The sequence below is a fragment of the Strigops habroptila genome, chromosome 8, assembly GCF_004027225.2.
Source record: "Strigops habroptila isolate Jane chromosome 8, bStrHab1.2.pri, whole genome shotgun sequence".
Lineage (NCBI taxonomy): Eukaryota > Metazoa > Chordata > Aves > Psittaciformes > Psittacidae > Strigops > Strigops habroptila.
In genome coordinates this window covers 28,753,427-28,825,515 of record NC_044284.2, presented here as the reverse complement: position 1 = coordinate 28,825,515, position 72,089 = coordinate 28,753,427, and the positions used below count along the sequence as shown (strand labels likewise).

General features: G+C 36.7%; 1 long non-coding RNA gene across 1 annotated transcript; it reads left to right on the top strand.

Annotated features, from left to right (window-relative positions):
• Positions 1 to 22,025: 22,025 nt before the first annotated feature.
• On the top strand, positions 22,026 to 32,482 carry LOC115612064. The gene is made up of 4 exons (XR_003992868.1): positions 22,026 to 22,339; positions 23,794 to 23,999; positions 25,511 to 25,655; positions 31,761 to 32,482. It is a non-coding gene; the product is annotated as an uncharacterized LOC115612064 (long non-coding RNA).
• The last annotated feature ends 39,607 nt before the right edge of the window (positions 32,483 to 72,089 follow it).

The window sequence follows — 72,089 nt, the reverse complement described above, 5'->3', positions numbered from 1 at the left end:
CCCGTGGGAGTTGCATTCTTCCCATTCTCCTCCCCATCCCTCCAGGAGCGGGGGGAGGAAGAAGGGGGGGGGGGGGAGTGAGCGAGCGGCTGTGTGGTTCTGAGTTACCGGCTGGGCTCAAACCACGACAATGAATTAGAGTAGTTCATGAGATTTTGTGGAGGTTGCTGTAGTTACTTTTCCTTAATTTTGTTTGAGTTTGGGGGTTTTGTTTGTTTGTTTGGTTGGTTTTGGCTTTATTTTTTCCCCAAAGGGAATGCAATTCTTTTGATAGAAAATATTGCACTAATATCTACATATATTTCATTGGAAAATAAATACCAAAATAAAATTAGGAATTAACTAGCTCTTCTTAGTATTGAAACTAGTTCACATAATATTCTAAATAGTTGTTTTCTACCACTAAAATAGAGACCTTAGTTAGCTAAATCATGCCAATTAAACATATATGAAAGGAAGAAACCTCTACCAGACTTAAACTTTTAAATTAATTTTTCTATAGTTAATAAATAAGGATGTATATTTTTATAAATAGGATTGGTTCTGTTATCCTTGAATTAAGAAAAACTTATTCTGGTCTGCAAAATAACAAAAAAGATGCAAAGAAATTACTGCTTTCAGGATTCGAGGACAAAACTCTTCTCTCCATATGATTAGAATTTGTCTAGAGTAGAACTTCTCTAGAAAGGTTTTACCCCTCTACAGATAACTTAAGGATTTCTTAAAAAAATTAAATAAATAAAACAGTGTTCCTTACAGCTTACTATAACCCTAGGATGCCCTGGCCTTGGTTTTGCTTTTTTGACTAATGGTAAAGTGTGATCATAAGTTCTTCAGGCTTGATTTGAAGAGCATTGAAGTCAATAATAAAGTCTTGATCCAGGATCTTAAAAACAGTTACTAGAGCATCCATCAATAAATGGTTCAAATGCTACTGTTTGTGATAGTGATACTGTATTGTTACCAATTGCTTACGTGACCACATTTTTCTTTTCAAAGAGCAATAAGAAATACTGCTCAGTGAAGTTTCATATCATTGAAAACTCCTGTAGTGTAGTTCTGTTGTTATCTTTTCACCACCTACCTTCAGCCAAAAAATGGAAATATATTCATCCACTGTATCCATGTACATCTCCAGAGATTTAAATAAGAGTATCTTGTCTAACAAAAGTTTAGGAGAGAGAAAACTCGTTTTGTTTGCATTGTTTAAGGCCAGAAGAGAGTATGTAGCCTGACCTTCTGTAAATGTCAAACTTCAGGAGCTCCTGGATTGTTCTTTTCCTCTAATAGAAAACTTGCAGTCATTCCTCTTACTGTTAGAATTGTTGTGACTTCTGATGGGTTGTCCCAATAGTTAATTAACTTATATTCAATTCCAGGCTAATTTGCCATGCTCAGCCTCCATCTAGTTTTTCTATTGGATGACAAAATTATTTTGTTCTCAAAATTCACGTAGCATTCTGTGCAGATGCCATTGTAGAGAGTAGTGGAAGTTTGTGAATGAAATGGTAGACCTTCACATACTGCAACCTTTTCAGAACCTTGAAAATGAATACCCGTGGTTCATGTGCGTTAAACAATTACATTATTCTGATAAATAGGATTTGTGATCATATAGGCCAGAACATAAAGCTAGTAGGTAGATAAATATAATTAATCCTTCAAATAACTTTTGGTAAGTAGATTAAGAAATTTACAGTCTGACTGTATTATATCTTTGTATTTAGTCATTGCTGTAAACTTCATAGCACCTGTAGTGTAAGTGGTACCACTGGTAAGATAGCGTGCACAGGCATGTGCTGTAGCGCCTGTGTGATCCATTGTGTTTCCAGACTAGCCAAGGTGGTGGACTCCTGACTCAATTATATGCTGAGCAGTTTGTAACTCTGAAAATAGGGCATGCTTCTGAAAGATGGAGTAACAGAAAGAACAATATTGAAAATGTACATGGCTTAAATGTACTCTTTCTGAGGGCAGTCGTGAAATACTTAGTAATACTCAACCAGTCAGACTGCGCCACTGATTTAGCCATCCATAAGCTGTAATTAAGCAACACAAGCTGACAGGCAGTGCATTTCTATAAGCTTATGGCACATCTCAGATGCCTTTGAGATGACTAGGCTTTCAGACTGCTCTCTCCTTTTACTCTGGGCCCATAGATCCAGAATCGATTTGACTTTCAGCAGTTCCTTACCTCTGCCAGGTGCAATTATTTTTCCATTCTTTGCAAACAAAAGAAAATCCCGATGTATTTAGTGTTTGGTTTTGGTTTTTGGGTTTTTGGTTTTTTTTTTCGTGTCAGAATCAAACTGGTTTATGTGGCAACAAAAGAAACAGCCTTGAAAGACACTGCATGAATCTGTGACATCCAAAGGATATAACAGCAAAGGAAGTTAAAAGGAAGTTAAAATACAGCTGGTGTTATACATTTCCCAGACCTTCAGTATAAAGATGTGTTTCCAAGGAGGGATATTGCTAACATACAATCCAACTCATGCATTTCTTTTTTTTTTAAATATATATATTTCTCCCTTCATGTGAAAGCATTATAGTATGCTTTATAGCAAGTCTGAATTACAAGCTGTGGCTAGTAGCTTGAGTGCTGTATTATAAGAGACCTGAAGTTGAGAGCTGGAATTTAGGGAGAACATAAAAAAGGGGAAGAAGCCGGTAGAGTAACGGCTCAGGCATGAGTAAAAGCCTTTCCTGATAGGGTCAGGTTGGGATCTCTGTTGGCAATATTCTGCTTCTGATGGAAGATCTGGGAGAGAAAGAAGATTCTGGAGGCATGGAGATCCCCCCTCCCTCCCCCCACCTTTTTTTGCCAAATAAGTGTGGAGGGAATGGGTGGATCCGGGAGCACGAGTGGTGCAAAGTGCCATAACCCTGAGGATGGTTTCAGAGCACTTTGATACTGTTGCTCTCTGGGACCTAAGCATTGTATAGCAGAAATGATGGGAAATTCAATGGTGATGGGGAATTGTCTTTGCAAGCACTGGAAAATTAGAATGGGATTTGGGTAGATTTTGGAAAAAGCTAACCAACGAAAAAAACCAAAACCTAGGGCTTTTAAAAGACTTTGAAATCTCTTGCAAGTTACTTCTGAGTTATGGAAAAGGTTTCTTTAAGTTTGGCTCTTCTTCAGATAAAGAACACATTACTGTGCATACTGGTTTTCAGACTACTCTGAAAACAATTATAGAACATTTTGTCTTCCCCAAAATCTTGTAAGAGACCAAGACTTATTTTCACTTCTTAATTACTGTGGCTTGTATGCAAGACCAAATATGCAGCTGGTTTAAGTAGGGTTATGGTCTTTTTTTGTTGAGGTTAACCAATCCAGTCTCTAAGCGACCAAACCCAATCATACCGAAACTCTAAAAATGTGGATGCAGAATAACAAACTCTGGATGAACTTTTTACTTTTATAGGGTACTGAGACTGATGTTATTACTATCCCAGATGGGTGGCTTTTTCAATACCAAGAGGAGCAAATATTTTGGTCTGCCTTTTTTTTTTTTCTTATACAATTATTTTGCTTTGAAGACTAAGAATTAATGTTCCTAATAGAAAAAACAGTCACCCAGTAACGCTTTGCTTTTCTAGTTAAATGAATTTTCATAAAACACAAACTTTGAAGTTGAATAGTATAATTACTTAAAATTTGAACAGCTAACAAGCATAAGAGAGCATTTAGGCAATTATTTGGGGTTATACCCATCAGAAGGAAAGAAGTTTGCCATTTAATATTTTGACAGGGATAGTAAGCAGACCAAAGGTCTGAATGTAGAATCAACAAATACAGGTCTCGTTGATGTCTGCAACGTAAATACTAGAAGGGACAATCTGTTTTAGTTATGCTTTTGAGCACACTTTAAATCTAATTTTAGTGCACAATAAAAATGAATTTCCAAATGCATCTGCTGAGCTTCAGTTTCCATACCAGATGGCTTTGTGTTATGTTAAAACTCAACATACAGTGTGCTAGTGTTCACTGGATCTGCTGAAAGTGACCTTGCATTTTTTTCTGCATGAGCACAATATATGATACTTATTAATTTTGACATCCCAAAATGTTGGTCTTTCTTGCTTGTTTTCATATTCTGTTCTACCTGGTTTTAAGGGCTAGTTAGTTTTTATGGCCAGAAGTGTGTGGTGTTTCTAGTTTGAAGATTGATTCAGATACAAGCCATAACAAAATTGCATATAAATCTTGTAAAACATTTACAATATATATATGGATAAATACTGTGCAAAAATCACATCTAGGCCTCCAGTTATGTCTCTGAATTTTGAATTTTTGAATTTGCTTCTGGCTGATGTCCATGATTTATTTTTCATTCATTCCTGAGCTTCCTCTGCCCTTGCACTATGTCGTTGCATCCATGCAAGCTCTGACCAATGGGTGTTGCCACGCTGTATAAACCAGCACAGCAGTGTTTTGGGTGGCAGTCAGCTGGTGTCTCTGGAGCTCTGCTGGCTTGACCTCAGTTTGTCCTGCAAAGACTCTGGACAGAGTACTGCCTAAAATTAGGCTGTGAGTAAAGCCTAGACTCTGCCTTGCAGGTGAAACTTCGATGACAAATGAAATATCACCATGTCATTGACATTTGTATGATTTGTGCCACTTCCTGCACTGAAAACTCTGTGGTCTTGCAGAGCTGTAACTGTACAAAGTTTGTGCAAAAGGCTCCCTTTTTGATTATTTTTCTTGTATCATCTGCTTTAGAACAGCAAATGACTATTCAAGATGCATGGCAGCTAAGAATGTCTATTTATGTATTTGTTTTCATAGTCCTGTCCTCAGAAGCTTGGCCTTTTTTTAAAAGCAGGGTGAAGTTATAAGCATTATAACCCACTAAGGGCAAGGGTTGCTTCTGAGTATGTGTTGAATGTGGAGCTGATTGTCATTGCATTCTTTTGTGGTTGCCAGGTGCTGATAACAATTCATTTTACCTGACCTTTAGGCAGTAAGAATGCAGTGCAAGGATGAATGTGCTGTGATTGGTTTCACCTTGATTCTTCTATTACTTGGGCTATATTTCCCACCTACAGGTTGTGCAGACTACCTATTTCTTGGTGATTTTGTTAATTTGCACTTAGTTGGCCTGGCTGTTTCTGAATCTGAAATTTCAGGTGGTTTCCATCCTCTTTCTGTATTGGTTATGAACAATCATTGGTTATGTTAATTTTCACAGCATTTCTGCAAGGTAGAAGAAATGTATAATACTTTATGCTGAGGCTTGGGAGTGGAAAAAATCTCACTTGCCACCAAGTGCACAGGAATTTGTTGGGGATGGATCACCCAAATTCTAGGATAGTTTCCTAACTATTGAATCGTCTGTTTTCCTTCTAGCAGCAGACTGTTATTTTATATATGAATATAATGTATATAAACTATATACATTTTAGTAGTATTTACGTATTTGGTGTAAATAGGTATATTTTAGAAAGAGAAGTAACATCCGAAAAATTGTGAACAGCTATATGTAGTGACTCATAAAATGTTGTTCTGTTTCTCTGCACACCAGATTTCATTAGGAATTCAGACCCGAATACTAGATTTTCTCAATGTCCTTTTGAAAGTCCCTGTGGACAGCAGTTGCTTCTGACTTTCTTGGTGAACTTAGTCACTGACTTAGTGGGTGTTAAGCAGGCTACCTCTGTGAGTGTCTCATATCTTCCTGACATTAAACACAAGTGAAACAGAGACAATAGTGATTGAGACTGGCAGTTTGTTGACTGTTTTTTGGTCATGTTTCACTGAAGTTAATGTCATTTGATAGCTTCTAACGCCAGGAACTTTTGTGTTAGTTTTGGCAGCAACTTGTCTTTTTCATTCTACTCTGGTACCTTATCTAGGTCATGTCACTGTTACTTATTTAGTAACTTAAAATTCACACGAAGAAATGCACAATATTCTGACTGCTACACTGCCTGCCATGCCTTAGACCCTTAGATTCTAAGCGTTCATAGGCTTAGTCATGGTGATGCACAAAGAGGTGGACATCTCTTGTAGTTCTATTTTCTTTTCCTTGTTTTGATGTGTTAAGCTGCTTAAAAAATACTGAAAGATGCAATCATAGAATCATAGAATGAAACAGTTTGCATTGTAAGCAAGTCTCACCTTCCTGCAGGCCACTTGTTAAATCACAAGTGGAATAGTAAGAATCCCAATGGCAGTTGCTATAGAAATTCTTGTTCATTGAGTGAAAAACATTGAGCACTCCTATAATAAGTCAATATGTGGTAATTTTGTATTATTTGGAACCAATTATTTGGAACCAATCCAAAGGTTTGGATGCATTTTCTCTCTGTTGCATGCATAAATTTTGTCCCCAAAAATCTTGTCAGCACAGCATCTTCATACAACAGGGAAAGTGGAATGATGCTGAGACTTCAAAAACAAACAAAGAAACTGCAATTTGTGAAATGACAGCAGTTACTGTGTTCAATTTTAGGCTGGATTTGTTGGTCTTTTAGAAAATGGTTGAGTGCATGTACATTTTGGTAACAATTATGGCAAAAAGAAAGACAAGTTAACAGGAAAAATGGTTTAACTGAGTTGCAGTTGCTCATCTGTCTCGCTCCTATGAGTAGTCAAAACAGGACAGGGTGAAGCTGGGACTATGTGTCCCTGCTGATACAGCGCAGTCATGCTAAAGTGACATCAGAGATGGGTCAGAGCTCCTCATCAGTGCAATGAAAATTGAGGTTTGGTGTCATGTGGCTGAGGGGATGTGGCCAGGCTATTTCAGCCACAGGAAGAGGGAAGATGGGGGAGGATGGATCTGCAATGCAGCTTGTGAGGAAGAGCTTCCTGCTGGCTGCAGTAGCCTGGGTAGATGGGAGGTGTAGCAGTGATGATTGGTGGTGTAGAGATAACGATAGAGTTAATGACTGCCTGGAGCTATAATTGTTTTCAGTGACAGCACCAGTGGTCTTTTGGGGCACTCGAGTGGGCAAAATCACCAGCAGAGTCATTACAATTTTGCAGCTCAGTGGAAAATGCTGTTTAGGGCTGTGCTTGGCCCTGCATGGCCGAGTTGTCACTCTGGGATCTCTGAAAGACTCCTGGCTGGTAATGCAAACTTTCCCTGAGGTGGTAAGTAAGTGGAGAAGCAAGAGAAAAACAAACAACGTTTGTCATCATCTGCTACTTGCAGCCTTAAATGAGCTTCTTGTGGAGGCATTCAGCTCTGTGTCTAACACTCCTGTTTGATATCCTTTGGAGATATTGCGCCAGTTCAGGATCAGTTTAATTTATTCAAAATTTTTTTTTTTCTTGTAAGACAGAGAAAACAATTTTACTCTGTATTTTTAAGGTTAGGCTCAGTGGTTTTGACTTCTTTCTATGTTCTTGGCTTCTTTGTATGTTCTGATGTTACTGAATTATTATCTGGTTTACCCTACTTTGTCCAGTATTTATGGAAGATTAAATGCATAATAGTAATAATTTGTAATGCAGTTTCTGGAAATTTCCATGCATAGTTGTGAAACATACAAAGTCATCTTATTACTGATGTGTTACTATTAATACTGATGTCATAACATAGTGTTGCATGAATTGTAATAAATTGCTGAGATAAGGAAAGTAAACCAAAATGTTCCTAGTAAAGTAATTCAAACGTTACATGCAGAAGAACAGTTACATACAGTGGTGAAGTTAAGCAATAAGACTTTACAATGGGATTTTACTGAATAATGGAAAAACTTTTTGCATTTTGGCATTTTACTGAAATAACAAAAATTTTATTGACTCATGTTCCACATGATGGGGCACTAAACAGTCCCCCATACCCCAATTCCTTTTTAAATGGCAGCAGGTATAACTTGCAATTCCCATCACATTATGTTTCCCTGGTACTGTATCTTTTGGTCTTTATGTTGCTTTTTGACATTACCACTTTTTTTTTTCCCCTTCCTCAAACCCATCTCTAGAGTTAAGGTTTTCTTTAGAAAAGTTTAGAAGTTTTTTTAATGCATTTTGAGGGACAAAGCTTTTCACAAGATTTGCCTCTATTTCACTCTTCTTTGGAAATGCATGTTTTCTATATAACACTTCATACTGATAATAAAAGGATTCCTACGTATCTGTAGAAATTTTTACCACAGAGCAGATATTTGAAAGTCTTGATTCATTTCCCCTAACCACAATTGAGCTGAAAGATGACAATATGCTGGGTTGTTTGACCACACCAGCACTTTGAAAACTGCTGATGTGAGGGCTCAGAACTTGTCTTTTTAGGGAGTGTTTTTCAGGTTCTTTTATGGTTCTTATACAACCCATACTACAGTAGCATAATACATATCCAGACTGGTACTCAACTACCTGCAGGTCAGTGCAGACAGAGTCTTATGATTTTAAATGCAGGTTGCTCTCCAGTGTGCCCTGGAAGTCGCAGCAGAAGCGGGGATAAAATGCTGGTGTCCTGAGCAAGTGCTCTTCTTGTTAGGCCCAAAATAGGTGGTGGCATTCCTGCTACTGGCTTAATTCATAGGGAAGTATTTGATTATGCAACCAGTTGTATCTGCTGAAACATCCTGCTCTGTTAATCTGTATGAAAATACAGTATGGAAATGCAAAAAACTGGGATTCAGGCCTGTGAATCACTCCTTTGCCTACTTGAAGTACAGACATAATCTAAGGAGTTGTTTGGAGTTGGTGACTCACTGTTGCTTTTTCTTCCAGACATGCATTGAGAGGACTTTTCTCAGAAGGCAGAGCCAATGATAGCTGTTCTTACACTGATCCTAGAAGTGAGAAGGTACAATCCTGCCCCAAGCTATCCAAACTCATGGCCAGTTATAACTACACTGAGGACCTGCATTTTAGTGGATTTACTTCTCCATATATGTATGCTAAAGCAGTCATCTTAACATTTGTAGGATGAAACTTGGTAAGTTTGGTCTAGCAAGGTAAAAATCTTGATTATGATACTGGAAAGAAGTTTGCAAAAATAAGAACATGTCTTTGCTACTACCTGTCATCGATTCTTTTCTCATCTATTAGAATTCTCAAACACTGAACTGTAAGAATAAGTTGCACAGACATATTTTGCCTCCCAGATTGCCCAAGAAATGAGCTGCAAGGCAGTGATTGTGAACGTCCATATTCTGATGTCAACTTGAGGCTGTGTAGAATAACAGCCTCTGATCTACCTCTTCTTTTGTGGAACTTTTAGATTCTTCTTTGGGCTTCTGGGTTTGGATGCATACTTTCATCCTCCAGTTCCTTCCTCTGGTATGCTTGGTAATACAGTGCTTTATGTTTGGTTTTGCATCCCTGGCTGCTGTAGAAATGACATCTGTCACTATAACGCAGACACTGAGGAAGCCAGATCTGTTTATGGGGCTTAGATGCTCAACCAAAGGAGTAAGAAATCATTATCCTGTTCAGACTGTCAGCTTTCCCAATTTTTGAGTAGCCATTCTGTTCACTTAGACTGTGATATTTTCAAGGACATATTAAAGAAACAGCATAATGTCTTGAAGGCAAGATTCACTTCAAATGTTCTTGTATCACAACATGCAACTGCGAATTGCCAAACCTTTCTTACAGTTGGTCCCCTGCAAACACCTTGGCCTTGACACATCCTACCGAGTACTTGAGTGCTTGATAAAGAGATTTTCTATGTACAGTAAATACATAGAAATATTTCTAAACTGCATGTGCGCTGTGAAAATTAAATGCAGTTCCAGTGAAAAATGCAACTTCTAATAATTTACTGGATGAATTCCACATTTTGAAGTGTTTCAAGCAGGGAATACCACTTTATTTTCTTTCATCTTTCTTGTGCGGGTTGATCTCTGTGATGTCTTTTATCGTAACAGTATATGACAAGAGTAAATATAGCCCTAAAAAGATTTTCCTCTTTCTCTTCCTTGTTTTTAATTTGTATTGATTTCCTTTTAGGACATTCTGTTATCTGTTAATGATATTTTGCCTTCTAATCTTGCTAGGCTAATTTAAAAAAATTATTTGGAAAACAAGGGTAAGATAGTCTGATGAATAATTGTGGAAATATGTGATATGTGTTGAAAAGTCTTAGCTCCTTAGGCAAGACAGCCAGTATTTTCAGCTGACCTCTAAAAATCACTTCACAGGTGCATGTCTTTGAATTTGAAAATGCCACCATTTGCATATGCATATACCATAGCTGTATTTGCTCAGCGAATTTGCACGAGTAATTGAGTACTCTATGTGCAGCAATAGTCATTTTTGTGTAGAAATGATCTGCTGGTGGCTTTGTCACGCTCTATAATGTTAGTTTCTTGAAGCTGTGCCTGACCATGGTAACTTTCTGTGTCAAAGGTAAAAGAGACAGATTTTTGCAGCTGAGCGTTTACAGAGATAGGTGGGCATTAAAAACTTTGACTCTGAAATCTCCAAACAGTAATGTATTCTGTTTTTATTTAAATCCATAGATTATAATGTAGCTCTTCAACGTTTGACTGTTCATTAAACATAAAATTGCACAATCTGTATTTTTATCATTCTTATGCAATATAGCTATTGAAAAATGTAAACATAAGATTACAAATATTTAGAACAAATCTTCCAAGCTCAAAATCTAATAGAACCAATGTAAAAAGGAGTTTTTTAGAAGTTAATAAGCTATGCTTTGTCTGATGCTGCCTTGCCTACTCCTGTTGCCTCTTTTCCATCTCTGCCTATTGATAGAAATTACCCAGTTCTGTCGTCAAAATCTGTAAAGGATAATTTGGACTCAGAGGCTGACGCCTTTTGGTCGTCTTAGGTTAGCTTGGATTTTTTATGGTTGTATCCCTACGAGGACACTGATTCATAAATCCCAACTGTCTCCTTGGGCACTTAAACTGAAGATATTGACACCCTTGTCCTTGACCTGTGACAAATTGCCTAACTTGATCATGCATGAAATTCTTACATACATCAAATTTCACCCATAGAGTCCCCTAGCTGCTAAAAGTTTGGTTTCTGGGCCTGCCAAGCTCCTTGGTCTTCATACTGTAGAAAAAAATAGAAAGGTCATGCAGTTGCACCAGGTTTCACAGGCCGGATATTCACATATCCACAAACTTGCCTGGATCTGTTAGGATTTCCCAGACAAGACTACAATAGATTAAAAAAAAAAAAAAAAAGTAGCTAGGTAGGGTTGCAGTGGCGGCCAGAATAGTCAGGCAGCATGCAGGGGGCAGAAGGGCATTTCTTGCTTTCTTGCAGGCATTCAAATCCACCAGTCTTAAGGAGATTGGGAAATCTCACAGGTATGGGATATCTTTGCTTAGCAACTCTATCTGACAAGGATATAAGGATGCTGGGAAGGGACTCTTCATTAGGGACCATAGTGATAGGACAAGGGGTAATGGCTTCAAACTTAAACAGGGGAAGTTTAGATTAGATATAAGGAAGAAGTTCTTTACTGTGAGGGTGGTGAGGCGCTGGAATAGGTTGCCTAAGGAAGTTGTGAATGCTCCATCCCTGGAAGTGTTCAAGGCCGGGTTGGACAGAGCCTTGGGTGACATGGTTTAGCGTGAAGTGTCCCTGCCCATAGCAGGGGGGTTGGAACTAGATGATCTTAAGGTCCTTTCCAACCCTAACTGTTCTATGATTCTGTGATAAGATTAACTCTTTTCAGAAAGTGGTAGGCTACTCTTGGAGGGAGAGATGTTAGGTGAGACAAAGACCAAGTGAGTATGAGTCTTGTCTGTTTTTTTGTGCCAGGAAGAAATACAGCAAAAATAAGCTTGAATTAGTATCCTAATATTAATATCCTAGTATTGAATTAGTATCCTAATTAGGGCTGATTAGCTTCTGGAGCTTTCAGTAGTGACTGTGCCATTCATTAGGTGAAGTCATTAAATAGTCATGGGAGCTTTTGTCTCCTCCTCTCGGGTACAGACTTGATCCATCAGGAAAGAATATTTCCTCCCCCCCCCCCCCGCCTTTGGAAACAAGAACGATCAGGCAAATGATCCACCAAAGAAGCAGTTATTAGCTAGCTGAGCATCATGGTTCAGGTGTAGCAGAAAGAAACTGGGTATGCTTCTGTCTCATCCATGACTGCTAGAGGAAGCACTCAAAATGCAAATCTAAGGCTTGTTAGTTGTAGTTATGAGAGGTGATCAGGAGTTTGTGCGTGCGAATGCTTATGAAAAACTTGGACCAATGAGAGCCAGGGTATGCCCTGTGCTGAGCCCAGTTTATACTACCATTGTGAATAAAACCAGACAGATTTAGATGATGCAAATAGAAATGTCCCAAGATCAATTTTTTGAATATGTACTTGCTTGGCCTGGCAGGAAAAGCGAATTCTAGTTGGACCTACAGATACTTGGAAAACTGAGTCCATGTGATGTGATGAACTGAACTTTGTGATGTTGAAGGAATAAATTTAGTGCCAAAATGTAAAGAAGGGAATTGTCAAAGAAAGACCCTCTTGATTTGATTCTCTTCTTATATGCATCACTTCTGGATTACAGTAATATTTTTCTCTAGGAAGAGCAGTATGGCTTGTTACTTTCACTATGTCAACAGAAATGTATTCCAGATGCAGACAGGTATAATGAAAAGTACTAATTTATATTCTTATTTAAAAAAATGTATTTGGTATTCTGTTCCATCATATAGTTTTTAAAATTTAATTTTGATTAATTTTAGCCTTAATCATTTTTGCAAGCTGCAGAACTACTGTGACACTGTGGAAACAGTATGGTGATTTACAAAGAACATAGGAGGTAGTATGTCTTGCTTTTAGTGTGAATACAGGTTTTGTTGTACAGAGCTTTTTTTCTTGTCTTAGTGGTTTCCAATATATGTTCATTTCCATCAGATCCCTAAATAGCACATCTGGGGATTGGTTTCTGCACTGTGCAGTCACTAAATCTCAATGTGACCATCCCTTCAAGGTATTAAAGCAGAAGTGCTGGTTCCTTAATGATTTTCTGTGCAACAGAGAAGACCATGTATATTATTAGAAATGTCATATTTTTCCTTTTGCGAACAGCTGTCTCCATTGGGAGGTAAATATTACAAGGTGGTTTTTGATCCTGACAGAACTGGAATGTTGTGCAAAGCATTTTGATATCTCTCTTAACGAAATAGCCTGGAATCACTGGAGAGGGTTAAGCCAACTTAATCAAAAGCAGAATGAGTGACCCATATTATGTAGACTGTTGACCTAATAATGAAACACAGTTCTTGGATTAATGATTGTGGTCATGACTATATGTGTCTGAAAATAAGAATTCATTAAATATTTGTGTATTGAGCTCACAGGCAATGAACATTTGTTTATTGCTGGCTCATTAACTAAAACCTATATATCTACTAATGCTATCTTTTCTCCTGTGTGGTAGCTTTAACCTTTCTTTGCCCTTGCTTTTATTTGTACTTTTAGCCACTCAATAACATTGTCTGAAGAAACCTATACTGATATAGAGGAAGCATTCATTCTAATCAGAAGTGGAGAGCACATAGAAAGTGGAGACATGCTGAAAGCCTGTTTTGCCTGGCTTTTACTGCAAGTCAAAGCTGAAGGAAGCCTTCTAAAGTGGCTCCACTCACACCTGTTCTGATAGTTCTTCCCTTTTGCACTCCCCTCCGATATCTACATGATACTTGGCTCCATTTAGGTCTTTTCTGCTCTCATTTCCATCCTTTTACGAAAGAGAGAGATTTTATGAAATACCTGTTTGTGGAAGTGTTGAAGAGCAGGTAAGATGAATTTCTATCAGGAAGGATGTAAGTACAGTAGAAGGTGCAGGAATGATGGGTTTAGATAAACTCCCGATTTCATGATTTGGTCATTCAAGCTCATATGATGTGTATTGACTCTCGTATCACTTAGATACTCTTAAATCATTTCCTAAGCAAAGGCTCTGAAGAGAGCACTTGTTATCAGGGGTTAAGTTAGACTTTACCTCAGGGCGCTTGATGAGTATTAAGGCATTTCCACACTCCTTCCCTGCATACAACCCCCGCAGTGTAGAAAGAAAGGAGAAGCCATTAGTTTCTTATGTAGCTTCTCTCTTAGTGAATTCTTGTGTGTTGGTCTTTTTACTTCTATAGTTCTAATTCAGTTTGTAACCATTCATAATTATGGTATAACAAAGTGCAAAATTTTAAGTGTTAACGGAAAAAAAAAATTGCAAGTCCTTGCGAGTTTATACACTCCTAGTCTAAGTTGTTATTAATTTGAATTAAAAAAATCAGTGTTTCATTTGCAAGGTTACCCATATATACATGCAGCATATTTTTTTATCAGTACTTTTCTTTACACAAGAGGAAGATTTTGATCAGAGTTCTCATGGTGGTTTTTAGATGCATTTATTTATTCCTTGCACAAAGGCAATACTTGATCTGGAGCATTAGACTGGTCCCACAAAGGCTCGTTCTGTTCCTGTACTGAACTCACCGACTTCAGTGGAAACTCCATAGTAAGTGTTGGATTTTCCTAGGAACCACTTCCAAGAGTAGTACACATTTACCTTCTAGAGAAGGTAATCAATTAAACAAACAAGGCACATGTACTGGGAAAATCAAGTATCTTGTTCATTCAATGAACAGAGATTAGATGAACTTCATCCCAAACACCAATTCCCAGTTGGAGTCATATGGGAAAAGGTGAACAGCCCATGTCATTCCTTGTACCTCATACAGACTTGCACATCTCCATAACTTCTCATCCATCAGAAAATTTTTCCTTCATTCCGGAAAACAAAACATCATTTGTATCACAGAAATGCATAACTTCAATACTTATAGTATCCATATAGTAAAGTAAGTCACTATATTTAAAAATGAAATTACTCTCTTCAAAATACTCAGCCCTTGGGTGAAATGCTCATGCATGTGGATAGCTTGATAAATTAGGTTGAAATACATCTGTGAATCCTCTCGACGTTCCCTGGTCTTCCTTCACTCACTCCTGAGGTCATATCACCTTTCTGATCCTTTTCTTGTTGTATCTGTGGCTTTGCTATCTTGTGTTCCTTCCTTACAAACTGAAAACAAAAGATTTGCACAGCTTGTTTCTTATGCTGAGGGAGTGCAAGAGGTGCCTGCGTACCATCTATCTTCTTACAAAGGGTTAAGTGACTGGTTAAGTGATGCCTTTTTGTATGTGAATGGCTACAGGATCTCACACAGCATCACTGAAATAACTAGGAGTTGAACATAAGCAGGACAGAATTTGACCAGCGTTCCCTGTGGAAGCATCTCCCTCCAAAGAAATTCAGGTACAAAAGTTCCATCTCTGAATGACCATGTCAAACAACACAATGTTGTTTTAGCAGAGCTCTTTACATTGCCATTAAAATACTGTTAAAAAAAGGATTAGACTGGTGTCCATAGTACATTCTTACTTTCTATATGAATCTGAATTTCATTCGTACGGAGAGACTTGGACAACAGGAGAAAGGAAACATTTTCTTTGTAGTGAACTTGAAGAGAAGATTTTTTTTTTTTTTTAATAGCTTTGAGGTTAGAGTGGATGACAATGTAAGAGACAAGGATGAAAGAGTAAGAGCAAACACTTTACCTTGAGACAAAAAACCTAAACGTGATTGACATGACCATGAATTGCCATCCTTAGTATGTTGCTGATACAATACTGATCCCCAAATTCCTTTAAAAATCTTTCAGCTTTTGACTGATTGTGGTGCTAATAATAGGATGATGCTGCAGTTTTATTGTCAGGGTTGTTCTTGGACTTGACATTGTCTTTATCAATCTGTTAATGAAAATAATGCTTATGAAAGGTGTTGCTATGAATTCCTGGCTCAGAGCCAGAGATGATGGCAGCGATACTCTGTAGTGGCATGTTAAAGAGTAGTTTTGCTTAGTTTCTTTTGCAAGTGAGTGCTGGAGAAAGAAAGATTTGGGTAGTAGAGTTGTATTTAAAAAAAACCCAAGCAACTGTTCTGAAGGAAGCATTTAATGCATCAAAATTGTCTTTAAGATTTGAAAAACGTCAGCATTAAAAAGTGAAAAACCCTAGGAAGTTCAGTGTTTGATATAATTCCATTGACTTTTTCAAACTGGAGGTTCCTTTCTAATATCTTTAAAATATAAACATGTTTTGGTCTTTGCAGCTATTCCTGTGCTTGCAAAACCTTGGAAGGAAAGCAAAAAGATTGCTGTTGAATTCCTAACCTGTGTTAGTGTTGGGTGTGTTATGTTTCTCAAAATAAGTCAAAGCTCCCTGTTATATGCCTGCATGAGCATTATTTCCTGGACTAATTAAGTTTTTTTTAATCCTAAATTTAGATGCATTATAGCAATATTTTGTACCCTAGTTCTGTAGGAACTGGAAGTATTAGAAGAGGCACTTTGCTTATGGTGCTGTACTATTTGTCCCTGCCAGATGATTCCTGAGGTCATCTTCTGGAAGTGTTCAGCTCTGTTTCAACTGCTTTGCAGGCAGATTGTAAACTGGCAATCTAGGTCACTGTTAATACAAAATTAAACAGCTGCCAATAAAACTGAAATATAATTCAGTATTCCCAATACATGCAAGCAAAGAAAGAAATCCAAGATATTTGCACCGACAGTTGACATTGCCTTCTCAGTTTATGGTGTTGTATTCTTCCGCTCACTGAATAACCTCAGATGTTGCAAGGACAAAGAACTAATACGGGCACAGCACAAGAAAGTTTTGGATTCTCTAACACTTATGTTGTAAAGGACCTTGCTCTACAACCAAGCACCTGGCTCTGAGTTGATCTATTTGCATGATAAGATATTGCCAAAGGTGATTAAAGTCAGCAAAATTAGAAATCAGACTTATTTTGACAGAAACACAAGGTTTGCAGTGTCATTTGGCAGCAGAAAGTACTCATACCATTCTGAGCTCCATTAACATCTGCAGGATGTAAAAGATTAGATAGGTATTTAGCTTTTTAAAAAGGAATCTCATGACCACATGCTAGAAGCTGCATTCATTTCTAGTCATTTTAACACCAGACAAAACCATAAATACACAGGGAGTTCAGCAAAGATAATTAAAGGTTTAGAAATACTAACTTAGGTGGCTAAAAACCTTTTAAAGAGCATAGCTTTGTTAAATGATGGCTGAGCAGTGGAGCGTTCTAAACAGAAATATTTATATATGCTGTTGTGGCAGCTTGCAGGTTTCCAAGCTGATTTGTGTGGGATTTTTTATCTTGGGGTGTTTCTTTTTTTTTGTCCTTTTTTTACCTTCCTGCTGTGTTTCTAATATTTCATGTTGTTGGAAGGGTCTGTGCAGGTAGATCATTATTTATTTGAAGATGGGCAAGTTTAAAAGGAAGGATAGGTTCTCCCCAAAAGTAACCTATGTTTGAAAGCTGTCAGGAATACCTGAAGCTGCTTGTTGCCTCTCTGGCCCTATCTGTGCACAACGCATAAGAAAACACACACATGCACACAAATGTAGCCAAGGACAAAACAGAGTTTGCAGGATGAGAAAAGATTAATTAAATCTAAGCCAAGTCAGCATGACTTGAAGTAATTTCCAGGTGATTTATTGGAAATGCCACATTTTTTATTGTGAGAATAGTCTATTAGTTTAAGCAGCTTGAAAATCAGCTCAGATTTGCTATGTTCCTTTAGATGTTTTGCAGTTCTTCACTCTGAGTGCAAGTCTTTCTGATCTTAGCGTTTGACTGGAATTTGGCCCTAGTTTGTTGTTTCAGCAGACATTGCCTTTTGTTTGTCAGTCCCACAAATTATGTCACGTGAGTGGGACTCTAAACATTTTCCAGTGTCATTAAACACTGCTTAATTACTGTCTTTGCTCTGGCATTGCTGACTAAATCCAAATAATACCTGTGAGGAACAGTGGCATTTTTACCATACCATAATGTGTTTTGTCCAGCAGAAAAGCAATGTGAACACTCTGGTTTACTGTTGTTGATGTTAGTGGGCTGTCCCTCCTACAGCCCCACTGAATGGATTCTCAGACATTTCTAACAATAAGCATCTCCACATGCCAAATGTGAGACGTTGGTTTATTATGGTGATATTCAGCTGTCATAAGAGGTGACATGATTTCCCCACTGGTTCATAATCAGATTCATAATAGGAACAAAATTTTATTTGTGGGTACAGCTTATGGATTTTCTGGTTTTTTTGGTTTGGTTTTTTTTTTTTTTTTTTTTTGTTGTTGTTTGGTTTTTTTGGGTTTTTTTTTTTTTTTTTTTTTAAGATAGGATCTTAAGCATTCACTGCCTCTGATGTTTTCATTGGCCTGATTCTTCGCCTGATTCTCATGAAAAATACTGCATAGGAAGTGTAATTCTTTACAGTTTTAGGAATAAGAATTGGTCTCACTAAGAAAGCCAAATCTAGATCTTATTTTCACAGTAATACTGGAGAGAATTAAAGACCTGTTCTAACAGATTTCTGACAACAAAAAAAAATTTGGGGACATGTCATGGTCTTAGAATCATAGAATAGTAAGGGTTGGAAAGGACCTTAAGATCATCTAGTTCCAACCCCCCTGCCATGGGCAGGGACTCCTCGCACTAAATTCTTCATTGGAGTCAGTTCTAGTTGAATTGATCTGAGAGAAGACCCAGAAATTCTGTTTGCATGTTTAAAAAAAAAAATAAAATTTTGAGTAGAGTTCATTATCTCTTGGACAGTTTAAGTCTTTTTACTTGCCAAGTTTCTCTCAAAGCTGGATTAAGATAAAGTTTAACAGTTTTCTTTCCTACTCTCCCTCAGATCAGTCATGATCTTGTGGTAGATGTATACTGCTTTGCAGCACAGCCTGAATCTGTTCAAACCCAGGCATGGCTCATGTAAATGCTTCTTGGACTAAAACTGTATTCTGGCACAATGGCACATGCATTTGTAAAACAGTGAAAAGGTAAACGCCCACAGCTGTAAACATTTTACACCATAGAAATCCTAGAGCTTCGACAGGGGCATCATGTAATCAACTTTGGTCAAATATATTGGTATCATTTCAGTCTAAAATAGCCTGGTATTACTTGCAGAAAATTAGGGCTTATGAGAAAGCTCTGGAGGGAGAAAAGAACACAAACCACACGACCTTTTTTCTATAGAAAAAGATTCTTTTAATTGTGATTTAGTGAAGTAAACACCCACTCACCTTTCGACTTACTTTCTCCAGTGGAATCAATTGTTCCAGAGGCATACTGAAAAAGAAAATAATCATTAACAAATGAGTCCTCCTGAAGACTTAGCTAAAAAGATGTGTTGTTATGACTTTTTCACTCTCCTTGATTCAGAAGTGGATCCAGACTTCACTGGAGTGACTGGAATTATTTTGTTGGCAGCAGTTCACTTACAGATGAGACGGTTTATAAAATTCAAAGGTTCAAATCCAGTGTTGTGATGGAAATTTATTTGCAATGGAAATTTTATCACTGAGTTCAGAGAAACCAGAACATTACCATAAAGATTTCTACATGTGTCTATTAACATCGATATTATTTCCACATATGGTTTATTGAAACCAACAAATTGTATTGTTGTAAATGAAGCTCAGGAGATGCAGCTTATCTTAAGTCCATACTTATCTGTGTGTCAGACAAGGCCTTTTTGTAAATTTACTGTGGTGATCTATATATGTTCAAAAAAAAAAAAAGGAAAGCAATTCATGAAACAGTGAGCAGAACACTCTGCCAGCATGACCTTGCGCAGCCACTTCTCTGTATTTCAGCATCCACAACTATAAAATGTGAGTAATGAGGTTATAAACACATCATTTTTATTGAGTAATGATGTTGCATGGTTCTATTTTGTCCTTTATTTCTTTTTGCTGTGTAGTTTAATATTTGCTGGTAAAAAGCATGCAGGTAGCTAATTACATTTCAGGATTCTCAATCTTCAGTGCAGTGCAACTTACGTATTTATTTGTATCTGTACAAAGGTGATATTAATCATTTGGAAACTGCTACAGCCAAGTTAACTAAATGAAGCCAAATGTGTAGTGCTTTTTCAGGCTGCAGGTGTAAGGCAGCACAAGGAAATCAGGTTTGAAACCTTAGAAAGTTTTCTAAAACTCACTTTTATTCCCTAAAACCCAACATCCACCCCACAGCCTTCTTGTGCAAATCCGCGCAGTAAAATTAATCTCCTTTCTCTTTAAGCAGTTTGCAGATGATTAAAAATCTTTGTTATGGTTTAGTCTTACTATATTCAAAATAATCCTGTTCACTTACTGCTGTTTCATCTAGTTTTTTAATCTTTTCTTTCTGCCCAATTTACATAAATAAAACTCACTACTTGATGGTTTCCAGTGCACAAACTCTACAGGTCGTTTTTGTTTTCTTTGAAGTTATACCTTTGAAATTGAAAACAAGTGACAATAAAAAGCAACTATGTCTCTGAAATTATATTTGCCAATTTAGAATAAAGCTCCTGATGATAGTGTAGTAGTAACACTGTACAGGTTCTGCCCCTGTGGTCTGTATTGTCTGGGTCTGTCTTTGAAATTCTAACAGAAATGAATGCTGCAAGAAACTTACAGACTTACAGATACGTGGAAATTCAGACAATAAATTTGTTCAATGCTGAATATGGTATCTGTATGAAAACAAGGTCTTCTGTGGCCATTGTAGTAATTTTTCAAAAGTGTGCTCCTCCCTGGAAATGTAAAGCATCAAAGTGTGTTTCAGAATGATTTTGTGGTGCAGTAATTAAGAAAAGAGAGATTGCCTTTTCTTCACATTAAAAACTTTGTTAGCACATTTATCATCAAGGCATTTGTGCTGGTAAATTTAGCTACACTTTTGTATTCCAAATTACAAAATTTTTCTAAAATATGTTAAAAATATTTAATATAAATTTCACATTAAATTGCTTTAATGATATTTGTAAACCTTTCAGTGTATTTGTCTGAAAATTTTACTTCATCTTCAGTTTCTTCTATTCATTATTAGGTATCTGTTGAGTTTAATAGAAATATACCTTATGTCAACCTTACTGTTAACAGAGAGTATTAAGTCGTCTTTTTAACTCTGTTGCATTTCCTGTGAAGAAAACCTCATAATTCTCTACAGGAAATAAATACATTCATTGTGTTTATCATCCAAAAAAACTCATGGCTTCTATCTAGATTGCTGGTGCAGCCTTTTTGAGGTGATGCTGGTTGTTTAAATGTCTCTTTGTAGTGGACAGATACAGGATTTGGGAGAAGGCATGGTCTGACTCACTTTGCAAGCCTGTGGTGATCTCAGACATGGCTATTTGAAAGCTGCAAAACCTGCAAGAGATCTCTGTGAATCTCAGCGGCAAACACTGGAGGAACTCTGCTAAGTTTCTCTCAGCATATTTTCTAACAATGATATTTCTAATTCTGTAAAATCTTATCTTTAAACTATTCCGTCTTTCTCCCTCTCATCTATTTTAGTAATTCTTTAACTAAAAGTCTTCGATTTTAGACATTTAATCAGTTTGCCTCAGGCAAGCTGTGTATCTTCCCCTGAATAGCCATTTGTTTCTGCATTTCTAAAGAGCGTCATAATAAGGAAGCCGGAGAGTTTTAAAGATATTAAAAGATATCTTTGTAAAATCTCATGCAGTATGAAATTCCTTCATTTATATAAATGGAGATGTTCAGTTTTTAAGAGTTTTCCATTGATGTGTACAACACAGGTAGGTAGACTCTTGAATGTTGGGAGCAGACAATGCCATCACTACTACAGTGATGACCTAAGACAGAAAAGGGGTAAGCTTTCTGGGTAAAATACAACTTTTATTTGTTCAACTGACTTGTGTCCATGTGTCTGAGATCCGGTACATTTTTTTCAGCTCTATCGATTAATATAAACTATTGCGCCAGCCATGCCCCTTTTTTTGTGTGTTGTACATTCGTTTCAAGAACATTAGTTTATCGACACATTTTTATATGGACATTTTGCTTTTATGATGATTTTTGCAGTCATTCAGAGTAGAGATTTAAAGGGAGTGGAGAGATCAAAAAAGATAAAACTAAGCAGTGATCACAGGTACTGAAAAAAAAACAAACCCCAAAAAGCACCACCACAACCCCCCCTAAAAAAACCCCAAACAAACAAACAAACTAACCCCAAACAAAAACAAAACCAAAGAAACCCAAACCCAAAGCAACCACTATTACTTGTATTACAGTAGTACCTCAAAAACCCCAGAGAGATTGAAGATCTGTTGTACTAAGAACTTCACAGGTAGTTACAGATAATTGTTCCTTCAAAGGAATTAGATGCAGGAGGCAAAGCTACAAATGTAAACTTCATTTTCTCAAAGTTGCAGAGTTAAGATTGGTGGCAAGATGAGGAGTTCCTGTGAAGGCTCCTGATTATTGGCTCAGCAATCAACGAAATCAATGAAAATTATGATTTCTAGGAAACCAGTTTGTTGCATGTAAGCAAAGTTTACTGTGATGCGGTTTAATACTATAATTTTGACTGCCTGTCTCTTGTTCTCTGCTTTTGCAATGACAAGGGGCTCTCAATTTTTAGTGATTGCAGCTTTAATTAAACTAAATTTTAACAGATTACCTTACAGTATCTTAGGTATTTTGAGTAGAAACTTAAATAGTTTCTACTATTTCTACTATGGGAGGGGGAGAGACATGATGAAGGGAACTAGTAACTCGGTTTTGAATTTCTAGCCATATTGAGAAACCATTACCAGTTGCTTCCAACATGTTCTGGATTCAACACATGATCTTAATGATGAAGGATGCCACATCCCATTAGCAATCTTCTGAGCCATACAGTTCTCCTGAGAGCCTGTTTCAGCAAGTTGGTTGATGTTTCTGTGTGATGCATACAAAATATATTTAACAATTAAAGTATTTTTTCCATTCATCATTTAAATCAAATTACAAGGCATTTGAACATTGAATAATTTATATTCCCCCAAAAGATGTTAGGCTGTTAAATAGCAGGAATAATGTTAGGTTTATTAAATTGTTGCAGAGAACTCTTTTCTATCTTTGGTACTGCCTCAAACTCTTAATTTTTATCACATAATTGTTCCATTTTTGACTTGACTATAGGGTTGTTTCAGAGTTTTTTCTGTTTGTTTCTTTTATTTTTGAATGTTTGCTGGGTAAATCTTTTCAATTCAGGCATTCCCCAGCTGGTGCATCCAGTCACTGGATTCTGTAAAAGGTTATTCTCAAAACTGTGTGCCTGTGTATTCTCTGCATTTGGAGACAAATGCACAACTCTTTCCCAGATCCGTATTTCCCTCCTGGCAAAGGGCTGCATATTGCTTCAGTGCCTGGCTTGGTGATGTATTATCATGTTTATATGAATGGATGCATGTCCTTTACTAAAGAGTTTTCAAAGAGATACAGAGGCATGTGGAGGGATGCTTAATTGTATGTGGGTTATTTGTTGGCAAGCTCGGATGCTGACTGTATGAGAATAACAGCGAAAATGTTATGGTTGATTTTGCCCCTGAATTTTGGCAGGGTGATTTCAGAACCCCCCAGTTGGAATGAATTTATCCTTGAGAGAGTTGCATTTATAGATAGAATTTTGTAGACACAGTTGTTGCAATCCAAAAAGAAAATGGGGAAAGAAATTTTCATTATGATCAGGAAAGTTAATGTTCAGTTTGAGGGAAGAGTTAAAACCGTAATGCAGGGGTCATATATAGACCTTACTTGCCTCAGAACCACTGAGGCGAAGAAAAGGAAGCACTTCGAGGATGATAACAAGGATATTATGATGGGTAACACGACATTTAAGTGCCAATGGAATGGGCAATTCTATAAGCCCTCAGGAAGACAAATGTTGCTGAAACGTGACAATTTATTGAATGAATTTCCTAACACACTTCTTACCATATTTTTTTCCCTGCAGTACTACAGTGAATTCTGTCCTGTCTTTTGGCATAAAACTAAAGGGAAGAGAATGTCATCCAGCAGCAAGGTGCCGAGCCCAGAGTCTGTCTGTCTACCCAAGTGAGGAGGGTAAGGAAGTAGCTTGCTTGTCCCTGCAGAATATGGAGAACTTTTCCACAGAAGATGGAAGGTCCAGATAGACAGGTGTTGTCAAAGAAACTGATGGTAAGGTTTACCTTATCTCACATAAAAACATAGGAAGTGGTAGTAGGAGGAAAATGCGTGAGAGGGAAAGATAATTTTCCTCTGCTGGAGGGTAGATGTGGTAGGGTAGTTTTTACTTGGAGGGAAATGGGAGAGGGGGAATAATCAAGGAAAAGAAAAAACATGGCTTGATTTGTAATGGTGACTTCTAAGTAGACGTTTCGATTCCTGATTTCTAATTGTGAAATATAAAACCAACCCGAAAAATAGTTTAATTCTGACCCAATCCTGAGCAACAATGCCTGTTTTATGTTATAACTAATTTTTATTGGTGGGTACTGGGTATGAAGGCATGTGTTCCATTTGCTTGAACAGCTTTGGAAAGAGTTACAATGCTATATTTATAACGAAGCCTAACTTCAGTCCATATTAAAAAAAGGCCATGTAAATCAGCTGGGTTTCTCATCTCAATCAATGCCTGATAGTCATGCAGCTGCAGAACACAGTACTGAAATAAATATTAACTCATCCAATTAAAGTGCAGTTTCTACTTACTGCTATACTGCATGATTTGTCTGTGTTTTGCTACATCAGGTGGCATCAATCCAGAGTCTAGCAGCTCACCTATCTACACACTTTATGTACTGGAGGTAATAAAATTATGGTGCAAATTAATCACAGGGAGGATAATTTGCGTGAGTTCATAGGTGAAAATAGTCTGTGTATCCTTCAACACAATACAGGAAACTGTAGCAGTTGTGAGATTAAGGTTTCTGTGTTTTCTACCAAAGCACTCCTAACTGCTGCCATGTAAAAGACTTGTGCTAAAACTGGTTTTCTAGGCTGGAAAGGGAAAAATGCACCATTTCAGCTCCAAAGAGTTCCATCTTTTTCCCCCAAATTATGTCTGAATTTGATCACTAAAGACAGAATATGGTATTTTCTATGTAAAAGCACTAAATAAGGGGTATGTACAGTCTTTCCTGGCTGCAATGCAAAGGGAACATCTTCTCTAAACTGTAATTGAGACTTGAAATCCTTTGGAAAGTAATGTGGGATTTATGGATGCTTATCTAAACCAAACAAAATCTTTGCAAGTTTATACAGCAACATGCAGGAACATCGAGTTAACTCGGATGATAATGGGTGTTTCCAATAGTTTACCTAAAGATTCTGGTTGTAAATTTTCCAGTGAAACAAAGTCTTGCCAGAAAATAGCTATTTTTCATGCCCAAATGTTACAGAAAATACTTTAATTTCAGTAAGCTTCATCCAGATCAGTTGTAATGTAACAGAACAGACTCCCATGTGTCTCCATATCCCCTGATGTAATGCTAGAGTAGTTACTATTAGTATTAACTGCTTGAGGTTATGGCTTTAGCCACTGTTGATAAATACTTCAGTGATACGGCTTAAACCAAAGCACAATATCTGTAAAGTGATCCAACTTCATGCATCTCAGTTACTGGATGAAGTTATAGTGTTGCTTTTGGTGCTGGATCTAGTCTTTTATGTCTTTTTTAAATTATTAGGTGTCTGTTACCTAGACAGGAAGAGCTCAATGAAAAAAGCGAGATGACCACAAAGAGGGACTTTGTAGAGATCATAGCAGAGAAATATTTGCTGGAGCATGAAACAGTGAACCAAGACTGAATCCAGTACCTTCACTACTTCACAGTGAGTCACTTAACCTCTCTATGTTACAGGGCTTTTTAATAAAATCAAGCTAATTACCTGAAAGAATAGTTCTGAGACTAGGTAATTCATATTTGCAAAGTACTACAAAACTGTAAAGTGCAGTAATAATTGTTGGTGGTGTTACTACTCTTTTTTGGGGCAGATGCAGAGTGAACAGTGCCTACTGTTGTAAATTGGTATGGAGGACTGTTTTCTGTTTCAGACTTTCCTGCCTGATTTCACTGACTGCCTCAGTCTCTGTTTTAGTTACCCAAAAAGAAACAAAACATATCAGAAAGCTAAACCCTTGCCCTCTTCTGACATTCCCAGTCACACGAATGGTCTGACCCAAACTTTTGTTATTCACTGAAGTTGCCTAGAAAAAAAATGTTTCCAGTTATGTTCTGCAAAATTTCATGGAGTTTTCTGGTTTCAGATTTCGCCTTAATCACCATACCTGTTCTGGTAGGGAGCAGTGGGTGCTGGGACATTCAAACATTGGGATGCACATTTAGCCAAAGCCACCTGGTTAATCAACACCAGAGGATCTGCCAATCGAGCTGGCCCTGCCAAGCAAAACTGTTACGTACTGAAGAAGGGGATAAAGTGCCTGTAGTGCAGATGAAGAATATGCTAGGGAAGACAGTCTGAGTTATTCCTGCCTCAGGCAAAGGCAAACCCATCAGTGGGATTGCTTTTGCTCAAGGACCTGGCTGCCCTTGGTGTGTTAAACCTCAAAAGGACCCTCTAGTAATGGTTGTAATATTCACTACTCACTTCTTGTAAACATGAATCAGAATTTCCTTCCTTAAGATTAAGATTAAGATCAGTCCTCCTATTCTATCTGGGGAAGTGCCCACTGGAGAATGGAGCAGCAATTTTACTTGTAGAACCCCCTTTTGTGATTGTTTTCCCTTGTAACTCATGTACCTGTGCCTTTAGGGTCAAAGTAGATTTTTCCATCCCAGCTTCCTCCTGTCCTCTTTGTGGTGACTACCTTTCTCTATTAATTTATTTCTATCATTTCGTGGTATATGCCAGCAGGTTACTTCTTCAGAAATTACTGATGAAATAAGACAGATGTGCCAAATGCAAAGACTTTAAGGGACCAGTTTCCATAGCAATTGTAACCATGGTCTAAGATCTTCATTCCTGTGTTTGGAGTTATGTTGTAACAGCTGAACAGGTAGAAAATGCTAGATATTGGTGAATGAGTATTTGATAACATACTGGCTGCCATCTTGTCCCAAATCAGTTTGAACGGAGATGACCAAGTCCAGATTTCTGGAATTTCCACTACTTTTTATATGATTCATCCAATTCTGTAATACAGCTCCAAAAGGGTATTTAATGAAGATTGGCTAAGGAAAGTATTTAAGAGCATAAATAAGTACTACATATATCATAATATGATTCATACATATAGCATGCACAATATTAATATATGAAATAAATGTTAGATTACCTAGAAAAGCAGTAGTTCAGAACTGAGGGCTTCAGGGCTTCACCTCTAAAAAGAAAACAATATTCAAAATTTCCTGACATTTTTTTCTATGTTTATTTGCATTATAAACTGTTTGTGTCATTGATTCTGAATTTGTCTCTATAGATGTATGCTTGCATACATCCACCTTCTATCATCTGGATGTTACATAAATAAAAATTATGTTAGTAGATAAAAGCAGCAATCTCTTCACTGTAGCCAAGTCAATGGGAGTAGATGAATTGTTAATTCAAATTAAATTGCTTTTATGAACTTCTTGTTCATTTATATTAATTGCTTGTACTGACCTGCCTTAACCTGCTTAGATGGAACTGCAAAAATTAAAGATGCTTCCATTTTGCATGCACAAAATGCACAGAGAATTACTTGCTTAAATGCACTCACATAGGCTTTCTACATAAAAATTACAAAACTCTTTTATAATGTGGTCCAATAAAAGTAGATGTGCCTTCAAGGTTTCTTTCTATCAGAATTTGGGTTGTAATTCACAGCGGGACAAACAGGAATGGTTTTCCCTTGAGGTTCGAATGTCTGATGGATTCAGAGATATTCCTGTTACTTGTCCCAGGTGTGCTGGAAGGAAGAGAACTCTAGAGATGTGGTTTATTCAGGTTGCCACTTTTAGGGAATTATGCAACAATAACTCAGGCAGTGTTAATTCTCATCCTTCCTCACCTTCGTATATTTGTTTGAAGGCTTCCATCATTGTTCTGGAATTTGATTTGTGGTGGCTGGTCTCACAATATTTCAGGAAGAGATTTAGATCTTGAGACTGGTTAGGATGAGGAGGGAGAGGAAGATCTAGTCAAAGGCACAAAAAGTCTCCTATTGTATTATGTGAGCAACTAAGACTAGGTCAGCTGCTTCTATCTCTGCTTCTCCATAATGCCTCCTCTCTCTAAGGCTGGAGCCATAGTAGTGTTCACTTCCTCTACATATAAAGGTTGTGTGCTTTTGAGATTGTAGAAAAGTTAAATGCTTTGGGAATGGATTGTCTACAGTAAACAGATCTATGAAATTCATAGTGCTACCCTGGCAAAATCTGAACAGCATATTTGTACATCCTTTTTTTAATTTCTTGAAGTGTTTTTTTTTTGTTGGGTTTTTTTTTTTATGCATGTGCGTGCCTCTGGACTTCTTTTTCAGTCATTGTAAATCTAAGCACTGAGACTAGGAGCTCTGAAAGTGGTTGCCAGAGCCATGTAGAACATAAAGAACTGATGAAAGCTGTTATATATATTATGAGATTTTGCTCAGTTATATAAACCGAAGAATTAAGAATGTTCTAAGGTGCTCGAAGTGGGCAGGAGAGGGAACACATGTTGCAGCAAAGTGTAACATCCTCAAGAGTTCCGAATTTTCACATCTGGCGTTACAGTGGTTCTTGTTTTCTGTCAAGCCTAAGCGTCCATGCATAAATTGTGATTCAGATCAATTCCATAACTTTTACAGAATAAAGATTGAGTGGCTTCTTTAAGTAGGCAATAACTAAATAATGGATATTTTGTATTTTATTTTTGTATTTTATCTCTTTTGGACCAGTATCCAATGCAAAAATAAAAAGGAGAGGGGAGAAATACTAGGCATATTTCATTAGATATCTCATAAATATTTTTTATCTCAGAATGCCTTGATGCAGCATTTAATGAACAAAACTATTTTTACTCCTTATTTAACCATATTCTGTGTGATAGTTGGCTATTTTCTCAAAGTATGAGTCTGTAGAATCCCATGAATTTAATCCTGAAGTACGCTTTCAGCCATTTTGGCTTCAGAGTGACTGTGGCAGCCTTCATCCCTTTAGGATCAAAAACTAGAAAGCAAATACAATAAGACTAATAATAATATTTATGATACTCAGGTTTAGAGTCACTCCATTTTTGTAAAACAGAGAAACAGAGACTTGCTTGCTTAACTCCTTGTTTATGATTAAGGTTTCTAAAAGGTTTATAGAGCTTCCAAATAAATATTTGTAAAAGAACTACTAATGATTGGAGAAAACAGTGTTGAAAAGCTAGTTATATGACAACTTACCCAAATACACATCAATTATAGATCTTATTTCCAAGAGTTTTATTCACACAGATGGCTACTTTGCTGGGGAAAAGAATACAAAAATGACACTTTCCCCTCCTCCTCCCCCAACTATATTAGGTACAGCAGAATCTTTTAGTTTCAGGAAAGAGACTTCTCCATTGAAACACATCACTTTGTTAGTGACTTTTTCTGTTAGTCAAAAAAATGGCAAATGAAGAGCATGGTGAGGTGCAAAGAGAGTTGGTGGAGAACCGATAAAGGCTTTAGTAATTAAGGCTCACAAGTAGTATGAATGTGTATCGTCCTATGTGCTTATGGGTTAATAGGTGCTCTCTAGATTTTTCTGGTAGGCATTGTGATTTTGATTCTGTAATGAAAGTCCTGTAACAGCAGGAATAAATTTGTGTTCAAGTACAGTCTGCCCTATACTTGACAAACAATTCTTTGCTGTTCTGTCCAGCTGCTAATACCCATTCTGAAACTTCAGACAAAGTTGTTCTTGCAAGTCATCTCCAGAGACTGGTGAACAGTGCAGAACAAAGACTGTCACTGTACTTTATTCTGCTTGCTTCCATACTTTCCATATTCATGGCCAGGATCTGGATTCTAAATAACAAACAAGCATCAGAGGGTGTCTCTTACTTCATAGTTTGAAAGGTTTTCCAGAGTTTGGCATTTGGAGTCAGTACCTGGGAAAGGGAGAGAGAAGTCTGCTGTATTGTATAATTGATGCATTGAACATATCGGGTGCATGCTAATATGATGGTAGCTCTTTTTTTTTTTGGTGTAACTCTGGACACAGGTGATTAGCTGAAGCATATACTTAAAGACTGCAGTAATCCAAGAGTGTTAGCTCTGTTTTCCTCAGCCAGCGATATAAGAAAGTAACAAGTAGATGGCATTCTATCTCTATTTTTAAATTAAGCAACAACTGCTTAGGATGTCACATAGTTTATTCCTTTCCCTTGTTATATTACATTCTCAGTCTGATTGAAGAAATGAGTATTTTTTTAATTTAACAGCTATAACCTGTGATTCTAAAAATATAATGATCAATATAAACATCGAATTAAAATTGATTCAACGCAAAGTAAATTCATTTTTATGTCGAAGAACTCTGGTTTTGATAAAATATCTGACAAGAAATGACCTTGGGTTGGAAATGGCCAAGAAATGAAATACCAGTTTCCTGAAAATCAAAAGTATCTGAAAGTAATCAGTGGGGCTTAAAACTGAAACAGAGAAAAAGGACTAATGTTTTTTGGCTCTAGTTTGTATCTTCAGGTTTAGCATCAAGGAAGGAATATCTCTCCCTCCAAAAGTCAAAGGAAAATGTGAATTAAGTGAGAGCATAGTTGTACCAGAAGGATTCAGTTAACAGTAACTGAGTCTATTTGTGGTTTCAAATAAAGATGGATAACAGAAAAAAACCCAAAATATATTCGAAATATTGAAAAATTCACAAAAATCATGATGCAGAAAAAAGTCAAATACTTCCAGTTTGTCTTAAAAATTCAGCAAAACCAAAGTGCAAATACTCTCTTTTAAGTTTAACCATTCAAATGTGGGGTTTTTATGTGTAGGTTCTTAATAAAATAGCTGCTTTGAAAAAAATTCATGAACCTTTTTAGAAAATTCCATCCTACTTCCCAATAGCTACCCAATACTTGCAGTATTTGTTTCCTTTCTTCTTCTTTCCTTTGCCTTATTTTCCTTAATGAGTTATTCAATATCTCTCAAGAAACTATTTCTTTATTCACTGTATTTATTTCTATTTTACTGGGACTAGAAATCTCACACCAGGACAAGGGGAAATTAGACCTGGAAGAACTGTGAGTAATTGAATCGGATGCCTTCAGGCAGGCATGCCATGTGAACCTATTCATTTATCTGTCAAAATTCACCTTAAAACTTGCTCCTTCAACTTTCCATGCTACTGTTTGCATTTTTATGTACTGTTTGCCATCATTGTTGATGTGCAATGATTTTGACAGAGGTCTGCTACGTGTTTAGGAAGTTGAGCCCAACTTTTTTGTATCCCCATCAGTTTAGTCATCTCTGTTTACTGTTAGTTCAGCCTAATGCACATGAGACAAGTAGCTGCATGTTTTCTTACTAGAAGATAAAACATGTAAGGTATGCAAACTGACCTGGATCACAGAGTTCCAGATTTTGCTGGGGCAGTCACATTAGCAATACAAACTGACCTGAGGGGAGACTGTATGTTATGTAGCCTACTGCTGTAGACCGATTGCATGCTCAAGGAATAACAGGTCTGGCTGGCTGGCTGGCAGTCAAATACATTTGTGCAGTTTAGGTAGTTCAGGTGGGTGTGGGGCCAGGCACTTGCTCTATGAACTTCTAATTTTGCACCTCTGCTCTTCTGAATCTGGTTCTCAAGCTGTTGAACATGGATGGCCCCAGTTCTGTGGGGAATGTTAAATCTCTGAGCAGATCCTGATTCAGATATTCTTAAAAATTGGCATTTGTCTTAAGCAGTTGGTTCTAATATTCAGTTCTCAGCTGCATTTTTTTTTTTTTTTTTTTTTTTTTTTTAAGTGCAGAGGACACCGCTGGAGTCGTCACTATCTCCACCACTATTAGCACTAGAATGGACTTCATGGTTACTGGTTGTGTACCATACAAATCACAAAGTAGCTTCTACTTACTCATTGTGAAAGTGAATGAGCAGTTGATTGTACGGTATAATTACAATGTAGTATTTCCAGCTGAATTGGCCCACAAGGCTCGATTTACAGGTTAATGATGAGAGATATCTCTACCCATATGGAAATAAAGGTGTTTTGTTTCTTTAAAACTCTTTCGTAAACACAAGCCACATAGTGGCTAACCGTAAACAGTTTCTGTGTCTCTTGAATAGTAAAGCACTTTTTATCTTTTTCTGCAAAGCTTTACCCTCCATGAAAGGAATTTGCAATGGTGAAGCTCTAAAGGTTCAAGGTTGATGGGGTTTGTTTGAACTTTGATAGGAAAAAGTAATTTAGATATTGAACTGAATTTCGCACCAGATAAATATCTCATGTGCCTTCATGTTTCTCACCAAGAAACAAGCCAAAGCCATTCTTATAAGACAGCATTTATTGTTGTTTATTTTCTCCACTTTTGAGGAAGAAAGGAGTAAAAAAAGATGATACTCTGTTGTGATGCTTGATACTCTAATACTTTGCCCACATGTGTTGCTAATACCATGCTCTCTGTGACATCTTGAAATAGAAACTTGAGATTTTTCGTGGGGTTTTTTTGTTTTGGTTTGGTTTTCTTTTTGTGTGTTTTTTTGTTTGTTTGTTTGCTTGCTTTTTCTTTTGCTAAGCAGCCCACTTTAATTTGAAAAGAATCTTATGGAGTGTTGAAATTTCAGTCTGCTTCGGCCAGCTCCTATTTACTTTTGATTGTTTCCTTAAGATTTGAATTGTTATGTATACTTTGAAGATAAAAAAATTCAGAAGCTCTAAATATTAAGCACTATACAATTTGTAAAAATATTTGCTGTAGGTACATGACATTTGGTTATGCTTTTAAACATACAGGTAAAGCTACTAACTTGAAATTTTCTTGTGAAATGTGTTTTCTTTTCATCTTCCTTCATAGGCATGCCCAAGGTTGTTTTTATAGCTTTTGTTTGTATTACATTAATGTCTAGGACTCCTATACATTAGATATTGAAGTCATGTACGTGTGTATGGGATATGGCCATAATGGCAGCCCTTAACTCAGAGGATTTACTGTCGCTTGTCTCTGACAACACAGATAGGAAGACAGTAGCAAAATTAACTTTGTAATCAGGCCCCAAACCATATTCAGTGGCAATTTTGAACTTTGCTCAACTCCTGCATGCTGGAGAAAGAGGTACTTCAGAAATGAAGGTAAAGGTGTTTCCCTTAACTAAACTGTCTTTATTTGCTCTTTATAGAGCAAGCAGACTGTGTCAGTTTTGATGCCTGTGTTAGAAATCATAACGTTTGATTAACAGAAGTTTAATCAAGTTTTAATCAATATATATATAGTATTTAGCCTTACTGATTTGGTTGATTTGTGTTTTGTTAAGTTTGTTACTAGGTCAGAAAGGCCTAGTACCTAGGATGTGGACGTAGATTTATGAGACTATTCAAGCGATATCCTTGTAAGGTGGTGGTTTGGTAGGAACAGTACTTTAAAGATTATTCAAGTAGAACTTTTAATTGTGTTAAGAAACAGAGTTGTATACTAAGAACCAGTCAAGGAGAGAGAGAAGAATACTGGCGCAAGCACAATCGTTGGGATTTATCCAGGACTCTAAAAGGTAAAAAGGACATAGCGAGGAAGACGTCTTACTTCGTCTGAGGAAGACTACTTACTTCATCCTGACGACCACCAGAAGGGGGCTGCGCAAGCGCAGAAACAACTGATGATGTAATCAGGAGATGATGCAATTTATAAATACATATGTATGAGAGGAGGATGTAACCTGTTGAATATACATTAGATTGTGAAATCTCAGTAGGATAAATTGCGGGCGCATTGTTACGGTCTTTGGAACCAGATTTGGGTGCGTACCCCTGGTTCCTGGGGCCTCGAAATAAAGCACCACATATAACCTCCTTAGAGTGGTTATGTGTTCTTCTTTTGGCTAACACCTGTTTTACGTCTAGCTGGGTTCAGTGTGCTAGGTATAAGGAAAGGCACAGTAAATTAACAGAAGCTGATTCCAGTTGCCTAGTTATTCCCAGTAGAATGTAGGGTCAACACCAATTTTTCCTTTAGACCATAAATGTGGCCTAAAGTATCAGACTTTTCTCTGGAGCTCTGAACTGATTAACCCATCCGCCACAGATTGAAATTTATGGAGCTCTAGAAGAATTTTCTATGGGACCATGGTTTTCATAACATTACTAACTACAATGGCAAAAAAAAAAACCAACCCCACACCAACCTGTAAGGAAAAATAACCTTACTCTTAAAAAATAAAGTTAAAAATTGCTTTTTCATGGCCAAAATTTCCTTAATATTCTTTCCTTTTTGAGAGGATTTGCTTGCCAAAAAGATGACTGCAATTTAAGAGATGTGCAGATCTTGCCTGAGGGCTTTCAAGAAACTACGTCACCTTAAAGTAAGTTTTTGAATAGAGGTTAAAAATGCACTTTAAACTTAATGAATAGTGATGAAGTGTTAAAAGGCAAGGTATCTAAATGAGAAACAAAAATGTATTTGAACTATAGTTCTATAGTCTCATTAAAATCATATTAAAGTTATCTCTTTAGGAAAGATTTTCCAATCTGCATTGACATATGCAGCTCTGATGTACATGATTATGCCTCTGAATTTGGTAGATCTTTGCCTGGGTAATGAAGTACTACCATGCCCTGTTAGGAAGGGCAGATTCCACTGTTCAAGAAGGGAAGTCAAGAACATGATGATCTGCTGTAGCTGGAAGTTTTGTGATGTTTCAAGGCACAGGAGGAAACAGACTCTTCTAAGGATTTCATGAAACATCCGTTGTCCTCCTCCTCTCTGAATGGTGAGATTTATAGAGCAGCAATAGGACTGTATTATCAATAGTAAGGGGAGGAAGGTGCAGTGCAGTGTTTGGACTGTGAGAAGGCACTGTGCTAATTCAGTAGGTTAACAGTTCCTCAGCCTTTCTGGTAAATCTGTGAGTGCAGATATATTAGTTTTACTAAGCCAGTTGTTAATATTATTAAGTGCAAGGCTTTTATGAGCTTCATCAGCTGCACTGGCTCTGGAGAGCCAGATTCTTTCCTGGATGAGAGGTTTATCTGGACTGGAACTGCAGCTGGAGCACTGTACCACTGGCTCCCATTGGCCAGACCTTCAGCAGGTATAAAATGGGGCAAGTCTTCCCTAGGGAATGATATGAAGAAATCTGTGTCAGTCTGGAAGATCTGTAGCTTTCATTGCAAGCAAACAAAGAAATCATCGAAAGCAACCTAATTAAATAAGTTAAAAATGCAAAGGGATTATAAAATATTACATAATTAATAAGCAAAACGATATATTCAAGATCAATCCTACAGCCTGTGTTTACAAGCAAATTAATAATAATAAAAAAATCTAAATCTCTTTAACAATTTTTACAGGATAAGTACGTGAAATATTCTGTGACTATCACAAACATGAAAAATTTTGGATTAAGAAATGCATGTGGTTGGTGAATGTCAGCATTCTGGCATTGTTACAAATAGTGGTCAATTTATTTAAAACTTGTAAATCCTTGGTATATTATTTAATATTATCAGGAAAGAACTCCAGGCATAGAAATGGTGACTGCAATTTTATTAAAATAACACTCTTGTAGATTGCTTCAGTAAATCTGGAAGATAATCATGATAAATGAAATTAATTAAAAAACCACAAAGGCTATATCCCCAGTGATTGTAACTATTGTACAAAGAAGTGGTGATGCTTAAATAAAATGTTTACAAGTTGAAGAATTCAGTACAGTTTATTGTGAAATATGCCCCTTTATTCAGATTCTTATCCCAGGAGTAGTCATTTCAGGGGTTATGTTTGATGTGGTTCCATTCTTCTTACACAAGTATCAGCAATTATTTTAAAATTAACATTTACAAATAGTTGCAGTAATTGATATTTGAGACTGAAAAAGAAGCAGTGTATGTAATGAAAAAAAGATTGGAGTAGCTAGGATTACCTTGCATAATCAGGATTTAAAAAAAAAAAATAATCTTAGCAATAATTGCTGCACCCATATTAGTGGAGGTTGATATTTCCTGTGTTTGGATACTTGCTCACTGAATCAGAAATGGAATCAAAGAATGTGAGTCGCATGACTACATGAATCATCCATTGTCTTCCTCATTACTGTTTGCTTTCTAAGAATTCAAACATATAAAGCATTTTTCACTGAATGGTCTACAGAAAATAGCTTATTTAAATTTATAAAGTTCTCAGCTAGGTCTAAAGGCTTGCTAGACTGAGTTTTCCTCATCTGCCTAAAATTGCCTGGTCTTATAAGGTAGGGCCCTCTGGGCCTACTTGGTGACAAATCACATAGATACCATTGACAGAAAATTGAAAGTTATGTTTGATAACTTGGAAACATTAGAACATAAAAATTGAATGAGCTGGAAGTATCAGCTGTTCTCCATCTTACAATATACTTCGGGAAGAGAAAAAAGAAAGAAACTCCAATGAGATAGTAAAAACTAGTGATAAGCTGATAAAAGAGAAAAATTAAACTCTTAGTAGAGAACCCAAGTTTGTGTTTCTTGTAACTCATAAAATTAGTGCTGTTATCCACAGGCAAAGGACACCCTACATGATCTCCCCATTATTTCTGCTGTCCAGTTTTACCCTCCTGACTAAAGACTGGGTGAATGTGTTAGTGTGCTGCAGAGTCCAGGGTGACAAACTATGCCAAACAGAAAAGTTTATTAATTACCTCAGTTGCATGGTTTCCACACTGAAACTGGCCTGGGTCTGGTTTACCTGGTGCACGCATTGGAAAATGAAATATTAGATTTCCATATTGTAGCTTTTTCATGAAAATAAAATGTAGCTTCTGCATTTTTGCAGATTTTTTTTTTTTTTTAATTTCATGGTCAGTTTTACTAATCACTAGAGACATGTACATCTGGGGAGGAAATTGGAGGGAGAACAGATATTCTCTTTTGCAACTGAAACAAAGAAAAGCTTTTTGATAAACCCAGAAATATTGTATAATTAGAGTCAACAGAGAAAATTTAAGTGAAAAACTAATCAACAAAAAAAAAATTGAAACTAAATAGATCTAGAAAGTATTTTCTTTCCATGATCTGGAAACTCTGAGAATTTTTTTAAGAGTTATAAATACAGTACAGCTTCCTGAAAACATACACCTAATTTATTTCTGAGAATTTTGTTAATTGCATTTTTCTCCACAAATGCACATGGGACGATAACCTATAATCGGTGTTAGACATACTGCAGGCATTTGTTTTCCAATTCTGAATGTATAATATAAACTTTGGAATCATTGTTATATTGCTTCAGTTTCATGTTAGGAATGTAGATGACTATTCCTATTGGAAGTGCTTCAATTTAGGCTAAGCGGCTTTTTTTAAAGTAAGCTTTGTAATTTACTCCAGATTTGAGGGCAATCGTTCCCACACTTGTGTATATAAATCTAGTTCATATGTGGATCACAGACATGTTATAACATTTCAGATGGAGAACTGTGAGATAGTGGTTTGAAATGATCTGGGAAGTTTCTTGGCTTACTAGCAATAGTGTGGAGAATAGAATGCATTATAATATTGGGAGAAATATTACTGTATTGATAAAAATACATCTTGTAACTCAGAAATTTGATTTTGATTTCATGATTTGGTGGGGCAGTACTTATGTCCATATCACACTGCTGCTGTTAGGTAGCCATTTATCCATAGAGTATGCCAAAAATTTGGGAAGATTAAGCGAGGGTTAGAGCAAACACATAATTTAATGAAGTTTTCATATCCCGCTAGATTACTTACTGCTTTTTTTTTCTGATTGTAAGATCTACATTTAGATTATATGCGTGTCCTGTCTCTCCTCGCCCCCAATTTTTCTTTCTTTTAAGAACATACTTTAAGCCATAATAATATTTTTCCCTTGTAAGACAGGAGTATTATTTTCCAGCAGTTAACTATTCGTAGGTTTTAATATATATCCGGGTGATGTGAATAAAACCAAAGTTGATACCCAAATGTTTCACTTGGCCTGTGTTAGTCATATATAACAGCTTTTATTAAATGTTTAATTATGAACTAGAAAAAAATAATAGTTTTTTTAAAAGACAAGATCAAGCTAAGTTCAAAGCTATACTGGATTGTCAAATACTTAATGTACTTGCCCTGTAGTAAACCTAGTAGTTTTTCTCCAAATTGGAAATGCAGCTCAGTCCTTGATCTACCTAATGTAATTTTGTCTATAAGGAATTTTTTGTCCAGGTTATTCTCCTGCTTGTATTTTAAGCATATATACTACACTTTCTCTTTTGCTACTTTAGCTATTGTCACTTTGTAAAATCCTCTCTAATAGCACTTGTTCGTTTTCAGCTTGACAGGTGGCCTTCCTTTCCTTGTGCCCTTTGCATGCTTTGAATGCTGATAGATAGGATAGGATTTACGTGGTATATACAGGTATATACAGGAGAGGAAAATCTAACTTCTTGTTGCAATTGTTACTATATTAAAGGCTACAAAGGTCTCCAGTCCTTAAAGAGGATGTTTCAAAAAGCTGCAGCAAGGTAATGTCTCAAGACTTGATCCTTTATTTAGAATCTCTCAGCAGGGATATGTGCTCATGCTGTTATTGAGTGCAGATATTTTATCTCATTTTATATTTCAGTAACAGAAAGGTGTAACTTTCTGTATTGAAGATGCCTAGAATTTTACCTGTAGCTCTTTTGGATTTGTTATTCAAAAGCATCTCAGTGGCTTAGGTATCTATGTCCAGTGAAAGTTAGTGGAACTTAGATAAATGGGTTTTAGGGACAAGATTATAAGCATTTGCTATGAATTTCAGCATGCCACTCTCCGCAGAATCTTAATTACTAACTGAGGTTACAATGCCTCTAACTTCTTTTTGAGCTATAATAATTATCATTGAAAGATAAGTCTTGATAACAGTCTGCTGGGTGCCTGGGCTGCATAGGTGAAAACCTTACTATTATTTATTTTTTTTTAATTCACTCCTCTTTCTGCATTTGTGGAAATCTCTGTCAGTCACCTTGCTGGCATTTTTCTAATTTAATAAACTATGCCTGTCAAGATTGTATATCAAACACTGCAGACAATCAGCTAAGTCCTTAGTCATCTGTCAAATAATGGGGTCTTAGGTGCACTGAGAATAAGCTGGCAATTTAGTGTATGTTGCATTCTGAAGCTTAAACTGGAGCCTTCTTTACTTGTAATACAAAAAGAGCATTAAGAGATTGATAGTCTATTTGAAATTCCTTTGAAAATATATCCCAGACTGGATCTTCTTTACTGCTTGTCTTTTGTGAGCAGCCTGTTTAAAAAAAAGGCCATTCTTTTAGATCCACACTGTTATAAAACCATAAAACTGTCAGAGCCCTGTTGATCCAATTACAACTTGAAAACTTTAAAGCTTTTGATTTACAGTAAGTTCATTCCAGTTAAATACAAAGGAATCTTTTTCTTAAAATCTACATTGTTTACCAGTGTATTTCACAGTATATTTCACCTCTTTTTTTCCTTCATCTATGGAAAACAGAATAATCATGGAATCACAGAATGGTTTGGATTAGAAGAGATCTTAAAGATCATCTATTTCCAACCCACCTGCCGTGGATAGGGGCACCTTCCACTAGACCAGGTTGCTCAAAGCCCCATCCAACCTGACTTTGAACATTTCCAGGGATGGGGCAGCCACAACTTCTTTGGGCAAGCTCTGCAAGTGCCTCACCATCCTCACAGTGAAGAATTTATTCCTAATATCTAATCTAAATCTACCCTCTTTTAGTTTAAAGCTATTCCTCTTTGTCCTGTCTCTACATGCCTTTATAAAAACTCCCTCTCCAACTTTCTTGTTGGCCTCTTTATGTGCTGGGAGGCTACTGTAAGGTCTCCCTGGAGCCTTCTCCAGGCTGAACAAGCCCAGCTCTCTCAACCTGTCTCCATAGGAGAGGTGCTCCAGCCCTCTGAGCATCTCTGTGGCTTCCTCTGGTATCAATCCAAGAAGTCCTTTTCCTTCTTGTGATGGGGGCCCCAGAGCTGAACATAGTACTCCAGGTGGGATCTCACGAGAGTGGAATACAAGGGGAGAGTTCCCCTTCCTCCACCTGCTGGTCATGCTGCTTTTGATGCAGTGCAGGATATAGTTGGCTTTCTGGGCTGTAAGTGCACACTGCTGGGTCACATTCAATTTTTCATCTCCTTCAGGAGTTAAAGGCAGGGAATAATTCATTTCCCTAACTAGAGCTGGACTACGAGCCATGCACTGTTCTTCTGTTGAGATAGCCAGTGTTCTACTGTAAGATAAAAAAATATTTCCGCTTGCTTGGTTTTGTTTTTTTTTTTTTTGTTATGCGAAACCATCACCAAAATGCTGGTAAAGACAGTATGGGACTGTGTAGTGCAACAGACCAGCTTTGCAGTAGGTGGTATGAATATTTCCTTAGTTTTTATTTGCTTGTAATGCAACTTTTAGACAAAATATTTAAGGTAGTTTAAGCTTGTGCTGCTGTAACTGAACTATGTCATTAATCTCTCTTTTTAGGCTGTCTAGTTTTCTCTTAAACAAGAGAATTCCCTGGCTCCCCAGTTGTGCATTCAAAGCTTTTTGTTGCTAAGATGTACAGGATCAGAATGCTGGGAAATCTGCATGGTCCAACAGTCCTTAGCCCACCAGAAACTACAGAATCATGAACTGTGGAGATTTTGTGGAATGATTCCTGGTGACGTTTGCTGGAGATATTTGTGTATGGAAGGTTAGATCAGTTGCAGCATAGCCGCATTTCAAAAACAATGGAATTTCATTCAAAAAAGTAGATATTTGACTATTTCAGCCTCCCAATAACAAAAAAGTTGAGCAGAAGAGAGAGTTTCTAATACGCAAAATGCTTTGTGATTCTTCGGGTACCAGAGGTTAGGCTGAACAGAGATGACTAAAATAATTCTTTCCAAACAATTTTGTATTTAGTTTAAAGAGGCAGTATTATACAAAGCAAAAGCAATATTTTAATGGTATCCTTTCCATACTTTCAACAACTCTGTCATATAGCCTGATCAGAGCTAGTATAATTGGATATATTTACTCATTGAAACTTTGAGCTGGGAATTAGCTTTGTGCCCAGATGTCATGTATATGAAATGGTATTTAAAATTTCTTAAATAGTTGTTCTTTTTGCGGCAGTTGTGTGCAAAATAGTAGACCTTTTTCTGCTGGTCTCTCAATAGAAAAGATGGGGCTCATTATGGAGGTAAACTAAAACTGCAGTTCATTACAGTGGTTGGTGTGGCTTGGAAAGAACTCTGTCAAGCGAGTAAAAATGGTGACTGACTCTTCTCTTAGTGAGTTTTAGATTAGGAATTAGAATGGACTGAAGAAAGGATAATTTTACTTCTTAGAAGGAGTCCTCTGAAACCATTATGGAAGACAGAAGAGGTTCAATAGGTATTTTGATAAGCAAAAGGCCTGATGACTTACTATTATCTGGGGAAAAGAGCCTTAGAAAAGCCTGGAGATCAAAATTCACTGTTTTTGCTGGTTTGTGTTTCTTTCAAACTCTCAGCTCCATGGCAGAGTAGCATAAGTGTCTAGAAAATTATTCCCTCTCTGTGGCTTGTGAAGATTAAAGGAATGATGTTTAACAAACTTACACAGACATTTTATGATGATAAATATATTGGATGAGGTATAACCTGAGATACACTCTCCCTTAATTTGCAAGTAACAAGAAATGTGCGTGTCCAAATAAGGATAGAATTTGCTTTCTTATTTATGTTCGGTTATTACAATAATCAAATCCACAAGAAAGATGGGATCATATTTGTATGATTTAAAATTACCAACTTTATAAAAGCAAAGGCTAAAGATACATTGCAGTAGTGTTAACATTTGCTTTGTAATAACACATTTGCCAGTTACCTGTTAAAAGTAGTTATTACTTAATTTAGTAAAGTTCCAAATAAACCCCTGAATTTGTAAATCTATTTGCTTATCATTTAAGAATAATTAAATTTTAAAATGGAAGATTGAAGTAAAATGTTACCAGAATGTCTTTGGTGAAGATCTCGGTCCATAATGTATGCAAAGGTATGTATTCATAACTAAAGAACTTAATAATCTGGGACATTATATCGTATTTGCCTTCTTTGTTTATAATTAACTTCTGAGAGGACGTCATTTTTAGATGCTGAAATATTTTTCTGCTTAACAGATATAACAATTATTTCCGATTTTTGAAAAGATGTTCTGTAGGGGCTCTATGCTGAAGAGTTATTCATATGAATAAATTGTCTTGAAATTGATTTAGTACAATGAAACAAAATCAATAGAACTACTCATGTGAATTTCTTTACTTCTATTTGTAACTTTATTTTTTACCAAATCAAGGCTATACTTCACTTGGTGGCATAAGAGTTGCCTTTTTCCCTAAGCTTTTTGTGTGGCAGTTTGTTGATCTGTGAAAGTTACTACTGAGGAAAGATAAGGCATTAGTTAAGAATGCACAGCTTTTGATTCCCAAATTTAAGAGACTGAAACCCTATAAAATGTTATAGGGCTAAAATAAGAAAGTAGATTTCTTCATTCTCAGTTTTTGCTGAGGTTCAGGTTGGATCTCAGTAAATGTTTCTCATTACCTCTCAAATATACTTTTAACTTCTGTATGCTAGGTTAGAGCCAGGCAGACACGTGCTCTATTCCTTCCCTATTATTTAAAAGTTCTAACTGAAGAAATCACAGTCCAGCCCTTTCTTTCTGGAATGTAGTTTTAGTATCCAGATTGTTTGTTTCTTAAAATGAATTTAGAATTTACAAAGTAGAAATGATTGTTTTTCTCAAGTAATGGAGGAGCATTCTCATAGATTATATACCTGCTTAAATGTTTTAGATATAAATGACAGCATGGATTTTTATTTTTTTTTTAATGTAGTCTTCTTTAAAAGCATCTGCTCAATTTCTCTTTAATAATGATGTTGTTCTCAAAAGAAACATTCAGAAAAATTCTATTTACTGTGTCTCATTTATGACCCATTACTGAGTTAATCCCCTTGGATGACAATGGCTACCTTACATATATAGAGTGCCAAAGCTTTACATGAATGATGATGTTCAGTAAGGGTTGTCTGACAATTCCCCTGAGCACTAATGAGACCTTCAATGAAAGTTGTGTTTGTGCTAGTCGGTTTTGTGATTGCAGGGAAGCTTGCTGAATAATCACCTCTGAATCTCAAGAGCAATTCTAAAGCATAGTAAAAATGTTTACATGACTGAAACATTGTTTGTATTGATACCCATCAATGGTTATTTTCATAAGTTAGACACATCACAGAGGGAACATATCCAAGCCTACTCTTTTGTGGGAGTAGTCATGTTGTCACATTTCAGGCAAAACTCCCACAGAGCCCAGAGGATTATGTGTAATGACACATTTGGAACTAAAGGCAGAAATGACAAAATTTCTTCATGTTGTAAGATTTTTTTCTGTTTTGATATCATTAGTCCTTCTGGTGTGTGTAGGTTAGGAATGTACCTTACACAATTGCGTGATAAGGGCAGATCAGTTTGGCAGCTTTCTAATCTTAATCTTCAAAAAATGTGACTGTTGAGTAACACTGCAAGTCCATTTCTCTAGAGTATCTTCAATTCCATTAACAGATCTCTTCCATCCATATCTTTCTTTGGCTTACACAGATTAAAAAAAAAAATAAATCATTCTCAGTTTCCTTTCTTCACTACTGTCTCCTGGTCGTGCTTCTCTTGGCTGTAGGATTTTGCACAGGCAAATGATGTTGCATGTGCATATCAAAAACATTGGGGTGTCCTGGACTTTATTTTTCCAATATAATTCTTTCTTTTTCTATTAATTTTAAGATACAGTTTGAAAATGCTTTTGAACTTGTGATCTATTCCACTAGATCTTTTTATGGCCATTATTGGTATTGTTACTTGTATCTCATTCTGAACAACTCAGCTGATGTGCATGTCAGTTGTGTTTTGCATTGTGCATAAATACAGAAAAAGTAAGGCAATTTGTAAGACAAGTCAACTGAAGGGTGGGAGTACAAATGGAGAGAGCTAAACTGATAGTCCTCATGGTCCTACCACTGAACACAGGATGGAAATGGAAGAGTCCTGAGACAGCTGTGTGCACTGCATCTGATTTTGTCATCTTCTATTGACTCTTCTGTTCTTTTTTACTAGTCTGACAACCATTTTTTCACTGTGCTATCCCACAAATGTGCCATTGCTGTAAAACCCTCTGAAGACCCTGCCATCTGGAACAGCCTTTCTGAATCTCTCTGCCTCATTGACTTGCTGTATCTTTTAAAATCTCATTGGAAAGCAGTTTTTCTCACTTGTCTGAGCCTCTTAATACTATATTTCATCTCTTCCATTATAAGCTATTTAATTTAGTGATTACGTTATTCTAATCTGTAAGGCACTTCAGAATACTATTTGGAAGATTAATACCCTGTGTTACAATGCTATGTTATATTGTACACTCACTTTACAGGAAAAAACACGTTTGCAGTTATTGCTAAATTTTTATTTTTTTTTTGCTAGTATGTCCTACTAGTAGAAATGCAAGTAAAATTGGTTTTTTAAGGTCTTTTGAAGGTGACTAGGACAGGAAAGTTGGATGACTGGGCCACAGTCATTTGTACTTACACCAAGCCACATGTGAACGCCACCTAGTAAAAGTAAATAATTTGTCTTCTAGTATATAGTTTTCTTATCAGGGATAACTGTCCACATGTGAGGGTAACAAAATGTGGGGAATTCAGACTTAAGACCAAAGGAAGCCAAGACTTGTTGATGAGGAAGGGTATTTCTGTAATTCTTGACTCCATGCCATCTGATTCATTATAGTTTATATGGACTTATGTGCTCCTGGATCTGAATCTGCAACTTGTAAGGGTTGATATCACTACTAGTGCCTTATTAGCTTTTAATCAAGTGAAAAATTCTATTCTATTTGCAAATACGTAAGTCTGGTAGAAGGAAGGTTGGTCGTCAAAGACACAGTTACATGGCAGGAGCACAACAATAGATCTGGTGGAAGTCCCATATACAAGGGTTAGCTCAAGAGAAACAAGCAATTGGAGATCGGCAGTGGGGTCATCAAATGTGTGAACTGCCTCTTCCATTAGTTGTTTTCCAGAAAGTTGAAGGGCAGCACAAAATTAACTTTCCTTAGAGACTCATCCATTAATAATGTTAATGACTGTTGGTTGTGTTCAATTTGATAGTTATCATCAGGAATGATTGATTGTAGCTATACTGCACATGGATATAGTTAGCATAATGTCCCTGCACTTCAGTTATCCCTAAAAGATTTTAACTTACTAGCATTTTGTTTTAATGGCTAATACCCTTTTTGCTGATGCTGTACAGATCACTGTTATACATCATGCAGGTTCTTAATTGCCATGCATGATGGGAATATTGGACTATGTTGTAAAGGGAAAGCAATTTACAAATCTGCACTAGTTGCTGCCTTTCTCAGGAGCTGGCTTTGTTTACCAGCTTGAGCTCCATATGAGATGCCTCATCAATTCTGGAAAATGGGCTAATGGCATCCTCAAACTTTTCAAAATACCTGTTGCCACAAAGGCTTCCAGCTCAGCAGAACCTGTGCCTATAAAGAAAGAAAGAGATACTTGAGCATAAGTGTCAGTTTAGATGCTATAGTTTGTCTGGCATATCTGTATGGACCTGGCAGGTATGATTAAAGACCCACAAGAGTCTGCCCCTTCTCTGGGGTGGCAGGAAGAAGCTTAAGTGGGAAGCTCCAACACATTTACAGCACTGGTAATTTATGTCTAGGTGACTGACTCCTTGGATTTCTGTCTTGGGAATCTCTATTCATCCCATTACTGATTAAATCTTGGAAGCAGTGCTTTATCACACTGGACTTAGTTAAGTAATATAATTACCTATTTATGCAAAATCTTAATTTCTCCCATGTTCAGAGGGAGACAAATATATGGATTCTTGTTTGGCCTATTGCACTTGAGGCAGAAATCTTGTGTTCAGATTCATGTTCATATCCAAACTTCCTTGAAGCTTCAGATCTGGGATTGGGACCCATTATTGTAATGCAGTATGTTAATGGTATAGATGAAATTCCAATTCAATCTTCTTCATAAGAAAGCCTTTGACATGATATATGAACCATCAGATTAGAAGTAGACTGACTAATTATAATTGAATTCAATTGAATGCCAGGGTTTGTCATTTGAGAAGGCTGGCTGGGTGGGGAATATGAATCTGTTAGTACTGATATTGTTATGAACTTCAGATGGAAGGGAGATTAAAATTCCATGAATGTAATATTTATTCACAGTCATTATTCACAGAGTGACATACCACAATGTCATAAGAATGCTAGCACCTACCTTTTCATTCATATATAGTTTTAGGAAAAAGATTAATATGATCCCAGTCGTAGTTTATACGGACCTACATGCTGTTACTCTTTTATAGTACTTCATGGGTGAACATGTATGCACATCTCTATATTTACCTGAAAGAATCTTTCAGGTGGATAGTAGTTCCCTATTATATGGGTGTAAAGAATGAAAAAGGACTAAACCCTCTAAGTCATTAAGCCTAAATCCTTGCTGTCAGGAGGAAATTTAGCCTAAACTCATTAGTCCACTTTTCTGTCTCTTTGAGATGGTTCTCTGGCCACCCTCATTTTTTGTGCCGATCCTCATCTAGACTACTTTGACAAGTAATTTTCAATGTGACAACTAATCAGGTATTTTACTGAAGTCCAAATAGATTAGATTTATCTTATTTTCACTTCCAAGAAACTAGTTCTCTTGGGGAGAGGAATGGGTGGGGTAGATGGAAGTGGCGGGGGGAGGAGGAAAAGCAGTAGGTCAGTATCACTACTCTTTCTTTGGAAACCTAGGCTCCATTAGATCCTGAGTTTAGGTTTTTTTTTTCATTTCCTTTCTAGGTCTTTATTTCCATCTGCCCCTTAAGGGTGTTTAAAATCTTACATGCACTAGAGGTGCAGGAATTGGTCCATAATTGCACTCATCACTTCTTTCTCAATTTAAAAATAAAACAAATAAATAAAGAATTGAGAGTTGATATGCCAGTTACTTTAATACTATGGGATGGTGATTCTCTATTCATGCTGAGTGATAAAGTGTTGTGCTTCATCTCAGCTTTGGTCATTTCTGTGGCTGTGCTATCATCATCACTAGCCATTTTACTTTTGCCCCAGGTTCAGTACTGCTGTTATTAAAAATTTAATGTATCCATGAGGAGAGGCAACAATGGAACCTACACGATTCAATGTGAATCAAGCAGAAGCCACTTTATTGTTCCCACGATCCCTTTATACAGAGAGTTTTCTATCTCTACGTGCGGTCACGTGCCTTTTGATTGGTAAAAGCCCTCTTGCACAAGGCAATCACGCAGCTCAGTAAGTGTCCTTATTGGTTCATCTAATTCCTGGTGTTCTTCCCATGTATCCGACTGCAGATGTTTTCTTCCTCTTAGCTTCTTCTTGGTATGCGGCTACGTGTTTAGAAGAAGCTCTCTGAAGGCTGGTTCACATCCTCTTATCTTCTTCTTGGTATGTGGCTGCATGCTTAGAAGAGGCCCTCATATGGCTAGCTCATCACATGTCCACTGTCCTCCAAATACGACCCCACATATCCATTTACATTTTTTACTATATCTAGATTATGTTTTATCTTACTGTCCAAAAGCCCCACTTTTTCTTTCGCTGCTGTTCTTTTATTCACAATGAAACATTCTTGTGCTATTTGTTTTCATTTTTGTTGTAAAACCATCTTGAATTTGACAGGTTTCAGTTTCTAGATTTTAAAATTCCACTGAACTCTCTTCTTCATTCCCTGTGGGATTTTTCTCAGTACCTTTTCTGATGTTTTTTTTCTCTGAATGAGGTGTAGGTGTCCAGTCAGTATCTAAACATTTTAGATTTTTCCATAGTGATATTATTCTCCAATGTATTTATGTCCAAGCAAATTCAAATAAGGTCTAATGATATGCAAATATGACCATACGATCTCATAGGAAACTTCTTAAACTATCCCAGTAGAAATTATTTTACAATTATTTCTCAAAATCATTTCAAACCGTGTTTTACCTGCACTATCATTACATATGTCCTGAGAATTTCTTGCATTATATATGTACAACTCTAATCACTGCTTCTTGCATATTTTTTTTCTGAACAGCTTTAAATACTTTTAGTTAGTGGTGGTTTACTTATGTACTTTTACTGGATTTTATTTTGTTCTCAACTTTAAGACACACAGTACTTCCGACCCTGCCTTCCCTTTACATCATCTCGCTGATTCCAGATAATGTCAGCACAAGGTGAAAAGTTTTTTGCTAGTAGCAATGTGTAGCCTCTGAAATGTGTCACTCTTAAACTGCACAAAGAAATATTATGTGTCTAGACATGTGTCATGTCTTCATATCAAACGTTCTTAAAGTGATGTGCACTGCCAAGTGACATGTCACAGATTTTTCCACAACTGGTTTAACTGCCCATTTCTAGTAATAAAATAGCTTGTAACAAAAATAGCGACCTTAATTAAAAAAAACCCAAAACCAAACAACAACAAAACAACAAAACAAAACAAAACCATTGGTTTAATATCTGAGGGTGCCTATCCTGGAACATTGAAAACATCCCAGTTTTTCAGCAAGGGGAAATTAAACAATGAGTTTAGGTGGAGGTATCTAAAACAGTTGATGAAACAGCCAGAAGCCCTTGTTCTTCGTTAACAGAATGTGTAGTCTGCAGTCATGTGAATTAGAAACGTTTGGAGTTTTATCAATGTAGGAGTTTTAGACACAAATGCTTCATAGGTGAATCAGTGTTATTCTTAGGTCAGTGTGCGTGAACCTCTCTGACCTGGATCTATGTGAAATTCATATTTAATTGTGCAACATTTAATATAGAGGAAATAAGTATTTTTAGGATAATAATATTATGTAATATTACACAATAGGTATATTACGCACCTGGAAGACTGTATATCATACTTTTACTTTGGGCTGCATATGTATAAGTGTCCATAGGCACACATCTCTTTTGAAAGGGAGCTCCTCATAAAACTGGCTCCAAGCATTTTAATAAAACACTCAGTATTTGAGCAAATGTCTTGTAATTTTGAGACAGTTTTAATGAATGATAAAGGAACACCATTTAAAAATTTTGAAAAAGTTTAGATTTATAACTATGTAGAATTTTAACCTAGAAAATATTTACTGCAGAGAGGAGGGAAGGTTTCAGAATGTGAGGGCTAATCTTCAGCTCATAATTAGGTATTAGGTGTTTTTTCTCCTCTTTCCTTCTGACCCCTGATAGCTGCACCTCTGAAAGAACTCAGGGGTGTCAGCAGGTTTGGCGTCTTGCTAGTTTGGCAGCTGTCTTCAAATCTTGTGTGCTGCAGGGCATGTATGAGGTTCAGAAAACAGATTAGACTGTTTTCCAAATTATATAATCCAAAAAAGACTTAACTAAATGTGTTTGCCATAGCTCAACAGAGACAATTCCAGACCTGAATAACTTTCTCTGTCACCAAAGGACTTACTGAAGTATAACAGCAAGAATATGAAATGTGGTGATTTGGGTTAACAACATGAAGGGATGTTCTGTTTGTCTGGTTAAGGGAGAAAGGTCTCTGAAAAGGGAATTTCAAGGCATAGGAACAGAAGCTGTGAATTTCATCATCTCTCTAGTGTGATTCTCTGCTCCATTCCTTCAGTAAACAAAACTACTGAGGAAAATAAAACTTTAATCCCACAGAGAAAAATACTGATGAGATGATAAAATCAATTTAATTGTAATTTATTTGGATGTAATAATAGTTTACTTCTTGTAAACTGACATTATCTATCCAGTATCTATACACTTTCTCTAGCCTAACAAAATTGCCACTGTCATTGGCAACAGAACTGCCTTTTTCATTGGGGATAATTATATGATTTCTTTCATATTCTGTAGTGACAGCTTCTATATGGGCTGGTTTGTGTAGTTAAGTTATTACCTCAAAATTTTTAATGCAACTGTCCTCTAATGTTGTTTAATTAATTCTATTTGTGAGTAAATGCTAGTACCAAAATGTCCTCTACAAAGGCATTCTATGAAACAACACTCTCTATGTAATAAACATGCCACAGGCATTTGCAAGAGGACATACAAATTTTACTGGAAAAAAATCCATGGTTTTCATTTACGGCAAAATCTTGCAAACATTGTTCAATGAGGTCTATTTTCAGTAACTATCTATGTTTCTGGTCATCTGTGTCTAGTCTCATGTACTACAATACCACCCAGTGGCTTAGGTTCTGTCAAAGGAAAAAGAAAGGCAAAAATATTGTTATTCTCTGAGCACACAGTGACTTATATTTTTACAAGCCTTCTTTGATTATATTTCTGGTAATTAGAGCAATCTTTCAGATTAGAAGGGTTTAGTGTTTATTAAGAGGTTGCCTTCTGTGTTTCAAGATGGTTATCAGCATGGCTCCAGTCTGGTATTACCAAAACCACAATATTCAGGGAGATGGCTTTTTTCTACCTCTTGCCTTTTCTAACCTGAAGGAAGAAATTAGATGTGTAAGAGCTTCTGATCTTATCCATGCTCTGTTGATCGCAGATTTCCTCTACAACTTGAATAAGTAGGTTGTGACATATTTTATGACAATGCAGACCAGATCACCCCAAATCAGTATTCTCCCTCTTTAATGAAACTCAGTGCAAGTTCTGGGAAGCATGCCAGATGCGTGAGAGGATTTCACAAGTTGGGGTGGGCAAGGATTTAACAAAAAGGAAGGAGATGGCAGGTTACATGATGTAATCTCTTCTCATATCATTTTTGACATAGTGGAAAAATTGGGTATATGAGCTCAAGGTGCCCTCAGGCATCTTGACTTGCCAGTGGTACTTACTCAGCACATCACTGACCTTGGCATTGTTACAGAATCACATTTGTTCTCAGATGAACTGCTCTTGAACAGTTTATCCAAATACCAAGACACAAAGGCACCTGGGTGCCTTACTCTTACTGACTTCCAAAATTGATCAGAATTGACAGTGCTCCGCAGAATATTTTGTTTTCAACAATATCTGGCATTTTACTTTGAAAACCCAGTAGGTATGGAACTCTCACATATTGGTTCTAAAACTTGCACTCTAATGTTATTTGACTTGTTTAAGATGGGCTTTGGCAAGCAGAGAACTGATTGTAAGGCTCCCAGGTTTAAGGTTGACTCCCTGTCCATGAGCCATTTGTACTGATGTCTTCTTGCAGAGTTTGGTAGGTTATTCAAATGCAACAAAGTTTTGAGAAGGACATCCCTACATCTCTCAGGACTTTTTCCAAAGAAAAAGAGTAAATTAAAAAAAAAAAAAAATAGTCTTTCACCTCTGATAGCGTAGTTAGCTCTGTAAGGAAGGAAATTTCACAATGTTTGGTGAGAAGATGCAGAAAGTAAGAGGAAAGTAATATGGCTTCAGCTATGTATTAAGTGGTTTAGAAATGATAACTCTACATCCATAGATATTTTATTGCTATTCAACTTAATAGTTGTAAATCTAATTACTTTTAGAATGTCTGCATTTGTGGTTGTATAATCAGACGGCATTATAAAATACAATCAAAAATTTATTTTTAAAATTAGGATTAATATTTTTCAAAGCCAGTTTTATTTTTATGTCTGAAGTGTTTTGAAAATCAGAATGTTATCTGATCATAATGTTACAGCTTCATTGTTACAATGATGTCTCTTTAGATGCAATTTAAAAAATGATGGTAGTATTTTCCATCTTATGTCATTAAAAGCAGAGCTTTAGCATTTCAGGTTTCGAAAGATCCAAAGCAGGTCAACATCCTAAAAATGGTTTTAAATCATTCTTCCGGATTTAGTTCCCAAGATTTTCCTTATAGTAAATTATATTTCTTATATTCTTGTTACTAAAGTATTTTTAAATTTTGATGGCTGGTTATGATCTGAAAATACTAGATAAGTAAGACATTGATCTAAAAATACTAGATACTAAAATACATCAAACTACAATATTACTGGCAAAATATTTCTTCGTGTTGATGTAAAACTGTATGTAAACACTAAATACTCCTTACTTCAATTCAAACCTTCTCAGCTGAGATAAACATGTCCTGAATACAGAACAAAACAAGCAAGAGAACAGTGTGATACACATCGGTCACTTCCTGAGGAGTTCTTTAAGACTCACTGTGTGCATGGATTGCAGTTTTATCTCTGTTGGTGCCCTGCAGGGTGAGTGCCATGTGAGACTCATGGTTGTAAAATGCTACCAAACCTCTGCTCTTTGCCGTGAAGTTCTTTGTTTTCCTTCAAGTCTTTTTTTGGCAGGGGGATTTATGCAGGATTTTTCCCCCATCTCCCAATGGTCTGGGTGCTATATATCCCAGATCTGCAAACACTCTTTTGTATTTCTTTTTCTTGCTCTCTATTTTCTCTGGTCACAAAGTCAGCTGAAGCACTAGATAATGATGAGCATCTCATTAGCATTCAAGAGACTGTCTCAGCACTCACCTAGGGATTCACTTCCAGGACAGGAGTCACTGACAATACATTTTCTACAGTCTCCTTTCTTGCCGCTCCCTTTGTTTCAATTGGCAGCTTCAAACTTCTCACATTTCTGTTATTTAAATAATATTCCCAGTGTCTCAAGCTTTTGCCATGCATAATGTCATTTTCCACATCTTTGTGTTTTAGTATGAAAAAGTATTTCTTGGGCCATAGTGGGCTTTTTAGCTAAGGAGTGAATAAACTGCTTTTGGGGGGGGGGGGGGAGGAGGGGGAGGGGGGAAAGGGTGTCAGGTTGAACCAGCTGAAATCACAGGTAAATATGAACCATTTCAAGGGTAGGGTAGGGAAAATATTTGTAGCCTTTGCAATAAAGGAATGAAACAGTGCATAGAAGGCTAAGATGCTTTTGATCAATCATCCACACTACTGGAGAAGTTCCTGATGACGGGAAGAAGGGCAATATAACCCCCATTTTCAAGAAGCGGAAGGTGGAAGGCCCGGGGATCTACAGACCAGTCAGCCTCACCTCTGTGCCTGGCAAAGTCTTGGAACAGTTTCACCTGGAAAACATGCTAAAGCACATGAAAAACAACGAGGTGGTTGGTGACAGCCAACATGGCTTCACTAAGGGGAAATCCTGCCTGACCAATTTGGTGGCCTTCTATGATGGAGCCACGGAAGTGATGGACAGCGGCAGAGCAGTTGGCGTCATCTACCTGGACTTGTGCAAAGCGTTTGACGCTGTCCCACATGACATCCTTGTCTCTAAATTGGAGAGACATCAATTTGATAGATGGACCACTCAGTGGAAAAAGAACTGGCTCGATGGCCGCACGCAAAGAGTTGTGGTAAATGGCTCGATGTCCAGTTGGACACCTGTAACGAGTGGTGTCCCTCAGGGATCGGTGTTGGGACCGGTCCTGTTCAACATCTTTGTCGGCAACATGGACAGTGGGATTGAGTGCGCCCTCAGCAAGTTTGCCGACGACACCAAGATGTGTGGTTCGGTTGATACGCTGGAGGGAGGGGATGCCATCCAGAGGGACCTTGACACGCTTGTGAGGTGGGCCGATGCCAACTTTATGAAGTTTAACCAAGCCAAGTGTAAGGTCCTACACCTGGGTCGGGGCAATCCCAGGCACTGCTACAGGTTGGGCAGAGAAGAGATTCAGAGCAGCCCTGCAGAGAAGGACTGGAGGGTGTTGGTTGATGAGAAGCTTAACATGAGCCGGCAGTGTGCGCTTGCAGCCCAGAAAGCCAACCGTATCCTGGGCTGCATCAAAAGAAGCGTGACCAGCAGGTCAAAGGAGGTGATCCTGCCCCTCTACTCTGCTCTTGTGAGACCTCACTTGGAGTACTGTGTACAGTTCTGGTGTCCTCAACATAAAAAGGACATGGAGCTGTTGGAGCGAGTCCAGAGGAGGGCCACGAGGATGATAAGAGGGCTGGAGCACCTCCCGTATGAAGACAGGCTGAGAGGGTTGGGGCTGTTCAGCCTGGAGAAGAGAAGGCTGCGTGGAGACCTCATAGCAGCCTTCCAGTATCTGAAGGGGGTCTATAAGGATGCTGAGGAGGGACTCTTCCTTAGGGACTGTAGTGGTAGGACAAGGGGTAATGGCTTCAAACTTCAACAGGGGAAGTTTAGATTAGACATAAGGAAGAAGTTCTTTACAGTGAGGGTGGTGAAGCACTGGAATGGGTTGCCCAAGGAAGTTGTGAATGCTCCATCCCTGGCAGTGTTCAAGGCCAGGTTGGACAGAGCCTTGGACCACATGGTTTAGTGTGAGGTGTCCCTGCCCATGGCAGGGGGGTTGGAACTAGCTGATCTTAAGGTCCTTTCCAACCCTTACTTTCTATGATTCTATGATTCTGAGAGATTTCCAGGGAATGGTGTTTGTTCAGCTGAATGCACTGCAGTATTTGGCTTTTTCCAATGGACCTTTGTCAGATAAATGTCTTTCTGCCTCTCCCTCCACCTAGGCTGGCATTCTAAGATGCTAAGATGTAGGTATAGGCCTCTAAAAGGTGGGTCTCCTCTTAACCAACTGGTATTTCTCTTGAATATCTGTAATTGCTTTTTGAAGTATCCTCAGGCCTACTTCTTCTTGCTGTCCATTTAGATGGCAGATCTGGAAGCATGGCATGGTGAACAATGAGGCACCAGTCTACCAGGCATGCTAAAATGCTTTCTGAATCCTGTCTGGAGGTTTGGTCTAACATTGGAAGAGTCTTGTTAGGGAGTAGGTAAATCTGGGAGTCTACCAAATTCCTCTCAGCTGGTGAACTGCACAGATAAGCATTCTCCTGCTTTGGCAACAATTGTCAAACTGTGGAGATCTGAGCTGCCTTTATGTAGCCAATTGACTTTTATGATTTTAATTCATTTTTTTTTTCAAATATTGGCTATAACAAAGTCCTGTTTTTCAGGTTTCCTCTGTGGAATTAATCTAAGTGTGGATTTTTTCTTGCTTGACTGTAGTTCTTATGCATGATATTTGCCCAGATAAATACGTTATTAAAAAAAATCTTTCTTCAATAACAAGTAAATAACTTTTATTGAGACAAGTGTCAGTAGAGGTATTCCTGCATGGCAGTCATTTAAAAATTGTTAATTCCCTTCTCAGTCTGTGTATACAGGCACTGTACATATGCAGTGTCTGTATGCACCTGACTCACCTTGAGCCCTGCGTTTGCTAATGAATTGAGAGGCCTTTTCATTAGAATGACATAATACAGTGCAGAAAGTCTATCTGACTGTGATGGGATCTGATCTTCACCATTCATTTCTATACTTTATGCTATGAAGTGTAGATGTTGAGGACTTAAGATTCTATGTTTGCAGAACCTGAAAGCTCTGAGTAAGAAACATATGAACAGAAACAACCAGGTTTTCTTCTGTGTATCTGGCCATTGAATGCTTAAGAAGCTGGCAGAAGTATTTACTATTTTATTTTAAATATTATATTCTCGGCCTTAACCTTTATGGTTCATTTTTCTTCAAAAGTGTCAAAAGATTTATTACTATTATATCTCTCACTAAGCAGATTTGGAGACTCATTGCAGTACAAAAAAGCAGAAATTATTTTAAGGAGCTTTATCACTGTAAGTCTTCTGTCTTTCCTGTAGGCCTGATGTTTTCAAAGCTTAGGAACATAGGCACTTTACTGATATTGTCAGCTCAGATATTAATAAGTTAGAGGATCTTTTCTGTGTGAAAGAAAAAAAAAAAATCCGCATTTTATTTTCTCCAAATCTAATTGGGAGTACTTCCAGATTCTGTGATAAGTTAACTGAAGTATGTCCATTGTAAATTTGTTGAATCAAATTTATTCTGGCTTTATGTTGGGGTATAGGGAATGATGATGAATCTCACAAAACTCCATTACCCTTTTTAGGAGACTGCTCTTGAGCTACAGAGCTACCAGATGCATCATACAGTGCAATCCCTTTTCATCCTCAAGAAATTTGGCTTCTGAGGATCTTCCTTATGCAGGGCACTCTAGAAAGATATCAACCTGGAAGATGCCAGAAGGTACACCAAAAAGAACCACAAAAAACCACCAACAAACAGAAAAGGATGAAGGAGATGAGGGCATGTTCATTTTGCCTTTCAAAATAGAAATAAAATGCAGTACCTTACTAAAAGTGGCACAGTAATTACTCCACAGGAGTAATTCACCTTTCCTGTGTGAACTTGCTTGCCTAGCTTGGTGGTCCTTCTAATGATTTCTGTGTCTAATCCACTGTTCTTTCACGAAATGTCTATCGATTAATAATGCAGTTTACTCTAAGACTCAATAATAATAAACAAGTGACAATATTTTTTGGCGCTCTTTGGCACATAGACGAGATCAGGAAATGTAGATACATTCTTCTGGATAGTGTTTCTGCATAGATTTCTGATGCATCAATCCTTATTGATGCCTCAGACAACTGGTGCGCAGACTGCTGAACTAAAAATAGTTAAATCACAAGAAGTGTTGAGAGAAAGCTAAGATAGGCAGCTTGGAATGACGAAGGACCAAGTGACCTGAGGATCTGAAACAGAAGTGAACCCACCTAACTTTTGGAACTGCTAGAAATAATGGTGAGTAGCTGGAAAAAAATCTTGTCCTAGCTATTCTGCCAGCTATTATAAGTCTGACTTTTAACTTTACCTAGTGTCACTAGAGAAAACTCGCCAATCTGTCCTAATTTTTTACACCTGCACTGCTGTTTCCTCTAAGAATTCTCTCCAACTGGGGCTCTTGTGAGCTCTTTTTTTTTTTTTTTTAACTTATCTACCTTTCTTTTTTTTTTTAGCACTTTCATTGTCTGCAGTTTTTCTCTTGGCCAGGACTACCTCCTCCCCTCCATGGATACAGGAACCACAGCTGAAATCTCTGTTTGACCTAAATGAGTGTACCCAGAGTTGAGTAGCCCTCATTTATTCTTTCCAGGGCTCTTGGTCCCTTTGCTGTTGGCGCCTTGGCCCTTTCTTGGTTTCTGATCCTAGTGGTGTGAGTTTCACGCTCTTGGGAATGAAAGCTAAAATCATGGCTTGTCCTTTGGCAGTGGAGATGGATAATGAGCACTTCCGTGCATTTCTCTCAATGTAAAAAACAGCTGAGCTAACTGTTCCCATAAAAGTCCAATTGATTGCTGTAGGCATTATATTCATTCTGACAATGATAAAATGATTGCTTTAGTATCTGGCTGCGTAACCCACTTACAGCATGTTCACCAGTATTACGAGAATGTTTCAATTGTGAAAATCATTGAGATGTAAATGTCATGATCATAATTTATCTTCATTAAAAATTCCATTGGAAGAAGGAAAATTAATACATGTGCAGTATAGAATAGTAGCTACTAAAAAGTAATATGTTATACCGAAAATAGGGACTTGGGACTATAACTGCATCAGAAAATAACTCAGAAGCACCTTCCAGTGTTGTGACAGGTGGTTATCTCAAGGGTATTGCCAGAAATATTTTACTGGCTCTTGTTCTAACCTGGTGTAACATTTCATCTTTCTCTAATAGCAATCTTAACACCTCTTTCCCCCTCCCCACTCTGCCAACACAGACAACGAGCCAAACAGAAGGGGCTGGCACTATTGTGTTTTAATTCTTGAAAATGATTGTTTCACCTAAACCTGCCTTCATTTTTGAGCACAAAAGCCAGCTCTGAATTTTATTAATGTCACTGGAAAGACTTCCATTAAATTTATTGATCTTTGACTCGCATTATTTCTTCTGTAGTCATTGATGGTTCTTTTGTATTTCACATTTTCATGATTTTATTTACTTGCTGATTTATATGATGACAGTGAAAGTTTCAAGTTCAACGTATATCAGTTCAATCTAGTGTTACGCTTCTATCATAGATTCAGAATTGTCTGTCTAAATATTTGTTGGATTTTTTTTTCCCTCTCAGCGTAGATAACTTAGTCTATTACCTTCGTATACATACAGTTATAGGGTGGGTTTTTTACTTTATTCTGTGGTTGTGTGGTGTGGAGTTTTTTGTTGTTTGTTTTTGGTTGGTTATTTTTGTTTTTTTTTTTTTTTTTAAATCTAGGCCAAATAAAAATTGTGCTTTATATTCCTTTTCATTGGACTCCTCTTTTTAATAAAATGAATCATGTTTGGTTCGTTTAAAATCAGATATTTTAATTAGAAAAAAATGGGTAGCCACTGAATATTCATAGATTTGTGCTGATTAAGTTTAATATGTTGTATTGTTCTGAGATTTTTTTTTTTTAATTTTGACTTTTGATAGCATGTAAGGTCCTTCCCTGTGGTTCTCCTATAGACAAAATATTTCATCTCAGTGAATGCCAGACTAAAAAAAAAATAAAAAAAAATTCATCATTCATGTTACATGTTCCATAATTGCCAAATCTCTCTGTAAATACAGAATAACTGCTGAATTTATGTTGCTATTTTATTTGCTTTTAAGTTGTAAGGAGTTCTAATGATTGTTCCAGGATGAACTTTCGTTGGTTTTCTGCCTTTCTACTTACACAATTGTATTACATTGCCAGTGCATAGCATGGTCTTATTACCATAGTTGATACCAAACCTCTGTGATGTGGTAAAAGACATTTATAATTCGAGAAGTTAGTATTAATTGCAGTATGCTAGATATGAGAGATTTGAAAGGCATACTTTCCCCTGAGCTAAGTTGTACTGTAGTTCATTAGATATCCCATTATTTTTCTGTCAGGTATGTTTTGCTCCTTTCTTGCATTGGTTCTTTGAAGCAAAGTACACTGGTGAAAAATGTGTTGCAACAGGAGAGGGAGCTCTCTGCCTGGCTATGCTTCCCCAGGTCTGGGTTGGAAGGGGAGCTCCCCTCTGTCTTCAACAGCAGAGGGAAGAGGGATTATTTTTACCTGCCATTCCATGCTTTAGCAGTATTATGTGTTCCACTGAAAGTATGGAGAGTGACTGGCTTTGAAAATGAAATAAAAACAAATAAAGAAGGTTAGGTAAATGGTGAAATTCAAGTAAAATGACTGAATGTGTAATGGAGCAGCTTGGAGACCAGTCTGCTCTCCATCCAACATTAAAATGGAAATGTTTCCAAAAGTGAATGATGGGGACAAAACATATTTTGAATGAGTGCTATGAAAAGCCTCGACCTTTCAAGTTTTAATTAACAGAACTTTTTCACATTTCTGCTGTCAGTGATGCAGGACTTCAAATTTACTTTAAATGCTCTTGTTATAGCTGTTACCTTCTCTTTTTTACCTACATATGCTTACAGATAAAGGTACGTGAGTCTTTCATACAGGCAGGCAAACAAAATCTTGTGGCTGCTGGCATAAATTGACAGTATTTTTTTCTGTTGAAAGCACAGTGAAAGTAAAAGCTATACAGACAGGCTTGGGGTTCTCCATCAGGGCTTCTGATCAAATACTTTCTATGAGGTAGTTTGCCTTCAGCTGTCATTGACTTTAATTCAGAGGGTGGGGAAACACTTGTCTGGGTTTTTTGATTGGAACTGAGTTATTTCACAGTTTAATATTATACTTTTAATAAAGACTGTGCAGGTTTTGAAGGCTCCCATACAAATAGGAAGATACACCAAATAAGAACAATAAGCTGCTTCCACCATAATTCATGTAGAAGTATTTGTTCACGGTTATTGTTTATGGGTTTTGGTTTTGGGTTGGGTTTTTTTTTCATATTTGGGAAGTTGAATTTTACCCTTAAGGAGAGTTGTCTTTTAGAACCAGGACTGGTACTTTGTAACCAAACAGGATCTGTCATCTTGAGTGCAAAATAAACCCCCAAAATATAAGCTACTACTGTCTACTCCATGGTCCTCATAAATTGGTTTGTATATTTCCCTAACAGAATCTACAATGCAAAACCATAGTACTGCTGGCATATAGCCTAGATTTGTGCTAGCTGGGCTATGTGCACATCTGAACAGCTGGTATGCGCACCTTCACTTCCCACCATCAGGAATAAGGCTCGGGTTGAAAGGCTCCCTGTGAATCAGGAATAGTTAGAGCTGAGGAGCCACTACTTTCCACTTTAGTGGTGCTTATGCTTATGCAGCAGGTTGCTGAAGCTGTTTGGAGCTATGTCTGCAGCCTTATTACTTGCACACTTTGTGTACCACAGACTAATAGTTTAACTTGACCAACTCTTAGACAACTATCTCAGATTTCAACTATGAAGTAAGTTGAAATGGTTAAGGTTTTGGCTTTTATGTCATACAAAAAAATAGTACATGAACAGTATGATAATGAGAACGAAGGCCTAAAGACCGCTGCAGTTATAATGCAAACTTTTTTTTCATTAGCACCCATGTAGACAAGGAAATCCGTCAAAGTCAATTGACTTACACAGTTGGAAACATGGGATAAATACTCACAACATAAGCTTAGTGAAAGAAATGTGAACATTTTTTGACTGAATACTAAAAAAATAACATTCAGTGTAAAATCTTATGAATGGAACATGAACCAGACACTTTATCCAAGGGACAGGTGAGGTAATGGTCATGTATCAATCTTTATGGTGGCAAAGTTTTCAGAAACATTAACATGCTTCAAAGATGCAGAAGGTTTTGTTCTTTGTTCACGTTAGTCTGTGGCTCACATTTATATCTAAAAAATGTGTGAAAGGTAGTGGTCACGTAAACCAAGATGAGAACATAAATGAATGCTGCTGCCTCAGAAAATGAGAAAGTCAATACAAAATGCTTTAGTGGGACTCCTAATGATCTGCTTCATCTTTAAAAAAGTCCCTAAGTATCCACTTATATGGCATCAAAAATATAACATTACTTTTGAGAAGGTTATTGCATTTTTTGGCATGTTTTGCCAGGGAAAGAACAGTACTTTTTCTGACATTCATACAGGAGAGAAGCGTGCCAGACTACCATTTTAAACTTGGTATAAATGCACATTATTAAAGCTTTAACAGCATATGGCAGCAAGTAGTAACATCTGTGCCTTTCAGCCTTGCTCTTTCACAACATACTTTAGGCACATTTTCTTTTCAAAACTGTGTCAGACTCACATAGAATTCTGTTTCGAGGGAAAAACATTCAATAATATGAAGTGTCATTAGTAGTGACACCCAAATCTAGGGACTGACTGACAGGTTACTGCCTGTCCTTGAAAAGCCTCACACGCAAAGTATAAGACCAAACGTGTAACTGACTGAGGTTCAACATCCAAACCAACCTCCTGGATCAAAACAGTACAAATGAAGGAGTTTAGAACCTTACTGGAACTTCAGCGTGGAATCCCAGACCCACATGGTGTTCCACTGTTTGAGAAAACTTGCTTTATATTGTATGTTTCTTTGGCTTCACCATTTGGACTCTGGAGTTTTGTAGAAAGTTTTAGAGATCTGAGACCACACCAACAGTTTGCAAAATGTGGTGTTTGCCAACACCTGATGTGATGAACCTGCCCTGTACTAGTCAAAATTGAAGTATATTAAGAGCAGGTGAGGTATTAGGTGTTCTTCTCAAGTAAGAGAGCATAATAAGAACACATTAAAATTCGCTCGAACAGCTTTTGATTATTATTATGAACAGGTTAATTTTCCATTAATGTATAATGTAAAACAAGAAGAAAGCACAAATCTATTTTTTGAAGCAAAAGCGAATGTTACGTAGTCTTTTATACTTCTTTTTTTTTTTCCTCTGCAAAGTGGACTACCTTCTTGTGCCACTTATTATTGCATCTTGATATGGGATCACACTAATCTGCAATTCTGCATGTGTCTACCTTGGATTAAGCTTTAATCACTCTTTAAAGAGAATGATCCAAATTAAACTCTTGTATAAATGTGCTCTGTTCCTCAGGACAGTAGTAAAAACTGACCCTGTTTTTCTGGCTGCATTTTGTCTACTTTCTGTAAAACACCCCTCTTTTGTACTCAGTTATCTGTTATATTCTACTGGAAGAAAAATGAATTCCTAGCAAAATTCAAACCTTGCACTGTGAAAGTTTAACCACTTACAATACAACCTATAATTGCCTGTTTTATCATCATTTTTTGGTAATATAACCAGTGGTTGTCCTTGAATAAGAAAAAGTATATATTTACAAATGAAGGACAGTTTAGGAAAGTGAATTATTTTGGAGCTCATTTCTTGAAAAATATGTTGCAGAATAGATCATGTACTCTCCTTCAAAAATGAAGCTTTTGGTAATGGTCAGAGCATAGCCATTGATACCATTAAAAGAGAAGCTTTTATGAACGAATAATTTTGGATCGGTGTACACTGCAATGCTGACACTATGCTTGAAAAAGAATATTTTAATCAATTTTGAGATCTTCATCTCACTTTCAAATAATTTGTGGGATTAAAAAGAATTCAATTATTAAAAATTGATTTAGTAGTTTTTTGTACTGTGGCTTATTCTGAATATAGAATAACTTAATTTATGTGAGTATCCTGTAATAAGTTAAATATTTGCCTAATGCTTTAATATATTAAAAACCCCCAAACAAACAGAAAATAGGCTACATGAATAAAGGACCCATGAGCTTATCCCTGTATACTGTGGCAGGACATCTTTTTAATGCATACAGAAATTATTTTTAATATCTAAAGGAACTAAGTTAATTTAGATGTAGATTTATTTGAACAAGCATGTTTAAAGTTATCATATTGCTGACCACCATAATACTTACTATAACATTGATTTTCAGAGCTTTCTGCTGAGTTAGTTAGAACTACTTGGAATTTTGTATTAATATAAAGAACATAATTATGTTGGAACCCATGGTCTCAATTAATATCGAGAGGTGTTTCAGTAGTAAATACCAGAACTGCATGTGGGTTAGAGGCAGATGAATTACTGGGAGAAAGTAAAATTAATGTCTTACTCAAAAAAGAAATGTATAGGAGCTATGATTTGCAGACCAGTCAGCTTAATGTCATTTCTTATAGGTATCTACAAGGTACCAACTTGATAAAAAAGCCAACACATCTGTTTTAAATAATTATCCATGCTAGAGCAATCTGATTGCTTTATATAAGACAGAAGGCTTTGTAAGTAGAGTACAATCTTTGTTATATATCATTTTATACAGTTAAAGTTAGATATTTAAAAAAAATGCTAAAGGAACATTGATTAAGAAGCCACTCTACAGTAGTATAAATGGATGAGAATCCAGACTGATCTTAACCCACCGTAAAAACCACCACTCAACAGAGCAGGAGTGCCCAGGCAGAATTAACTACCTGTGCTAGTATGGTATGGAAAACACTACCTAGACATCAGCTCTGCAGAAGAGATGCTACAGTATACAAAATATCTGTGCTGAACTATGTAATCTAAATGTTAGACAACTGTGTCAAAATATGCAAGAAGGGAAAACATGGTGTTCTTAGAATGTAATAAGCAATCTTATTTTGAAGAAGGTGTAGATAATCATAAATAGAAGTGTGATTAAACTATTTCTGTTCAACTCACATCTCAGATTTGAGTACTTCAAGAAAGACGAGTCAAATAATAGAAAGTGTAGCATAGGGAAGCAAGAGTATCAGATGCTAGAAGAGATTTTACATTTCACATTTTATTTGTTTTTTGGGGTTTTTCCCAAATAAAAGGCTGAAGGGAGACATAAAAATACTTTTCAAGTGTGTAAAACAATGATACAGTAAAGAAAATAATAAAATGCTCTGTTTTTAGATAGACAGGATGTAATGGGCTTAAGTCGCAGCCAGGGAGATTTGGATTAAACTGAGAAAAAGGGCAGTAAGACAATGCAACAGATTGCTTAGGGTACTTATAGATTCACTGCCACTGAATGTCAGACAGCGGTGGATGGCCAGACTAATGTTTGACATGACAGATGAAGTAATAGCTGGTCCTTCCTTTTGGCATGGGGAATGGACCAGATAATCTCCAAGTGCCTTCCCTCCTTAAGTTCTATGATTATATGTAAAATGTGTCTAGGACCTTAAAATAAACAAAAATGAATGATTATTATCATGACAGGGGTTGTTAGCATTAACTAGACTTAATCAAGCCTACTGTTCCTTTCTGTATAATAATAATGACATGATACAAGCCATGCCTTCAGCAGTTATTTCTGTTTACAGAGAAAGATGATCATGTCATCTACAGAGTGTGATTCTATAAGAAAATTAAGTGTTTAATGAAGACTAGACATCAAACTGATATTTAATTTTAAACTAAATACCCTCCAAAACATAACATAATATGATTTCAGGTAATAAATAGAAACAGTTGAACTTTGAACACTGTGTTTTTCAAATCAAGTGATGGTTGAATGGGGCAGGAACAGATAGTAACAGAGTGGTAGAATCATGTCCTATGTCTGTCTTGCAGAGGAACACAGCAACAGCAGCATGTTGAAACTTGTACCAGCACCAAGTTTTACCCTATGCTTCCACAAGTAGAACATGTTTAATATTTTCCAGGGTGGAAATTCTAACAATAGGTTAACAACATGAAGGACTATTTATACCCTTTTATTTATTCATTCATTTATTTGTTTATACTGTTTGAATTTACTTATTTCCTGTTTCAAAGGAAAAAGAATACCATAATTCTGAAAAACGAACACACTTTGCTGGTAATTGTATCTTTAATGCTATGCAATGCAAATGAGCTAAAGCATATTTGAGAGTCTGTCGGTTGTCTAGATTAGCATCTTGATTTTTCACAGATTTTTAAAGCAGGAAGGATTTACCAGACACAATCTATGCCAGAGAGAAGAGAATAACTTTTTGTAGTGAGCCCGTTGTCTGGGTATCATTCTGCAGACTAGACATATTAATATATGAGAACTTACTTAGCAATTTTAAAATACAAGAGCACTTCTGGCCTTTATTCAAACAGCAAATCCACTAAAAGTAAAACATCTGTCTGTAGACAATCTTGGTAGAATAGTCTTTCAACATCTTTAACCAATAATTTTTTTTAAAAAAACTTCTCTTCATTTTCATCTGTGAATGCTCAGGAAAGAAATTCTCGAAGTCTATTTGCTTTCCCTTTTCATAGGCAAAATGAGGCATTTTTTAATGTTATGACTTTTTTATTATTACAGAAATGATCCTGTGTTGAATTCATCAAGTGACATTTTGAAAGTATGAAATCTATGCTTGAGAAAACAGTTGGATTTAATGAAAAATAAACTTTCTGTTTAATATTTGAATCAACCTGTTGAATTACATAATGGAAATACAATCATAATTCAGTTCAGAAATTATTTTTAATAAGAAAATAGTTTGTTCTGTTATCTTTGCTATAATAATACAATGACCCCTTTATCTCACATTGGAAACTATTTTTCTTATCCATGTTAGAATCTTAGAAATCCAGGATGTTTTCAATACACTTCTTAGTTTGCTCATAGTGCTGCACGAATACACAAATTGCATCTAGAGATTAGATGGACTTAGTCTTCTCTCTCTCCTACATTTGCCTGTACCCACAATATAGCGAAACCTAAAATATTCCAAAGGCGGCATGAAACTAAGACTCAGTTTTCCACTCTGTATCTCAGTTTAGTTACTTCAGTAATGATACCTGAGTTCTTTGTAAAGCACTTTGAGATTGATATAGAAAAGTGCTATAGAAAAAGCTCAAATTTATCTTTCAGCTTTTAGTTAGATTACGATTGTAATATTTTATTATAATATAAATGCCATATTTATAATGATTTTTTCCTCTGTAAGTATAATCTTATTCTGTCCATATATGCTAAATAATAAACAGATTTTGTTGAAATTTTCCTCATTTTAGAAAGCTCTTATGCTTATCTTAGAAAACAGCAACAATGATCTATAAATTCTTTAAACTGTATTTGTCTTAGACAGATGTGCCAGACAGTAGGTATTACTTTGCTCATCAGATAGATGCAGCTACTAAGGATAATTGTGGTGCAGTGCATTCTTTCTGCTTTGAGAAAATTAAAACATGTAATGATCCACTATGCTAAAGGAACAATACTCTCCACAAGCAAATTTAGATTTTTTCCTTTTATATCTCTACAGCAAGATTAGATGTCTTTGCTTTCCAAAGAAAAAAAAAAAAAAAAAACTGAAAAGAATTAGCCCACTAGTCACACAATATCAGAGTCTTATGCCAAAATGTAAAAAATGTGTCCCTGAATGTGCTTAGCATGAGACATCAAGACTTGCTTTAAAGTACCTTTACACAGTCATACTGGTATAAAAGGACCTTAACATAGCTGAAAGTAGGGCTTTGATCTCAGTAAGTTCATACTTCCCTAATAAGAAGTTGTTCCTTATATAATTCAAAAGAATTAACAGTGCAGCAGAAAAGAGAAACCCACATATATTTTATGAAAGTCAGAAAGAACAGAGATTTCACCGCAAAAAGATGAAGTGAAAGTGCTTCATATTGTGCAAAAGCATGAAAAAGTAAATGTTTCAATGTGTCACAGGAGAAGCTTCCCTGAGCCTATATAATCCAAAATGTCTTCAACGATGGATTAGAGGGAAAGCTATATTAGAAATGATAGAAGGAGAACAATGATGTCCTGATGTTTTAGACCAAACCTTTTGCGAGGGATTCTTGTGGTGATTCGCAATTTTAAGCCCAATGCTGCACAAAACACAAGAAAAAGAAAACAAACAAACAAACAAACCCCAAACCAAACCAGACCAAAAAAATCTCCTGTTGCATTGTAAAGAAGGATTACTAAAATGACAGGTAATTACTCCCCACCCTGTCATCTAGTTCATAAGAGAATAGAGTGAAACTGCAATATCTAATAATCAGAAATAAACAGCACTAATGGTATTTGCACAGTAAAAATTGCCAATTCCCCAAAAGAACGTCAAAAGAATCCATCCAAGTTATCATGTTGAGAAAGTTGTTATTGCTGCCAAAGTGACAATAAGTAAATAAAATTAAATTAAAACTGTGAACAAATGTTGTTGCCCCTGAGACTGAGATAATTCTGTGGCATATCATAGCAAGAAAGACAAGCAATATACTTCAGTGCCAATTAATAGAAATGCACCAAGACCCCCAAATTCCTTTTCAGTACTCGCTGGCATCACTTGTAGAAAAATGCTGCACAAAACCTTTCTGGCTTTAGTAGCTGTGTCCTTATGGAAGAAAGGAAAGTTTTTTCTCTTGTTTCTGACAGTAATGGGATGTGTGATTTTTGTGGAGTCATGCCGTCTTTCTCCCACCTATTTCAAGCCACCGTTTAGAGTAGTGAATCAATCACAGGCTGTTTCTTCTTATGCATTTGCAAAATACTTAGGAAAATAATAGGTTTGTGTTATATCATAATAATAATCACTTACAGACTATTCTCATAAGGTTTAATCCTAAATAAGCACTATAGGATTTGGCCTAATTACCCAATTCTGTCTCTACTGTAGTCAGCAAAATAATTTTCTCCAACTTTAATTGGAATGAAGCTCAAGTCGTATGTCTTTGCGGAACACATGTATTTCCCTTTGCAGATATAATGTACTGATTTTGGTTTTATACTCAGGTGGCAACTCAATAGATTTTTTTTTCTACTAAAAATATACTTTGTTTTATAGAGCAAGATTTCAGAACGAAAATTTAATTCCATCCTATACAATTTCTAAAGGAAAATCTAGTTTAGGAATTTTGAATAAATGAAATGCTGAAGAGAAATCACACTGATTTCCCACTTAACTGACACAATGGCTCATTTTTTATTATATTAATATTGCATAATCTGCATGTGTGAGTGCAGTAGAGTGATGACATCATCCAATTGTGGATACACCTTATAATTTTTATCCATCGTTAAATCCAATTTTATTCAGTGCTTGATGCATTCCTTTCTGGATGATACCTGAATGACTATATTTAATAAAAAGTATGCTGTGTCTTTTCTTCATAGCAAGTCAAAGGAATGGTTGCCAGTAGTATACCACTATATGTCCAAAAGTAATTCTGATTGTATTTGGAAGTAGTTAATGAATTTTATTTCTTTCAACAACATTGGATTTAGTTTCTAAGTCTTTGAACATCGATCAAAATAAGGTGATATAAAGTCAATACAAATGAAAGCAGGATTTGAAATGTTAATATACTACCCATGTCACTCACAGCAATTCTGTCAGAAATTCTCTTAGATATCAAAAAACCGTTCTTGAGTATGTTTCTGTGTGAAACACATACACTTGATGCCAGGTAGAAGTTCCTCTATATGTCAGTATCATGCAGGTCATTATCAAGTTGAAATAAAAGAAAATGCTTGTTGGAGTTGCAGTGAAGTATGTTTATTTGCAATGGCACTTAGTATTGTGGCCACTTTGGGGGGGAAAAAAACAAAGAAGGAAAAAATAATATTAAAATGAATGGTGATAATGCAAAAGGCTTTTTCCAAGCCATATTCCAAGATTCAGTAACTGGCTTTCCAAAGAGCATTCAGGAGAAAATATTTCCATGGAATGATTCATACTAACTGCTGCACAGTTATGTAGTACACTGTTATTGTAGTTATGTTGTTTGAGCTGGTTTTTATTCTTTTTGTCAGATTTTTCTTTTTTTCTTCTTTTTTTTTTTTTTTTTTTTTTTTGTGCAAACTGTGCTCAAGAGTCTCAGGTGGGTGCTAACATTCTCAGGGTGGTGGAAATTTTAAAACTATTTTTCTTTTCCTCTTTATTGCTGGTTCAATTTATCATTGGCTGCTTCTGGTTTTGAATGTGTTTTGATGGGGAGAGTTGTATTTCTTCAGTAATTTCTCTCTTATCAAGAATGAATTTTGATTCTCATACTTTTTCTGCTTGAAATCTTTTGGTCTCTCTTGGATTACAGTCTCATGTTTGTCCACCCAGAAAATGTCACAGAATCACAGAATGGTTTGGGTTGGAATGGACCTTAATGATCATCTAATTCCAATCCCCATACCATGGGCAGGGACACCTTCCACTAGACCAGGTTGCTCAAGGCCCCATTCAAGCTGGCCTCGGACACAGACACCTACAGGATTAACAGGAAAAAAGAAAACAATAAATTATTAAAGTATCTTTAAAAAAAGGGGTGTCTCTTCTACAACATACTTTAAATTATCTGCCCTCTGAAATTGATACTGCCTTTGTAGATAGCACACGTATAAATTCCTAGGCATTTGACCAGTTAAAAATATATCATGCAGATACCAATTCTGCAGTACAGTAGGAAAAGAGCCTCACCACTTTCAACATCTGTAGGAATAGTTTCAGCTATGAAAATCTAGCACCAAAACATACGCTGTGTTTTTTCTGGGCATGTAGCTTTTTAGAAAGGTTTGATTTTGGAGATCTGTGGCAAGGGAAAAGTCCTTGGAAATCCCATTACTCTGAAGTCATAGGCTATGTATGGCTGGATAGATAACTTCTTTTTGAGGTACATAGTCTCTTTGCAAGTGTCCAGGATTGTTTATTCATGATTGTCTAACAGAATTGATACTGGACTTTTGCATAGAGCTTAGCTTTATTGCACTTGTTTCTCCAGCTATACAATGTAAAAAATAAATACCCGCCATATGGGGATGCAGGGGAGGTTAATTCATTAATATTTATGTAGCACTTTTGGACAGTTTTATGGAAGTAACTATAAAAATGCTTATACAGATGAGGCTATAAAAATGTGAAATTGTATTCTGCTACTTATAAATTTTTCTACAGTAATGGCATGTACCTTGTTCTCAGTACTGGCTCAATTCTTTTATGCAAAATCTTCATTTAGAATGGGAGAAACTTAGTCTAGTTTTAGTCATCTAAAATTTAGGAATGTAGTCCAAGCTAGTAATTGGTATTCCAGCTAGAGTTAGAGGAGGCAATTCAGCAGATCTAAGAAGGTAGCTTGATACTTAATTGATGCTGAACATTTCTTGAGATGAATCTCATCTCTGTAGTAGAAATGTGTGATTGCAACTGTGGGGAAAACCCAGCTTCAGAGTCTGCCTTCACATACATGTTTGGAGCTAGTCCAAATCTAGTCTAAGGCTATCTACAGGTGGTACAAAACTAAAAGCTTCTTTTGATATAAAAGTGTAATTTGTTTTATAGGAAATCTCTTGGTGTTATGGTTTAAGCCCAGCCAGCAACTAAGTACCACGCAGCTGCTAGCTCATCCCCGCCTTTTCCCTCCCTCCCCAGGCAGGATGGGGAGGAGAATCGAAGGAATGTAAACCCCACAGGTTGAGATAAGAACAGTTTAATAATTAAAGTACAATATGATACTACTACTACTACTAATAATAAGAATAATAGGATAAATGACAAGGAGAGAGATTTAAAACTAAAAGGGAAATGGAAGAAAACCCCAACAATAAACACGAATGATACACAATACAATTGCTCACCACCCGCTGACTGATACCCAGCCTGACCCAAGCAGCGATCAGTCCCTTCTGGGGAACTCCCCCCAGTTTATATACTGGGCATGATGTGCTGTGGTAGGGAATACCCCTTTGGCTAGGTCTGGTCAGAAGCCTCCTGTTTTCTTGTGCCTTTCTTTACTGGCAGAGCATGAGAGGCTGATAAGTCCTTGGTCAGGGTAAGTGCTACTTAGCAAGTACTAAAACATTGGTCTGTTATCAGCATTATTCTCAGACTAAAACCAAACCACAGCACTGTACCAGCTACTAGGAAGAAAATTAATTACATCCCAGCCAAAACCAGGACACTCGGCAAAATCTATTTCTGAAGAATTAAATTTTACATAAAATTCTGGGTAACTGCTTGCTAGCAAGGCAGTCTAGAAATTGTGGAACTGCAGCACTTGGCAGCCTGAGGACCAAAACCAGACAGCCTATGGCTTACACTAGAAAAGCAAGCTGGCACAGGAAGCCCAGATAGGCCTGGTTATGGGATTCCCAGTAACCATCACAGCCTTCATGTCTCTGACACCCTTCTGGATTATTGCAGTTTGCTGCCTGGTTTTGGAAACTGCTCTATCCAGCAGTTGGGCACCATCTCCCTTAGACATTTCTGCTTTTCTGAGGAGGATTTTCTCCTCTTCTGTTTATTTAGTTTTTAAAGCAATACTAATTCCCAGAAACACAAATAAAAATGCTCCCATTATATAGGTAATAAAAGTATATCTTATTTCACATCACTTCATATATAGAAAATAAAAATGCCCCTAACATGTGGATAATGGAAGCAGTCTTATTTCATATAATTTCATATATAGAATGCATGAATGTATGGCTATTTATCATTTATATTTTTAAAACCAGTTGTGCTTGTTGCACATAAAAATACAGACCAGAGCTTGCCTGTGCAGAAATTAGAGGATGCATTTTCTTCCATGAAACCTGAGGAACTTTCACTAGAAGTCTGAGTGTGCTAACAATATTAAACCTCTTAACTTCAAATTCATCACTGAATTACTTTATAGTGAAGCCTTTTGCATGAGCACTAACTAAAAGCCTGATTCTAAATCTGAGTCAGAGGAGGCAGAGGACTGAATTCTATCCCATGGCCTAACTGACAAGTGTTTTACAATAGTTTGCACATGTCTGAATGGCAATATTGAAGAATTTGACAAATTACATTTTCCGATAGTTCCAAGAGAATTTTGTTCTGTTCTTTCACAAAAGAACTCATCTATGTCACAGAAAAGATGTGTAGACGTGGTTTAGGGGTGGAGTTGACAGTTAGGTTGATGGTTGCACTCAATGATCTTAAAGGTCTTTTCCAACCTGAATAATTCTATAACTTCCTATGACTTTCTAAATTAGGATTCATCACAGAGTAGCGTATAAAAGGTGAATATGAGTTATAATCATACCAAAAAATACCCCAACCTTTTTTTTGTATGTGACATTATAAAGTTGATTGGGTACCTATCTGATAAGGGAAGATCATAATCTTATATTTTAGTATAGCAGGTTCGTAAGATGAATCCCCTCAAGTGTGGGGTAGAACTGGTTTAAAACGAAGAACTGTTCCATAAGCAATTCTAAAACACAATAAACAACAATTTATTTCTTGGAGGATTCAGTTTTCTAGTATGATAATGATCTAACTGTAATGAACTGTGTCTTTTTGTTATGAAAAAGAATCAACCACAGTTGATGCACAGACCTCCTGTGTATCTTGTCTGACAGAATGCTTTCTTTTTTTCCCAGATGCATGGATTTGCTTGCAGGGAAATGACAAAGCTTATCTCCAGCCTTACTGTC